Here is a 72,089-nt window from a genome sequence, read left to right on the forward strand (position 1 = left end):
TAAATTACTAAATATTAATATTTTAATACACATGAACTCAATGATAACAACCATTTAATAATAGTATAAGCCGAGAGCTGTCGGCCCGCACCTCCTCTTGACAGATCTGCCGTCCCATCGGACCATGAAAGTGATGGGATCTAAGGATGGGATAAGAAGTTTATTTATTTGCGTTGTAAACTAAGTTCAATAAACACACACTTATAAAAACAGATAATTTATTAAACCTAGAATATGACTATTATTTACGAAAACGGTGTTTCATAATCAGGTATGTCTCATGCAATAGTTCAGCACAAATATCATATTTATTCCACCCAAAAGCTTAATTAATTAAATATGCTGAACTATATTAACAGTAAAATACTAGGAATAGACAACATTCACCCTAGCTCTAACAAAGGACTGAATATAATATTTAGCACAGAAATCATCAACTATCCACGAATTAATCATGAGATGTATCTAAATCGGAACTAAATTCAACTTTTGACACCTCGACGTGGTCTATTTGCAGTCATATTACATATTTACTACGACGGATATCATTCACCAAATTATTACAATTTTGTATGCTATGTACTGCTATGTACTAATTGCATTATAACGATACTATTGGCCGGTAATAACATGTGAAAAGTACCCATAACATAGATTTATTAAGAAATGCAGATACGTGATACAATAAAACACAAATTGAATAATACGCAAAGTACTATTCATAGCACATAATATCTATCAAATAGATATCAAACAGTCTTAAATAAGAACAGAAAAGCAAGAGCAAGAATCATCCCACAAACCCTCCAAAGACTACATATACTCAAATTCTATATTAAATAATAAACTTTTACACTTCAATCACGTGTAAATAACAAAGCATCAAGCACATAAGATGGTATTTGCCATTTGGTAACTCGCTGGGGCCACATCGCTCACTTAAGCACATTATTTTGGGCGCCAAACTTTCGTCCATTGAGATAACATTGAAAACAATCGAGGAGCGTTGGGATCCAACTTGTGTTTGGCATTATATAGTTACAAAAACACAATATTGAACTTTATGAGAATTTGAACATGGTGTTATGTAATTGATTGATATTGATCAATGCGGATTTTGGTAAATGTTACATTTTTGTTTATTTTACTATATATATAGAGATAATTCTATCATAAATTCTCAGAATAGAGTAACACGTAAAATGCATATATTAAATTAATTTCCAAAATTTGTAATAATTAATGACGATTTTTTAGCGATCGAACAAAGAGGTGGATTTCATAGTATAAGAAGATCTTTTCAAACTTTATACAGGTTATTATATTGCACAGGTTTCGCACCAATTGTTACTAGAAGATATCAATGTGGTAAAGGGTTCAAACTTTGTGACCTATATCATTTCATTGATACCTTTAAACACATTTGTTTAATTTATTGATCAAATTTAACAATGCTTAACATATCTGGCCTTAACTCTTTGTATTTTCAAAAGCTTTTTTCCATGTGAGTAGAGCAAAGCAAAAACAAGATAGTTTTAGTAAATCCCCTTAGTAAATGTTTATACACAATAACTTATTACTATCATTAATATAGACTTTCAATAAACGAATCTAATGAAAGGAAGAACCCTCATATGTTTATGATATCCGCCTTATTATTTCTTTAGCTAATTTATTATATTACCAATAATCATTTTAACGTTGCTTTATCGTTTATCGACATCCCATGCTAATATTTCGTAACAATATACCATTATTACCTACAGTTAAATTTAATTAGACTACTTACATGAAAATTTAATATCAAAGGAAAGACGACCTTATGTGTATTAAGTATATATTAAAAAACCTAATTAATTGTTTGTGAAGCAGTCGCGTTAAAAACAAAATTACGTTCCCAAACCATTATTTATACTGTGCGATTATTAATAAGGAGAAGGTACTCGCTCCTGACAGATTTGGTAAATTATTAAAATTTATATTACGCGGAATATCCTGTGGATAATTAAAACGATAATTTTATTTGATAAGCATGATACAAGATGACAAGTTTACATCTTAGGATTGAAAGTTATTAGATTTGTAATACAATTTAAATTTATTATTAATGTTACTGTTATACAGGGTTATTTGTAAAACACCGGTAACCTCGCAGGACAAGATAGCTAACAGTTATCATAAGTAACATTTGATCTACGACTTTTGGCATAACGCAATAAATTATTTTTATATGATTTTTTAAGCTTTTTTTTACTCTCCTAACATTTGTAAGTCTATGTTCTATTCATTATCGAAAGGACGACGCGTCGCCCCCTTTCCCCTGGCGTTCGCTTCTTGTTAACGTATTTTTTGGAATGCGCGTAGAGTTTATAATATTCAAACGGAAAATTACATGAATATTTATTTTTGTATGAAAATAAAATCTAATAAATTATCAAAAGTCGTAGAACAAATGTTGTTACTTATGATGTTAGCTATCTTATCCTGCGAGGTTGCTGGTGTTTTACAAGTAACCCTGTATAGAGCTATTGAAATATATTTTTTGTAGAGTGGTAGAGAAGAACGAGAAGAAGTTAATTTTTTAATACAAGTTTAATGAAAAATTCAAGCATATATATATTATACGACTATTATAAACAATGTGCAATTAGTTTTTTAGTAATATTCACAAGAAAAAATAGAAGTATTTACATATAATTATTTAATTTTTAAACATCATTCGACCGACGTATTTTGTAGTTGTAATTTCTTCACATAGATATCGTATCCGCGAAATCCATTTTCTTCACAACCATTGTATTTATTAAGAATTTATTTATAAGAGAATCCAAAACAGAAAATGGTTGATAATGCTGGCATCGCGTGTTGAACGAATCGTAACTGATGCCTAATGTAACGGATTCATCACATTCAGTCTGCCTTTTACTTATCTACGGCTATCCTTAATAATATTTGCACGTAAACTATTTATTTTTTACTAGCACTCCGCCCGCGGCTTCGTCCACTTTGCCAATAACAAATTATTATTAATTATAATAACAAATTATAACGACGACGCGGTTGGCGCAATGGTAAAGTAACTGCCTACTGAGCCGACGGTCCCGGGTTCGATCCCCGGTCAGGGCAAATATTTTTGTGATGAACTCAATTATTTGTTCTTGGGTCTGGGTGTTATTATCTATATATGTATTTATTAAATATTATATATTTTATCGTCGCCTAGTACCCACAACACAAGCCTTAATTGATCTTACTGTGGGACTAGGTCGATTTGTGTAATAATGTCCTATAATATTTATTTATTTATTCTAAAACCTCGAGAGCCCCGTTGCGTTTTAAAAATCATATATTATATGAACAGTCATACAGTGGAAAGCGACTTTATTTTATACTTCTTAATGACTAGCTGTGCCTGCTATGTAAATCTTTCTCTGTATAATATTCCTATAGATAATATACTAGCAAAGTCAGCCCCGGCTAGTGGCTACCCTTTCAAGGTTTTTACATGACGTTAGAGCAATAAACGGCCACATATATCAAATTTTGCATTTACATTCTTAGTAAGAGGCACTTTCTCTATAAGGGCGGCCGTACACGGACCGCTCGAGCAGTTAACGGCTGAGCGACGTACACGGACGGCTCGAGCGGTCGGTCGTTGACGGCTCGAGCCGTCGCTACCAACCGCTCGATCCGTTGATTTTTTGACTAGTCGCGTCATTGATTTTCAGGGGGAGAGGAAGCCGTCGACGGCTCTAGCGCAGTCAACGGCTCGAGCAGTCAGTGTATGCCTCACGACCGCTCGCGAGCCGTCAACGGCACGATGGAATTTCGTCATGCAGTTGACGGCTTGAAGCGGTCGCGACGGCTCGAGCCGTCACGTGTACGGCGGTGAATGAATGCCTATAGTTCACCGCGCGGTCGCGGCTTCAAGCGGTCGGTCTCAACTGCTTGAAGCGGTCCGTGTACGGCCGCCCTAATGCTACGTTGTTCTATAGGATGAAATATTATTGTTTTTTTCTATTGTTATACCATAAATAAGAGAGGAAAAGTCAAATTCATGCAAGATTGCATGAATTGAATCCTCTTTTCATGGTGTTAATTTCATAAACTTTTTAAATTTTAATTTATCTTTTATTAGCTTACCGCCCGCGGCTTCGCCCGCTTTGTCTAAAACCTAAATAATAAACCTAAAAAAACTAAAACTTTCCTCTCGAATCACTCTATCTATTAAAAAAACCATCAATATCCGTTTCGTATTTTTAAAGATTTAAGCATACAAAGGGACATATGGACAGAGAAAGCGACTTTGTTTTAGATAAAAAACAAATGAATCAAAATTGATATCACTTCTGCTTGAATGCAATAAATATGTCTATTTCCATACTTGGCTCTACAAAAGTAATATATTATATCCATTACATAACAACTAGCAGTGACAATATAACAATTCTAGTTTTATGTAAATAAGTATAAAGCTTTAAAATTTAGGCCTTTGTTGAATATTCATTAGCCCATTTGCTTATGGTAGGCAAGAATAAAGACATATCAAGAAATAGTAAGTCACGCGTGAAAATATGCGAATTATTAGCTAGCCTTTACGATACTACACTCGTGTTAGCAATACTTTATTACTGGTATATCATTTCAATAATATTAGTGTGGAAATTTCAATAATAAAAACCTCTTCGGACACAATCGTTTTAAAAAATTAACAAACTATAGTTTATAGCACTTATAGAATCTGCTAAAATTTATTTGATTGATGATGAATTTTTCCATAAGGAGTCCAAAGAATCATCATCATCATCGAATAAAATAAAATTTTAGTAGATTTTTCTCAACACAAAAATCGTAAACACTTTTGCATCACATTTACCACATGGATAGTTAACCTCGTAGTTAATACATAGCGAATGAATTTTGTCCTAGCAAATCCATACTAATATTATAAATGCGAAAGTAACTCTGTCTGTCTGTCTGTCTGTTACTCAATCACGCCTTAACTACTGAACCAATTTGCATGAAATTTGGTATAGAGATATTTTGATACCCGAGAAAGGACATAGGATAGGTTTTATCCCGGAAATCCCACGGGAACGAGAACTATGCGGGTTTTTCTTTGACTGCGCGGGCGATGCCGCGGGTGGAAAGATAGTCAGTTAATAAACAAACATTTATCCATACCTACAACGAATATGATAAACCCTGCAGTGATTAGGCAGCTCTTTGATGTGACTAACAAAGCGAACATAACTTTTCAAGAGGCTAAACCAAACATATCAACGTATTGCCTGCAGCCTGATCGTTGTTATTAAACGCACGACCGTCAGCTGAAGCATTTTTCAAAGAGCTAATTGGCTTCACAATTTAGATGGCACAGTATTTTCATAACTGTATCATTTTGCTGTGTGAAAAATTTTCTCGGTATCTGCTTAGCTTTGAGTTCTTTTTATTTGCGTTAATAGTATAAATGTGAATGTAGTTTTTATTGAAAGGGATTGAATGAATCTCTATCACAGTATCACTAAACACTATATCACTACATAACCACGCAACGGATCTTGATGCGATAGAGTGCTTCTCGAGGAAGGTTTAATTATAATATAATTTATTAGGTTTTAGGCAAAGAGGGCGAAGCCGCGGGTGGAAAGCTAGTTTGATATAAAGATCGAAGGAATAATGAAAAAGCGTTTTTGCTATAATTGTCTCTTAAACAAAGTTTAAAGGGCTGGCATGAAAATTTATATTGGTAGCCATTACCCGAAAACGCAGGTGACAATCGGAAACTAATTGTTGTTTAATTGTTTTTTCTATTGCCCTTATATTATAATCTAGAGAATAAATATCGGTCTATCCTCTTGATAGCACATTTTCCTCCTAATAACTTTTAGTTAGACATTGAAAAATCAGCTTTGAGTGGCAGAAAATAAACTCCAATCCTAAATTAATATTATGTTAGGTTTCACGTAGCAGTATTTAGCTTGAATTTCTATATAGCCAACTATGAGGAGAGATACTGCGATCATTTCATTGTATTTTCCGTAGCTCAAATTATTCAAATATAAAGTATAAGTAAAATAGTATTCATTCGGAAACCGCATAAAAAATGAATATGCATATTGAAGGATCATCGTCTCCTTTTGGAATTTCGCAGAATCAATTATCTGTAAAATTGCTTTAGTGTTCATTTCTTGTGGATAAATGAATAACATTACCTAACTTGTAGACCTTTCCACACTAGTGGCATGATGTCATGTTACGCTGTAAACCCTGAAATATGGAAATTAATTTATGTAGGACATAGGCATATGAAATAGGCTAGATTTTTTGCAAAATTAGTAAATTACCATAGCCTTCAAGTTCGTCAAAGGAAATTAAACTTTAAAGATAACATGGGCAATTTTAGTTTATAAGTGTTTTTTTTTTATTTGTTTAGTATATTAAGAATTGAAAAAGGTTTAAATAAATCAATCAATCAATCAAATCGAAAATGTACTGTTTCTTTTTTATTTTCAATAATAAGAAGTATTTACACTAACACAGTAGGGTAAATATAGCATACAGCGTTCCACCAAGGTGACATTATATTTATCAAGCAAGATTTAAATGCATAAATGAAATATGGTAACGCAAATAGGGGGGTAACATTGTAACACGAAAGCTTACGTAGCCATTACCGAGTTAGCGATCGAATGTTACGGCTCATTATAGGGCTTGTTACCGGGACCGCATTCAACACAAACAAAGCAATAGCATTCATTAAAAACTATTCTAGCCTATTGTGTCGTAATAAGTTGGAGTTATGGATTGAGTTTATCGGAAATTATTAGTTTTATGATGATTTATAAATCCTGTTTTTATTTGTCGAGAAAATGAGAAAGTCTAAATACCTCGAGGGCATAGAACGATGCAATGATTAAAAGAACCAGATGCTCTAGCAGCTTTTTTAGTTCTGTATACATATTACATACCTATATATGGATAATAAATGTATTCGACATATACAGAGAGTCTTTCAACTTTATATAAAATAACGAAGGTCTGGCCGTCAAAGGAAATTACTGATCGAATTACGTATAGAAAACCGTAATAAAATAAATCAAACTGGTTATTTAACAAATAGCAAAAGGCTGTAAGATACACTTTAATAAATAATTAAACAATAATTTTAATATTTTCAAAGTCTAACTTTTCATTCATAAATGAGAAACATACTTGAAAACACTAATTAAATCACTACATACAACCAACCACCACAAAACCTATGCACAAAACAAAGTGGCTTTCTCTATCCCGATATCCCGATTGTATGCTCAAATCTTTAAAACTAGGAAACGGATTTTGAGCTCTATTTCATAGATAGAGTGATTCAACATGAAGCTTCTAGTCTATAATTTATAAGATTTTAAATAAAGCGGGTGAAGCCGCGGGCTGGAAGCTAGTAATATATAAATTCAATCTATCTATTGTTTTCTTCTGCATTACACCGTTTGTTGGCGTTTGTACGCTCAAGCATTTACCCTTGATTCGGTCTCGATAACCCCCAAAATGCCTACTCGGTCACTATAACAACCAAATTGGGTCATATAACCGTCTAATGTCATTATACAATTAAAAAACGAACTGTAAGACGTTACGTATAGTTTAGTAAATACTAAATATTTACTTTTGACAAAATTCTTTTTGTACTCTAGGCACACCCCGGACACTCCATACAAAATTATCGTTTTGACAGTCACACTGTAGAGACTGCAAATGTGTGTGTTAACGCTTTATGGTTGGCACATTTTTGACTAGCGTAAAAAAAAATTCGCGTTTTTCTGATGAAATACATCCGTAAACAGCACAATATCTTACCATTTTCTACGAAAAACGATAATCACAAATCCAAAATAATAAAATTACTTTCAGTCAATTTGATTAATGTTGTCAATCTTCGTTGCGTATCGTCCCTGTAGAAAAATATGGACCATTTTATGTCTGATCGTGCGGGGTGAGGTAAGTGTTTAATTTTGGCGGGAGGCGGAGAGTGTCCGTTCTGTAGCGTTTAGCTACTATTATGTATTCTGTGCTCTAGGCACACCCCGGACACTCCATACAAAATTATCGTTTTGACAGTCACACTGTAGAGACTGCAAATGTGTGTGTTAACGCTTTATGGTTGGCACATTTGTGACTAGCGTAAAAAAAAATCGCGTTTTTCTAACACAAATCTAACCACAATATCTAACCATTTTCTTCGAAAAACGATAATCACAAATCCAAAATAATAAAATTACTTTAAGTCAATTTGATTAATGTTGTCAATCTTCGTTGCGTATCGTCCTTGCTGACAAATACGGACGATTTTCAGGCTGATCGTGCGGGGTGAGGTAAGTGTTTAATTTTGGCGGGAGGTGGAGAGTGTCCGTTCTGTAGCGTTTAGCTACTATTATGTATTCTGTGCTCTAGGTATAGGCTATATACATAGGTTACGACATAGTTATAATTTTTTAAAGAATATTTATAAAGCATTCGCTGGGATTCGGCATTCAAACCCGCGTCTTTTGGGCAAAATCAATCAAAAATATGTAAATATTTATTTCATTCTTTACCTGACACAGTTTTATCAAGAAATCACTACATAGTATAAAACAAAGTCGCTTTTTCTGTCCCTATCTCCCTTTGTATGTTTAAATCTTTAAAACTACGCAACGGATTTTGATGCAGTTTTTTTTTAATAGAAAGAGTGATTAAAGAGGAAGGTTTTAGTACATAATTTATTAGGTTTTAGACAAAGCGGGCGAAGCCGCGGGCTGTACTGTAAGCTAGTACAGTACTATATAAAGAGTGAATGTTAAATTGCATTTCATCTATCAATTTCAAAATTTAAGAATAGCATTATAATCTCGTGATTAATATCTAAATTAAAATTGAAACAATTTGAGTAACGAAATAACTCGACAGGCTTTTAATTACAGGGACAAAAGCAAACCAGTAAACCACGGTTAAACCGTTTCAAATTACATCTTCCGCCTTTACACTGGCCAATTACATTATAAATTACTTTAATAATTTAATAAGAAGTTCAATCGGAAAACATTAAATTTCTAATCTGGAATATCGCATTTTTAACACGCTTTTATTAACTTCACCTGTATCTTGGTATGTAACCGACTCGATTTTGACCATTTTCAAGGATTCTTTTGATCAAGGATCGGTGACAATACAATAGTTTTATATACTCTTAAAGTATGCTGTTTAGTTTTATTTTTTTTTTAGCTATTGCATAGCTTCTATCGCGGGCCTTGAGCGCGGGGACCGAATCGAGAAATTCCGTAACGAAAAAACCTCACGCTCCCCACTCCGACGGGCGGAGGTGTGGCTTGAAGGCATAGCATGCAATAGCTTTACCGCGGCAGTCCCCGAGTGCCACACGTCGTTTTTTCAGTTTATTATAATTAAAAATGTAAACAAGGATTATAACCTGCGTCTTATGGATGTCTGATTCTGATATCTTTGGGCTTAAGCGACAAAAGCTATTTGAATGTGGCTGTTTTATAAAAAGTCTTGACTGTCGAGATAGTCCTCATCCTGTATGATGAACTCAGCTACAATTTTAGCGCTATATTATTGAATTATGTGTCATATTATGCAGATATGTATGTTGAGCACATAACATAGCTTTTTTAAATAAATGTAAATCCAATAAGGGTTAACCCTTTCCCCCCCCCCCCCCCCCACAATAAATTTTGTAAAAGCCTTCTCTCATTATATTAAAAGCGGTCACCGCACCAGTAAAGTCCGTACTAACTAAGCATTCTCTAATTATTTTACGTATTAATGACACGCCCTCACTCCGCGGCCGTTCATACAATCGTAAAAATGCGTTAGACCACGCACAAAGAAGGGTTCTATAGGGGAGACTGGGGAAGAATGTTACAAATTTAAAGTTTTTATTTACGAGTAAAGTTGAACTGCATTTTGAAAGAAGAGTAATTACAATATACACGAATTACATTTGTAATTTTTCATTATAAGAAAATGTTGTTTTATTATTAATAATCTCTCTATTTCTGAATGTGCCATAAAACATAATAAACAAAGTTGTAATAATATAAATACCCAATTGTATGAAGTGGCATGACGAGTTTCTTAAAAAATATATATTCTCTTTATAAACCACGGAGTTCTGTGGTAATACAATAAAACATTTATCAATTTCAGGAGACTGCCTTTCATTTTTAAATTGTTTAAATCTACAATTAAGGCATCTAATTATAATTCATTCATTTAACATATTATTATTTAAACGTTCCATAAAATTATAATTAATTTAAAAGGTAAAAGGAAAGCAACTCTACATTTTAATAAACGCATATCTTTACAACAATTCACTTCTGTTTGTAAATAGCTCTACAACTATTTATTTAATTTCAACGCGCCTTTGATTCAGCATTTACTAACTTATGCTGTAAAAGTCACAAGACCAAGGTTTGATCATCATCACCATTAATAGTAGTACTTAATATAGTTAAAAAAACACGCTTATACTCATGAAATTATTCTATGGACAAAACACCTTATACTGAAATTATTGGTCCGGTCCATAGAAATCTAAATAACAAGACACCGGTCATTAGGCCAAATTAATTGCAAATCTTGGAAAATCGAGATACCCAGTATATTATATTGTATCGTCACTTGATAAGTGTACAAAGTTTGATTAAATCTATCGTTTAAAGGGTTGGTCTGGCACCTACGCTCTTGAAAAATCTCTTTTTACGATGTACCTATATGCAACTGCGACGAACATTCAATGGGACACAGAACTTCACTTTTTATTTACTTCAAAAGCTGCTTTCTTCCTTAAAAAATACTCAACATGTTAAGTAACGCAGAATGTATTTTTTTCGTATCTCAGTTACATTTGTGGAGTGCCACTCATAATTATTTTTTGACGTTATTTCACTACACATTTCCTCCTATCTAACTGAATATTTTAAGCCTCATATTATTATCAGCCATATATTACAAACAAATAATAAGCTTAAATCTTTCATCCAATCTTTATGCATGCTAAAAACATAGTCTTGTATCGAACCTAATATCTATACTGCAATCAATAATTTCTTAAGAATATATAAAACTTCTATGTAAACAGAAGAAACACTAATTGAAATTAAATAAAATCATTTATTTAATTTCTAAATATTCAAAATCGATCGACGTATCGTCCAGAATCATACCTAGGTACCAACCATTTATTTATTTTTAACTATCATTAGGCCCGCGGCTTTGCCCGATTTGTCTAAAAAATAATAAATTATACTTAAACCTTCCTCTTCAATCACTCTATCTATTGAAAAAAACCGCATCAAAATCCCTGGTATAGTTTTATAGATTTAAGCATACAAAGGGACATGGGGTCAGAGAAAGCGACTTTATTTTATACTATGTAGTATATTATGTTATGTTCGATAGAAACGGCCCTTTTGTAAACTTGTAAAGAAAATTAAATAAATCAGCCTGGTTACATAAACTAATTAAAATTGAGTATATAATCAGTGTTGTATGAAAAATATTTTTTTGCTTTCTACATTGCATTATAGGAATACTTCCAGCGGGATGAAACGGTGGAAAAATTTAACGAATGCTTTAAAATGATAGAGTTGTGTACTATTCACATGTGTGCCATTTATTAATGTTCACAATGAAATGTGAACTTTATTTCAATGTGATATGTTTCAAAATGGTGCAGGCGGGATTCTCATATCATTGCTATAATACGACACTAGGTAACTACAATAAACCGTCGGTATTTTTGATTATCATTGAATGGAAAGCCTTTATTTCATATACATATATCTATTTATCAGTTTTAATACAATTAAAATGCCAATGAGCACTCATCTATCAATTTCAAAAATTATACAACAATTACGTCCTTATATCAAAATAGTGGGCAAATTAGTTTTATTAGATTACAATATTTATTTAAGAATTTTATAATAAATAAATAAAAACGACGTGTGGCACTCGGGGACTGCCGCGGTAAAGCTATTGCATGCTATGCCTTCAAGCCACACCTCCGCCCGTCGGAGCGGGTAGCGTGAGGTTTTTTCGTTACGGAATTTCTCGATTCGGTCCCCGCAATCAAGGCCCGCGATAGAAGCTATGCGATAGCTTAAAAATAGAGCAATATCCAATAATAATTTATAAAAAAACCTATTCATATTTATTATATCATTTTAACTTGAACGACAATCATAGAAACAAAATAGTAGAGCCTAAATGTTTGACGAAGATCAAAGAATCAAGTGTTACGATCTGATATCGATGTTAATAAGTCAATAAAACGTCGTTGGAGTGGAAGCAATCTCTTTTTATGAGTCCCGGGACGATAACTGCTAGAATTCAGCCCTCGGAGTATCTACCTATACAACATTAACGTCCAGTTATAGACAGATCAAATAAGCTCCTTAAGTGGTCGCCAATAAGATAAAAAATGAGTTATTGTGTTACGATACAGAATTTACAGTTGCTTTTGAAGTATTGACGCAATAGGTGTATTTGTAGCGCACATATAACATATCAAGAGGTACCTATTTTATATGTTCTGTGGTAGTGCATAATTGCAGTCAATTGCTATTGGGAATTAAAATGGTTTATAATACATTTTATTAAAAAAATTGTAAATCCAGTTCTGAATACTGTAATGTGTACCTATTGAATTATCCAGCGATAAACCATAAATTGTGATAATATCGGCATTAAAAAAATATAAACCACATGGTCAAAGAAAATTCCTATGGGAATGAAAAAATAAGATATGTCACTCTCTAGCTTCCATACCATAAAATCACTCCGATGCAACGTAAAAAAAGAGAACTTTCTCTTTTTAACCGACTTCGAAAAAAAGGAGGAGGTTATATTTTTTTGGTTTTTATGGCATTCAAATGCTTTATAAATATAAATTTATAAAGAATAGAAAAAATTCGATCACGAGGCGGGACTCGAACCCGCATCCTTCGCGCCATTCCGGCATTAGGCATCCGCCCCGGAATGGCGCGAAGGATGCGGGTTCAAGTCCCGCCTCGTGATCGAATTTTTTCTATTCTTTATAAATTTATATTTATAAAGGAGGAGGTTATCAATTCGGTCGGTATAATTTAAATATAACTAAAGTATCAATCGAATTTATAGTCTTGTTCCGCTTTCAGATTTCTGTAGAAACTACGAGAGATAGTAAAAGGGCACAATGGCAGGGCCATAAGTATAAGTTTATAAAATACAGTATCACGTAGGCAGTTGTATGTAATCCATTGAGAAACTTTGGGTTTGATTTAGGTGCCCGATCAATCACCCCATAGATAAAGTCATAATTGGAAAAGGTATAAATTAGTGCAACTCATATCCCGATATTTATACAAATTATATTCCCGATAGAATCCCATATATAAATGGATATATTTTCTTTCAAATATACTATTTCTTACGATTTTATTATAGCAGAGATGAAAGCAGTATTTAATTAATCAAGTATGGTATAATTTGTCTTCGTCAGGAAGCAAAGAGCTAATTTCCACACATTAGGGACACAAAGGGCCGATCGCCGGATTTTATTGATTACCATCTATTGTTCGCTTTCCAATCCCTAAGCGATACACTTGACGCGTGATTAGTACAACCACTTATAGCGTCCTTTGGATCTTAAGATTTCTTCAGTTTGATATTTAAGAAGTAGCTTAACGCGGCTTTGTCTGACTTAGCGTTGCGCGCGATAACCATTCCTCCTTCAAACTCATTGTTTTGGACGCAAATAAACACGGGCACTTTGAAAAAAAATACATATTGTATTTTTTAAGAGTATAGTAATAGCTTAAGCTTTACCATAAGTATGTTAATATAATATGTATATCTTTGTAGATACATATTATAAAACTAATTTGTAAAAACCTTACCGACTTCAAAACAAGGGACTCTACTCTTACCAATTGCCGTATAAAATACGTGACCTTTGATCAACAATGCTATATATCAACCCACGTTACAGCAAAATCCATCTATACGTGTAATATAAAAATCTTCAAGTATAATATGTATAGAATATAAGTAGATATATGAATAAAGCTGCTTATTATTAATCATAAAAAGCATAAACGATCATAAAAAGCGAGAGCGTTAGCGAATAACAACATTATCTAAATCCAAAGCAAACAACCCTCGATATATTCCGTTTACTAGCTGTGCCCGCGACTTCGTCCGCGTGGAATAGCGACTGCATAGTAGTTACTACTTTACATACAATTATTTAGTAAACACGTACTACCATAAACAATTCATAGAATTGTTAATAGAATTTATTACAAATCTAAGCTAAAAAACTTACGTACTTTCCGGAAATCTGGGGATATCCGGAAAATGCCTGTAAAATATCTGGGAAATCCCCCGGAAAATGTGTGAAAATGTCCGGGAAATACCCGGAAAATATGCGGAAAATATCCGGAAAATGCGTAAAAATGTCTGGGAAAAGCGTGGAAAGTGCCTGGAAAATCTCCGGAAAATGTCTGGGAAATGTCTGGAAAATATCCGGGAAAAGCGTGGAAAATGCCTGGAAAATCCCCGGAAAATGCGTGAGGAATTGCCCGGAAAATGCCCGGAAAATATCCGGAAAATGCGTGAAAATGTCCGGGAAAAGCGTGGAAAATGCCACTTCAAATTTGCGAAGTAATTAAAGCAGACAACCAAAAAAAGAAAAAGAAAGCTAAAATCTTTCATATTAAATGTATATGGGATATTCATATTTCATATGTACTTAATGTAAGGGTTTAAAGATATTTTTTTTGATATTTCTCGATTTATTTAAAAAAAAATGATTACGGCCATTATTAGGTTAAGTACTTTCGATATCAGTTTAAAGTTTTTTGTTATCTGTAATACTTACAAAAAAAAAATCGCCTGTGCACACTGAACGATTACACCTTGTACATGAATGCCTTAGCAAATGTTCGCCGTGATTATTTAAATGATCATAATTTTTTTTATTAATGAACCAATTGACATGAATTAAACACTAAATGACAAAAAAATTAACTACAGTTTTGGGTTCGGGATCAATTTAATAATTACACCTGCTAATATTTTTTTACATATTTTCATTGTATAAAATCGTAACATAACTTCCTTTATGTATTGTTCTATTAACACATAGATAATATCTTCCCAAGGTACTAAATTTTAATAAAAAAGTTGTTTTTGTTATTTATATCTAAAAAAGAGTAGTTATATTAGACAGAAATAAACATAAAATTTTTATAAGTTTTATGGAAGCTGAATGTAATGCAAATGGGCAAATGTAAAAGTAAAATTAGGTACCTATTTAAAATAAATAAATGAAACAACTACCAATTACAGAAAAACTTCTTTTTCTGTTGAAAATTGCTGGATCATGAGTATAATTCTTTATCTCTTACCTTGGGCAGTCTGGAAGAGATCGCTAGTAAGCGATAAGACCGCCTTATGTACATACCGTGTTAATCCATTTGGTATGATTGTAAATATTTTACTTGGTGTGGTACGTATATTAAATTGATAAATAATATGTACTCTGATCCCAGTACTATCTGTACCGCGAAAGCCATAACGATAATAAAACAACAGTAAAGCACGAATAAAAATCATACTTGTACAGTAGTTGTGAGTGCAATATTTACGTTTCAAAATAACATTTTTTTTGGTACTAAAACGTAGATTCTCACGCACGCACGCTGATACGTGGTTGGCTGCCCCCTTTCTCATTCCCGAAAAATATCCTCTAAAATTACCCAAGATTCTTCCAATGATTGTACCATACGTTGGAAATTAACTTTAGTCAACAATTGACCACGCGCCAGGATACTTATTTCTACTACATCCTCACGCAAATCGTTAATTTTTTATGAACATTGAATCTGTAAATAAAAAAAATGAAAAGATTACTTTACCTTATTTTATTAAAAAGCTACTAACAAATAAAATTCTATCAAGAACTTAAGTGACCTTCTTTGGGCGTATAATATAGTCTTGTAAAAGTTATACATAAAAATAAAATTTCATCATTTTCTTATTTTGTCGTAACTTCAATTCTAATTAAAAACATGAGTCTAACTATATAATTAATTATGTATAAAGAATAAATATAAAAGCCACATTTTACCTTTTGTGGGAACGCAAGAAGGATTTTTTAAAATGTCACAATTAACTGTTAATGGTGTCTTGTTTGACATCAAATAATAAACATCTACCCTCACTTGTAAAATTTTATTTAGTATATTCACATAAAATATAAGCACCTGAAGTGGACTCTGGGAAGACATGGGTTAAAAAGTTAAATAAATAAGTACAATTAAAAACCCCACCAACATCATATTATTTAATTCTTAATTATAAATTTGCAAGAAGAGTTAAATATGTAAATTGATTTGATTTTAATGAAGTCTCATAGATGGCACTGTTTTAAATTTGTCTTTATACTACTAAGATTCATTAAACTGTTTCTCTGCCAAAATTACGTAAATGACGTAGTTTTTATAGTGTAAAGCTAGATAATAGCGTGGCTTACCCAAAAACAACATTTAAACATGAGTCTTTAGATTGTACGCTGTGTAATACACGGAATACGTTAGAAAAATAAAGGTTCACAGCTCCTCCCCCGGAGGTGATAGCATGATAATGTGTATATAAAAGCCTCACCCGACCTGTTAGTAATATTCATGCAAAATTTGAAGTCAATCTATGCGGTACTTTTCGAGATTAGCTCGGACAAACATACAGACAAACAGACAAACAGACAAACCGACAAACAGACAAACAGACAAAAATTCTAAAAACTATGTTTTTGGCTTCTATATCGATTATAGATCATGGATTATGTATTCTTTTAAAAAAATATTCAATGTACAGTTTTGACTTTCCTACGATTTTATTATATGTATAGATTATTTTCCGTTTATTAGCGCTTAAGTATTGCACCCCAGCTCATTTGAAATAAACACCGGCAATTTAATGGTGCAACATGTAACCTTTATCCTCATATATAACGTGAAATCCCAAGTTTTTATGGTAACTGAAACACAGGAGGGTTAAAATGAACTTTTCATTGCTTTCGACATTATAATGTTCGTTCTCGCAATTTCAAGTTGATAATCCAGGGTCGGTTAATAATCCCAATGTTATCCATACGAATTAACTGGAGCTTACTTTTATTATGTTCTCCACGATTTTTGCCTGCTTTATGAGCTTTGATTGCGAGAAACATTTAATGAGTAAATATGGCTTCCATCGCGCCCATTCCTCTAGTGACTATCGTTATACTGGAGACAAACTTTGTACTATTTAAAAGGTAATAAATACAATTCTTACTGCATGTGTGTACTCACTTAGTTAAAGAATATTAATATTTTGTTCAAATTTGTTTGTATTGTGATATTAATATAAAATATTTTATTGGAAAATATAAATTGGTTTTCTTTTACGTAATTATATTTCGACATTTTCGATAATTTAATCTATTACTTACCTAGAACCGGATTAACACGCAATTTACACGTGAACATATTAAAATGATAGTAAATATATGTTTGAAATTATACTCCCCAGTGGGATCAGATCTTAAAGTTTCGAACTTGACAAAACTAATTGAATGATAGTACCTCGGGGGTTACGGTACATGAAAATCACATTCTCATCAAACAACCTCATGCTAGTTAGGTAATAATATATTTTTGAAGTGAAACTTCTTTAGGCGCGTTGAGAGTAAAATTTCAAGGTCGCGGCATGGCAATACTGTCACGTCATGGAATAAGACGACAATTTTGCTATCTTTGAATCTTGCCAAAGAAGTTTCGCTTCTGACACGTGTGCTCACACACGCTCTTTTGTAAATAAAATTACTATATTGAACCGCAGTTCATTATTTAAAATTGTAATACTCATAATTTCGTTACGATTAATATTACTTGGAATATACAATTTCAGGATTAATTTATTTTATTTATTGAATATTGTACGCTATCATTTAATTCAATATGATTTTAAAAGCGTGTTTTAAAAAATATTTAGCTTTTAGATATTATGTTTAATTAATTGTGACACATTATTCTCTCAATTAACTTTCAAACTATACAATTTTAAATGAAAATCAAAAGTAATGGCTTTCGACAACAACTATTGTTGAACTTTACTCGTTATTTTTTTGTAAGGGTTTCCGTATATTAGTTTACACGAACTAAGAAGCTTTTCAAAAGCTGTAAATTATAAATAACATTATTCTTTTATCATAACCAAACCCACATACTATACATAACTATTGACTCAGCAAATATATCTCTCCCTATAACCCTAACCATACGATATCTATACGAAAAATCTAAAATAATATACGTATAATTTTACATTTTTCGTACCGTCTTAGCCTATAAATAATGAGTCACAGCGATTCCTTGTATAAATGCATAAACCATCAGGGCCATGTGCGGTATGCCGCCTGCATACCGGGCAATGTGCCACATGTAACTTTGGAAAATTGTTTTCTTTGTACATATTATACTTTAGATTTAAACACGTATGAATATATTAGCAAATACGACGAAGTAGCAGAAATGACGTCACAGTTTGAGTTCATCTTACAGTTCTGTTGATGAAATTAATGTTTTGCAAGTAAATTTTACATCCATCATTTTATATATTGTTTCATTAATTTTACGCGAGAATTTAAGAAAGTATTTTATTCCTATTGTATAACATGTATGCTTTATTTAGTTCGTTATTAACTCTACCACCTATAACGCAAACTTTCAATTATATACTTATATTCACGTTATGTATTAAAATACATTGATTTATGAAGCGTATGTTTTAGTGAAAATCAAACTTAATACTTTATATCGGAATCCGGATTTAATATTCCAATATTTTGAAACGTGTTACATTTAAATTGTCGCCAATAAACCATTTTAAACCACATACAAAAATAATGTTACCTCCAAGTTCCATATCATCGATTATAAATATTTTATAGAATAAAAATGAAAATAAGTATCAGAATGAAAGTGAGAGTGTGAGCCTGTGAGGGAGAGTCAGCGTGAGAGAGAGAGGGAGAGTGAGAGAGAGAGGGAGAGTGAGAATGAAAATGAAATCGCTGAGTTATTCTACGGTTACGGTATAAAAACTTGTTTCATATAATTTTTTGTATCATTCATATCATACTTTAAACATTTCTGTTTACATTATAATGGGGTGATAACCTTCATCTGCCCCGGCAAGAGACAGTAAACTTAACATTCGTAGACGAAACATAATTAAAAGCGTATAAGCTTTACATAGAGCTTTACAGAACACTTGAAGAATATTAAACATTGTACAAAGCTAACTGAAAACTAAATACGAAGAGGAGATTGGCCAATACAAGAAAACAACTGTTTCTGTATACTTTTAAAACTTTTGCGGTCACCGTTGCATTGTTTCAGTACATTTCCAGTGACTTTGGTGCGGTATTATCGACCTTTCTTTGCTTCGTTTATAGAAATGCATTGACAAAGTGTACACATATGTCTACGATATACTATTATTATGTAATTAGGTTTACTATATATGTATCTAGTACCTACCTATAGAATATTTTGCAATGAAATTTCAACTAAACCACCCTTTACAACTAAACCAACTTTATAATTTAAAAAAAATCGTATTTTAATACGTCAACATTCAAAAATTTATCCCCTAGCTTATAAATTAATTTTACAGAGGAGAGTATTCCTAGAAACAGGTTCGAACTGTTGCTAATTGAAATGTTTACAGTAATAGAATTTGTTATTAGACTTTGAGAAATTAAACCTCAAAATTTACGAAACTTGTTTGTAAACGAAAGCTTTCTGATACCAATTATATTTACTGGCTGTCCGCCTCGGCTTTGCCCGTGTAACGTATATATGGTCTACACTCTACCCTATAGTAAAAGTATGAAAAAAAAATTGAATTGGTCCAATGGTTCCTGAGATTAGCGCGTTTAAACAGACAAACTCTTCAGCTTTATATTATTAGGCTTTATTGCAAAAGATCGATATTTATTTTGAGATACATGAACTGGCTTCTAATTTTATAAATTTTGATGATCGGAATTAGTTAACGACATTTCTACAAATTGAATCCAAAAATAACCTTTCGGGAAAACATTTGTGAATAGGGTGTCGATCTCAATACGCATTTTTAGCAATTACCACTTGGTACTCGAATGTTCTCGAATTAACGTAGAAACCGCTTCAATTCATTTCATTTCAATTTTGCTGTGTTTTAATTCAATTCGTTCTATCTGCAAAATGCAAATATCGTACATTATATTATTATGAACTTACTACTAAAACTAGGGACATCGCTATAAGAATGTCGATTGAAATAAAATGTTTTCGTTTATCTCTTCACTATAATATTATTTTCTATTACTAAATAAGATAATATACATTATACATACCTATATTATGTACTATCAATGGTTTCCAAAATCTTTTCACTCCGTCTCAGAAAACGGGTATAAAGTCGAATTTCACGAATCCTTAGCCCTTTTCCTTACTTTTAGATTTACCCAGAACGATTGCCTTGCGCAAAATATGGTTCCACAATCAACAAGTAAGCTGTACTTAATATAGCCACATATAAATCTATGTTCATTACGAGTACAATGCATATTTGAATACAGCTTTGGGTATTTAATTGTGTAATTAACATTTACCAAACTCGTTGTTTAACCAATTTACCGGAAATTTTAAATCACAATTGACAAGTACGGTTCGGTAAACCGTATGTTTGCGCTGCCCACACAACGTTCAACTTTACCTGTAATTTTAATGTACTAGAGAGGCTACATGGCTAGAAAATGATTTTAAAATTCATTGAACGTTTTCATGATTATATCGATTGTTTTGGTTTCACAAATCAGTGAATAAGAACTTAAGTACGTAAGACATTATTATAAAAACAAAAAACCCGACTGCAAGATTTAGGTATTATTCATTACTTTCTGCCGTCAATTTGTTTTTATTATTTTAATTTCATGTACCCAGCGTCAATCTCACTTTTAACACAAATATTGACACATGATTGACACCATAAAAATAAAAATACAACAAGCCTAAACAGCTCTAGGTCATAACATAACCCTCCTTCCGTCGCAGTTGAATAAAAAATTGATTAATACGCGTCTACCTTTGGTTTATCACTACATAGTATAAAACAAAGTCGCTTTCTCTATCCCTATTTCCCTATGTCCCTTTGTATGCTTAAATCTTTAAAACTACGTAACGGATTTTGATACGGTTTTTTTTTAATAGATAGAGTGATTCAAGAGGAAGGTTTTAGTATATAATTTATTCGGTTTTAGACAAAGCGGGCGAAGCCGCGGGCGGTAAACTAGTATTGTAAGGTATAAAGAAGGCTAACTGAGCGGACCTAGATCTGTATCCAACTTAAATGTGCTTGTTACAAGATACACACACATTGAGTTGAGTGCATTCAAAAACGATTTTAAAGTAAAGATCACTCTTTATGTAGACCTTCTACGTATTCAGTTCTTCAAATAAGATAATATTTTACGAATAAACCGCTTTGCGAGTGACAACTGATGAAAGGATAAGAAACAAAACATACATTTACAAAGGATGACACTACAAAGAATGTTAGCCCTTTAATACTTATTACAAAATCGCCCTTAAAGATAAATCTCAGTTCCGTATATGATGTGAGCCCAAGGGAATGTTTCGCTGTCTATCAATTTAACTATTTATAATACGTAATAAACAATTTTTGATACAGTTCAAGTAATAAACTTAAAATAAATAAAATAAGACGTGTGGCACTCGGGGATTGCCGCGGTAAAGCTATTGCATAGCATGCCTTCATACCACATCATCGATCCCGTCGGAGTGGGGAGCGTGAGGTTTTTTCGTTACGGAATTTCCCGATTCGGTCCCCGCGCTCAAGGCCCGCGATAGAAGCTTTAAAATCTCAAATATTATAAAAGTTCAGGTAAGCTTTGTATTGCTTATGTATCATCATAATATTTTATATTATATTACGTTCCTGCTGACTACGCCGTTCGCATGGGAACGGAATGCGAGCGTAGTTTTGCTGTGTTAGTTTTAAGATTTCATTAGAATAATTATTAATAGTGTATAATGATTCCTTAACTCCGGTCTGCACCGAGCAGACATGTGTGTAAAAGTTTCATTTTAATTATTAAATGTAGTTTCTAAGTAAATCTGATCTCTTTTTGGGGCCTCCGGCTATGGGAAATGCAATTACTACAAATGTAGAGCAAATCCCTTTTGTTTGTGTAATGTTTGTAAACATCCAATTACGGAATGGAGTTACTTAGCTCAATTTTTTAATACAAATAAGTATCTATGTTTAATAATGTCCATTAAAATATGTAGGTAAATAAATTGGAACTGGAACAGAGAGTGTCTTTTTCTGCTAAAATTTTAAGTAAATACCAAAAAAAATCCACTACAAAGATGCAATAACATTTGAAGCGTGGGTGTACCAACGTCCAACATACATAGTTACTTCTATATGATTAAATGAGAACTTTTATATTCGACTTTAAATGCTTACTTTATATTATACTAGATTTCCGCCCGCGGCGGAACCCTCTATATGTGTGCTAAATTTCATTGTAATCGGTATTTGCTTGAAGGATAACAAACACACACACACACACACATCCTCACAAACTTTCGCATTTATAATATTAGTAGGATCTATCATGAATTAATAAATAAGAAAACCACGAAAACAAACAAATATAATTTCATAAACAAATCCACTGTCGCCACACATTAAAAAAGGTAAAGTCTTTTCATTCTTTCATTCTACTGAAATATAACATCAATTTATTAACTCCATTATTTTATAACTACACCGTCACGTTCAAAGGCATTTAATGAAGTTAAAAAGTACAAAATATATCGACGACCAAAAGAGTACTTGATAATGAACGAAACGAAAATTCAAGTGAAAATTACTCAGTTAATTATTATCAAATAAAGAGAAAAGTGGCATCGAAATACAAAGAGCAATTTTCTATTTGAATACACAAATCATTTGAATGACAAGTTACATTTAAAATGAATAATTTATAGCAATTGTGACATCACTTTGATACGTGAAACCACTTCAAACAATAATGTCAAACCTTTACATAGTTGCTTGCTCTCGTGAACGAACATTGAGGATTGTACAACAAAACACAATCTAACCACTTATCTAATGAGGTAGCGAATCGATATTAATTTTATTATATTAATGTAGTTGTTTATGAAAATATTATTTGAACAGTGGAGTGGTTCAATTTAACATTGGCAAATGTAATTCCATCACAAAATGTATTTAATTTCTAACATATATTAAACTAGCGGTCCGCCCCGGTCTCGCCCGTGGTACATATTTACGTTTTCTCTACATAAAAACCATCCTCGTACTTCAAGGAATATAATAAAAAAAGAATTATCGAAATCGGTTCAGCCGTTCTCGAGTTATGCGCTTACGAACACATTTTGCGATTCATTTTTATATATAAGATTTTTAAATAACACGGTCTAGTCAATTGTACGTCTCCCTTATTAAGTAACCGAGAAGTTCTGGATTCGATGCCTTTAACAGACTAATAAAAGAAGCCTAGGTTTGATAGAACAGAAAATCGATGATGGAAACATAATATTATAATATAAATCTGCTCTGTAAAGGTAAGGTAGTTTCAATTTATTATGACAATTCAAAAGCGCTACTAAAAGAGTTGTGTGGTGAACAAATAAATAATTGTTTGAGTTTGAGTTTTACGGCACACTGTACTTTCAAAAGGTGTGTTTAAATATTGACTCACATTTTGTTTTTTAGGTTCGATCTAAACAACTAGATAATGATTCCTTGTGCAGATAATTTGTTTGGATAAAATGTAGAGTTATTCGACATTACTCAGTTTGACTCAATTTCAAGAACTCAAGTCTTGTATTCGTGGTTTTCAGATACTTATCATGTTGTAAAGCATACGTGTACTATTTTGCCAACAACCATGTGCTTGGCATTTTGAAGACTGTGAGGAAAATTAAAAAAAAAAGTAGATAGGAGGGTTAATAAAATAATAGACATTATTTGTTGCTGCAAATTCTTTATTTTTCGATAGCCACAATGGTCCGCATACAAATCAATTGACAGGTTTTCTAAAATACTACCTTTCAGTACAATGAAATAAATATTTGGATCGAACAAAGATCTCTCAATATATACAAGTTTAACTAGGTCTAAATTATGCTAAAAAACAAAAGAATAATGTATACTTTAACATATAACAACAAATTGTATCAAAATAATATTTAAAGCTGTTCCAAACATTAACAAACGTGAAAAGCAATCATCTGACGCTTATACAGGATGTCCCACTATCGGTATACTAAGCGCGAAGGAACTTGTAGTTTTGCATAGACTTATCACGTAAAAAAATCCTTAAACAACAAAATTACGTCAAAAATTTATGCTAAATTTTTCCTGAAAATCCATGTTTTCTTCTCTAGCTTCGCGCAGCCGGCATATACCGCTTCGCTAATATGAGCATTTTGTCTATGAAAACATAACCTTAAACGATAGCTCACGTGCTGATGGTAAAGTTGGGCGGGTTGCTCGTTATAGATGTACACATATAGTTTTAAGAATTCATCTATTTGAAAAAAATGCGTCTGGAATTTTATAATTATTTTTTACGAACTCAGCGTATGCAAAACTATAACCCCCTTTGAGCTTAGTATACCATCAGTGGGACACCCTGTATAATATCATAAAACAATAGCTGTATAGACTACCTATACTATATAACTTATTATGTACAGTCGATAAATCCTATTTCAATGTAGTATATTATTTCAAGCGCTAATTTCCTACATTTATCATACATACACGTTTCTTTTCAGTCTCTATTAATACTTTCTTTATATTTCTCATAATATAATTTGCTAAAGTGTAAATCAATAACGTTATAACTATACTTATACAAGAAGATATGTTATTATTTTATCAATTGCGCCTTGCCAGTCTACAAAGTTTACAGTATATAATTTATATATAAAATAAATGCAGTTATGGCTATAGTTGTTTCTAAGATTTTAGAATTAAGCGCGTCATACACAGTGAAGATACTATAATATTTTATGCTTAGATTAAGGATTGGTCTCCGCGCGCGCGCTACGACTAGATACCGCTCCACCTAAAAACAATAGCTCCGTGAGTGCGGCAACTCAGTTCTGTAGTGTGTGTAAGGCAATTTGTAAGGACGCTAGGTGACCCTAGTGTGTGCGAAGAATTGTACTGCCAGCTACATAAATTTTACCCCATAAATGGGAAATGGAAAGAAGTTTGAAAAATATTTTTATTTCATTTTGGCCTTGCCGGGAATCGAACCCATGAACATGTGACTCAAATCCACTTGCGATGCCACTATACTATCACAAAGGTTTTTTAAAAGTAAAAAAGCGGTAATAAAAAAAAAACATATATTATATGAGTCAGTTAAACAAGGTTAAACAGAAATAAATTATTGTTATTATCATTTTTTTTATAATATGCGTTAGTAATAGTATTGAAAAAAAAACATTATGAATAAAATAAGTTCAAATTAAAAGTGTGTTTTTGGGATATGCAGTACGGCAACACTAAATGGCGTCGTATTTTCGTAAACAACATTTTCAAAGTACAGGTGAAATATCGAATAACACGATTATTTCTGATGGTACGTGATCCCAGTGTCTTTCTTATTATTTGTTGTATTTTTTTTTAACAGTTTTATGGCACAAACAGGCATTTTACTTCAGGTTTTGTCCAAAATCTTTAGAAACTATCGGTACGCCCTCTCCACACAATGCTTGTGACACGACTGGCTCGGGTACGCCGATTTCGGCGTAATTTTAGTTGCCGCATTTTTCGAGTACGCCGGCGGTATCTAGTCGTAGCGCGCGCGGAGACCAATCCTTAATCTAAGATTTTATGTTAAGATTTTGTGGGATTGGGTGGGTTAAGACCCGAAATTTTGTGGGTCATTTGTAACAGGATGGCGGTTCTACAGGGGTCTTAGTACGCAATGACAAAAAGAAAAATGATGGTCAGAACGCTGATACCGGATACCTTAAGATACTATAACGTTTTATATTAGAAAATGTTAACATAAAATATTATAGTATCTATATTCACCGTGTGTGACGCGCTTTAGCTTTTGTACATATTATTACACACAATCTTCTAATGAATTGAAGATAATATTAATTCAGATAGTAATATTTATGAACCATACTCGTTGCAGGCTTTTAAGCATTAATGTTTCCGTTAAAATTTATAGGAAATAAAGTTCATCTTAGGAGCATTTACCTTTCGTATGAAGTAGCTATGATTGGTGAGATAATTTCTAACTTCAAATTTAGTGGATCATGACCATTTTAATATGAATATCCCCAATATAAATTGCCATCAACATCAGTTTATAAACTAAAATAATTGAGTCATTTACACTCACTTAAAATTTACAATTCGTCTTCGATTTAATAACATAAAACATACTGTATAATTATTTGTACTCAATCCTTGTTAAATCAAATACATGTGTTCATTAGAAACAACAACAACCACAAGATTAAAATAATAAATACGAAAATATCAAAAAAACGAGCCAAGATTGTTTCAATGAGACTGCTCCGTTACCTTGTAACCTGAAATCTGAAAAACATCCTAATTAATATTCATCATAAAAGCTTTTCAATACATTTTTTACCTTATAAATTTTAAGCCCGCGGGTAAGTGGAATATCCGAAAAATTACTAAGGTCTCTTGTTAAATAGCTTGTAATAATTTTTAGCGCTCGTTATTAATTAGCCAAAATGTAATAGCGCTAATTACACAAGAACAATACACTTTTATTTTAATTAAAATATAATAATAATATAATATACCTTGAGTTCCAAACGGCGTACTTTCTGATGACTTGTCCATCATTATATTAAGCCTTTGAATAACTTGAAAGAGAAAAAAATTACAAGATTATTGTAAAATTAACAAGGTGAAGTTAAAGGAAATTTATACACAATTTTCGACCTAGAACCTTCTTTTAAAGACGTATTGTACTTGGCTACACGGTACTTTTAGGGCGGCCGTACACGGACCGCTTCAAGCAATTGAGACCGACAGCTTAAAGCCACGACCGCGCGGTGAACTATGGACATTCATTCACTGCCGTACACGGACCGCTCGAGCAGTCGCGACCGATTCTAGCCGTCAACCGAGCGGTATGTAGGGACAGCTCGAGCTGTCAACGACCGACCGCTCGAGCAGTCCGTGTACGTGGCTCAGCCGTTAACTGCTCGACCTGCCCGTGTACGGCCGCTCTTATACAGTTTTCTACAATATAATAAATATTTAGGTATACGCCAATAGCTTTGAATAAGTATATATTTCGATATTAGAATATTGGAAATCTAAAGGAAAATTTGTCCATGAAAAAATCCTTTCATGTGATCTTCAAAAATCTCAATTTGATAAAGGTAAAGGAGGCAAAATCGTGACAGAATCCAAGACTACTTGATTTGTTTTTGTTTAAGTTGCATCAATAGAAACTCCAAAAATCTAGCAAAATATGTTTTTAATTGTATAATTCGAAGGTTTGAATAATGTCGTTCGTACAAGTTTCATCTATATGAGTACGGACTATGTTTAAAAAAGAAAATACATCAATCTTTTTTGTTCGGTAGCAAAAAATAGCAGTTTATATTATGCAAATAAAACGAATGGACCTGTTTAGATTCTTATATAGCAGTAATTTGGAATTTTGTTTACCTGAATCAGGACTATAATATAGAAGAGGAAAAAATGGAGGTAATCCACTTCTAAATACAAAGTCTCTATATGTATCACTTAAACATTATCTAACTGTTTTAACCTAGCACAAAATTAACGACAAAATCGCATTAAGCACTGGGAAGGTCAACTTTCTATAAGATTTGATTACCCACAGATATAAGGTAAATAAAATTTCGTAAAAAGGAAAACTAACTTACCATTTTTATTTTCCAACGCGGCGGGAGGCATCGCTGTGAAGTAAAATAATATCTTTAGCGTCTTAATATAAAAAGATTAGCACAGCTTGCTTGTTAGGAAAAGCTTTGTTGGCTTGCCTTGGGAACTCACATTTCTATGTTTATAATAAAAAACTAACTCAATATAATTTGTTTAATCCATGATTACAATCGCAGTTTAAAAATTTAAAAAAAAATATTTAAGATAATAGTGACTTTGATGAATTTTGAACGAAGAAATGAGGAATTGAGGAAATATATGAGAATGCAGGATAATTTACTATGCATCTGCTTTCGAAACATTAAAGATATACCTAGATATAGGTAAGCTTATTCAAAACTACGTTGAAATTCAAGGTATACGCATTTTGATTTGATTTAAAAATATAAAAACAAATGACATTGAAAGATAGTAAGAAAAATATTCAGGTAAGTTATTTTTAAAATGTATGCAATAATTATAGCATGACAACTATTTATAAATCTATGAACTTTAAAGTGCAGGAGCGAGCTTAGTGGATGTGTGAGTTAATTTGAACTATCGTACTCCTACACGAACAGATTTCACTTAACATCTAGTTCAAAAGAAAAAATATCATATAAATGACCTACTTATAAATGTCACCGTAAAACTGTACAAAATGATAGAATAAATTACGCCTTTTCAACAGATTGCTATCTGCCGAGCTAGAATAAAGTATAATGTCATGCTTTATTTATTATTGTTTATTACTTATTAATTTGATCAAACCTATTCTAACGGTCTTTACAATTGTACGTCGACATAAACACACAAATTAGTTTATTAAATAATACATACGATATAGTTTGATGGTGCCTTCAGTGTCGCCCAGCGCGTTTTTGGAGACACACCTGTAGGCGCCATAGTCGGAATTCTTTATTCTTCTTAAAGGCAGTCTAAGTACTGAACGGTATGTACCAGCTATTCTTTGTGGCTCTAAGCTTCCACCTACAATAAGAAACCTTATTATAAAGTAGTGGTCAAATCATTGTATTATTTTTTTAATAAATCATGAAATAAAAAAAAATATGTCCTCGAACTGCTTTTTAAACCCTACCTTACCTACATTTTTTAAAAATTCAAACGCCATTGACAATTTTTCAGTGCGTGATTTATTTTCTGATTAAATTCATTTCCCTCACTTTTATATTATAAGATATCAAATAACACTAGGCTTAGAAAAATATAAAAAAAAAAAGTTTTTTTCTTTAAAGGCAGATTATAATTAACCACAGTTTTATTATTAACAAAGATTTTAGACAATACAATATTTACCTTCATTTCATATAAATTATGAGCTATTAATTTATCAATTTCCATACAATCCCTTTATTCAGTAAACAGACGAGCATTAATAATTATTATCAGCTGACTACATCAATTGGTCTGTTATATAGAACCACTAGCGGTTCGCCCCGGCTTCGCCCGTGGTACCTACATGTATACGTTTTTTTTCATAAAAACTATCCTATCTCTCAAGTTGGATCGAACTGCACATGGTGTGCGAATTTTATTATAATCGGTTAAGTGGTTTAGGAGTCCATTGAGGACAAACATTGTGACACGAGATTTATATATATTAAGAAGATTACATTTCTATTACGATCCTGTTTAATCTGATAGTCACATATAATTAAATACTAATGCAATAACGTGTAAGTGCTGTTAAATAGTTTATCTACTTAATCAAATTGTATTTATTTTTTAATGCTATATGACTAGGTATGTAATTCAAGGAAATAAATTAAGAATTTGATTGAACTGCATTTATTAACCGACTTCAAAAAAAAGGAGGAGGTTATCAATTCGGCCGGTATGTTTTTTTTTATGTATGTACACCGATTACTCCGAGGTTTCTGAACCGATTTACGCAGTTATTGACTTGTCGTTCTTAAAAGTTGTTTAAATGTCTTCACTTTTGAAATCTATTTTTAATGTTATCTTGGATTTAACGTAAGTATTATAGATTAAAAAATTTAAGAATAAGCCTATTTAAGTTAAGCCTAGTGATATTGAGTCTCCGCGTGACCACGCTTGCTGTAAAGTCCCGAACAATTTAATTTTTACATCATTTTCCATACAACAATCGTCAAAATCCACCCATCCGTGAGCGAAAGTAACTTTTCCGAAGGATAATACATTATGACGTCATATAATCAAAAATTAAAAGTAAAGCGACCCAGTTTCAGTGTGTGCCCGCATCCCGTCGCTTGCATTATCTTGATATGCATTTCAGTATTATGCTGGATTAATACTATGGGTATACCTTTGAATGGTATAACTATTTCACTATGATATGCATAGAAGAATAAAATTTTATGGAAAACAGAAATGCTTCCGTACAGGGACAATATGGATACAATATAAACTCGGCGTTCATAGGTCGTATACCTATATGAACGCCGAGTCCATATTTTTCGTGATTATTAAATAACTGAAAAAGTTAAACTCTATTATTTTTTATGGTTAAATAAACAAAAATATTAATTGCTGAATAATTGTAATTCAAATTAATACAAAAAAAATCTACCTTTAAACGCACTCTTGGTTAGGTACATTCAACCCCTATTATAATGATTGTTACGTCGTGAATGATTATTTAAGTAAATTTTTGTAAATATATTATAATATTAGATTTATACCTATTATCATAGTTTCATATTACATTAGTTCATGACATAAAAATTATAATTACAAACATTTCAATTATATTTATTTGTAGCAATAGCCTTATTAATTATATGCGACGCACATACAAGAAATTTTGGCAATAATAAAAAAGTATCTAGGACTAATTCTTGCGTAAACATTTTTTATTCATTTAAATTACTTCCTTACCTATAGGAACAATTTCTCCATCCTCCCGGCTCCAGTAGCTAACTGGCTTGGGATACGCCTCTGTCTCACACTCTAGCACTAAGTCTGTACCCAGCGCTGCGCCAACCAGCTGATTCTTTATTGTTATCACTGGTGGAACTACATAATCGAAAGGCTTTATTAATACTGAGCCTAGAACTAATAAAGTTCTAAGAATAATAAAACCCACTAAATTTGCTCATTTGACGTGTTATGTGCTGAATAAAAGTATTCACAACAGCAATAGTGCTGTATTATTTATTTGAAAAGAAAGTCTTAGTATCATATTAAAGACTGACCCAGATGATATCAATAGACAGGAGCTCATTGTACAAAAAATACTACTTACTACTACTGATATATTATGTCAGATTGTTCAATACAAGTTATAACAATAGACGTTACCCCTATTACATACATGACCCCTTACTTAAAGATAACTGATGAAACAACATTATCTTTAGCAATTCTGCCCGAGTAAAGTTGAAATGAAATTTCATATTGATCATTTATCTATTTCTTGCATTTATTAGAAATCATAACATTTATTCCATTCCGTTTTATAACTTTACTACCATAAAATGTTCCTTACATTCAACGATGAGCATAATCCTCTTGCTTACGGTAGGCGGGACTCCATTTGACGCGATGCACAAATACGGCCCCGCGTGTTGCCTCGTGACTCTAGTAATATTTAATACGGGACCCTCCAGTGACGTCACTGCAATCACAATATATCCTTCAGACTTATATTACATTTAACAATTCTATTAACAGAAAACTCCACTGTATAGCATTTAAAGGTGCATTTCTATCAGATATTTCAGCTGTCTCTGAATATTAAAAAAATAACTTATAACTAAAAATTAATTGTGCAAAAGTGATTGAAACATGTGACAAATTAGGATGAAAATTTGCATATGACTCTATCTTTAATCAATAACTATTCCAACAATATTTGTTCCTTTCCATTCCAACTTTTTGAACCTATAACATGACCCTTTGTACTATAAACAAGTGAACGCTGAAATCTAGAGCTAAATCTATCTGTGAATAATAATTACTCATAGAAGTACTAAAGTCTAAATTCTACCATCAAATTCGTCAAGCGATTATCGCCCACAATACCTTGCGACCCGTTGGACAAAGGGATCGGTTTCGTGTGCTCCCTGCGCCATGTGATCTGGGGATCAGGGGAGCCAGTCGCAGCACAAGTAAGGCTGACTGGCGAACCTTCCCGTACGGTTTGGTCTGTGCTCGTTCCTCGATCCAGAATATCCGGTGGTACTGGTAGAAATATGATGAGTTTAAAATACAAATAAACTGACACAAAAATTATAAAAGTTGTTGTTTTTGGCTTTCATTTTTCTGATATAACTAACAAATAACATTAGATTTATATCGGCTTGTTTCATACAATATAATATACATATGTATTCGTACTATTTCATACAATATTTGAATAGATATACAGAATACAGACTAATACATTTTCCTAATTATTGCAAAAACATTTAACATAATTTTCACAACTCTATCGAAACTTATCTACAAAACAAGCATTCGCTTTATTAAACGACCAAATGAAAAAATACTACCAAATTTATACGAACCTAAGAGTTTAATTAAAAAAGACAAATAATATTTGTTTTAAATCATTACATAAACAAGCGTCACTACCCCATACGATATAATGAGACCTACTTCAACACGTCTGCGTAAGTTACATGCGTGCTATTGTTTTATTGTTAATTTTCCTTCACACAATCAAGGTTCTGTTACTACAAGAATTCTTATTGCTAATTGGACCTTAATTGGTTAAAAATTTTATTGCTTATTACAACATTTTTATTCGGAACGTGCTCACGACTTAGATGATATTTAAGTTGCTACTTATACAAAATAAAGTGGGAAAGGACAAAGTTGTTTCCTTAACATTCGCTAAATACCTTTAAAGACCCATCTAATTAAAAGCCATTGCAATTAACAAACATTATTTAGCAACATTAGCATTTTATTTCAACTTACATCGATTACAATTATCTTTAACACCCATTTCCTGTATATTTGTATGAAACCGAATTCTTTAAATAGAGTTATTTAGAACTACTTTAAACGTAAGTTTTAATTCAAACTGTGTACACTTATCAAGGATCGGTGACAATATAAAAATTTGATATCAAAGTTTGTTTTCAGACAACCGTTACCAATCCCGACCATATCATCAAACTTACCAACAATATCCAAATATCCAAGCTGACTCTTCATAGGGTCCGTATTTATCTGGCACATATACCACCCTCTATCCGTTTCGCGTAGTTCTCGTATATGCAGGAACCACGTTCTATGGTCACTGTGGGTCACTCCGACGCGCCGACTTCGGGATATCACGTGTGTGTGTATGGTCAGTATGGTTTGTGTATCTACACGAAGCCAGGCCACCTGTGGAGAATTTTGTATGATTACGCTTTCTATACGAGTATTATAAAGAAGATCTCTTAGGAATCCTTTATGAAGATTACTTTGTAGTTTAAACTAATAATACATGGTTCGCAGTTGATACACATGGTCAAAGATCCGAACATAAGTCGACCTGCACCGGCGTTATAATAGAATGAGACCAATTTTATAATAAACTAGCGGTCCACCCCGGCTTCGCCCGTGGTACATATTCACGTTTTCTTTACATAAGAACCATCCTCGTACTTCAAGGAATATAATAAAAAAAGAATTAAAGAAATCGGTTCAGCTGTTCTAAAGTTATGCGCTTACCAACACATTTTGCGATTCATTTTTATAGTATAGATTTAGTGTATTAAAAAATGTATTAAAAATGGGTTGACTGGGAAAATCCTGGACAGGACATTTTTAATGAATTAAAAAAATAACATTTTTTTTAATTAATTGCAGTATCAAGATAATAAAAAAAAATTAATAGACTTAAAGTATGAAACCTACAGAATGTGCACTCATAGTAGGTATACCCAGGTATGTCGGTACCAGTTACTTTCACTTGATAGGATGATGAAAAAAAAATTATGTCATTTACTGAAATTGTTTTATTATCTCGAAACTGCAATTAATAAAAAATGAAAATAAAAGATTTTTTATAATTAATTAAAAAATATTCTGTCCAGGATTTTCCCAGTCAACCCATTTTTAATACATTTTTTAATACACTAAATTTATTATAAAATTGGTCTCATTCTATTATCACGCCGGTGCAGGTCGACTTATGTTCGGATCCTAGATAGACCAAAATGAAGGGGGAAAGATATCTTTGTTTGTGCCAAAACTTCGTGCGATGTTGGTAATTCTCTTACCGCTAGATAGCTAGTAGAACTTTATTGAGTAGTTTCTAAATTATTTTTAAGAAGTTTTACTCTAGGTCAATATTATGAACACCTACTGGTTATAATAATTATAGAGATTCATTTTAACATAATGAGGAAACGTTAAACGTACCACTTATTAAGGGTTATATATTAATAAGGGCACGATAATAAATAAAATTGGGACCTTCATTTATAATAGTCATGAAAAAGCGTAGAAAGCTATCTCCCGGCCTTGACTTTCTGCATATCGCATTATTCTTGAAACGTCAGGTTGATTAAACGCAAAATAAATCATGTAAGTTGAAACTGTAACCTTATTTTTATTATTTACCTTCGTTTATAAAAATGACCGTTTTAACACAGTAGGTAAGTAGGTTAAGTATGCAGACATTTGTTAAATAAAAATAATTGATTACTCTCCTATACATAGAGTAGGTAATGTTATAAATCTAATTGTTATGGTGTTTTTTATATAAAAATTACGAACAGATTTGATAGAAATTTGGTTTGAAGATAGCTTATAATCTACTTTTAATCATGAAAAGAATACAGCAAGTAATTAATAGTAGAAGAAGAATGTATTGTGTAAGAAATTTCTATGAATTATAATTGATGATAAAAGATATTTGTTGGATATTAGATCTTATTCATACTACGCTTTAATTCCATATAATCCATGTACCATAACATCCTTACTTCACAATTATAATTATAACACCTAAGGCTGATTTTTCAATCCTTGGTTAAAACTTATTCATCGAATAACGTATAAAACTATTACTTCCAAAATGTATTCTAATAATTTGTCCGTATATGACAGTTTACAGGTGACATTTTAAAATGTTCGTGTAATACTTTATTGGACGGATAAATTTTAACCAAGGATTGAAAAATCGGCCCTTATTAGCTCCCAAATATCAAGATAAACCAGTGACTATAGTAACGCGATGCTTTAGCTTTGCAATCTTTCCAAAGTTAACAACTGCTCAAGTTTCAAGTAGTTTATATGCACATAATCTGTATACTTTAGCGTTCAACACGTTGTTTAAAACCTCGGCACGAGTGATTCCGGAGGGTGTAGTTAGAATACTTTAAGATGCAGAATCTTAAGTGCTTTTATTGGACAAAGATGCAGCTTTATACCTACTGTTTCCTTTATACTGTTCACATTTTTCGTAATTTTATATTTTCATGAATGTATTCGTTGTTATTATACAAATTAATTTATGAAAGCAATGTCTATTTACCCTAGCGAAACTGGTTAATTAAGTCTTGATATATATTATATAGTGTACATAATAATATGTATGTTGTATATAATACAACTAGCTGCTCCGCGCGGTTTCACCCCCGTGACTCCTCTCCCGTTGGTCGTAGCGTGATGATATATAGCCTTCCTCGATAAATGAGCTATCTAACATCGAAATAATTTTCAAATCGGACCAGTAGTTCCCGAGATTAGCGCGTTCAAACAAACAAATTCTTCAGCTTTATAATATTGGTATAGATGATAATATCTTTGTTACTCTGACAAGTATTTAAGATACTTTTAGAAAAATCTTCAACGGGAAGATTAATGTCCACAATAACCAACGCAAATACACTAAAATTTATGAACAATAATTTATATGTACAATGTACATAATAACATTAATTTTATAAAGAAACAATGTTTTATGCAGCGTAAATGAAAGTAAAATTCAGCTGTACGTAAAATTCGATCAACTGCTTTTATATTTTTAAACGAAATATTCTACTATAATTATTCAAAGAATTTTTTTTCGTTACATTTTACAGCTAGCGTGAACGCCAAGAATGAAAGAAATTTTAATGTTTATAACTGTACATTTTTAAATAATAATTAGACTTAAAAGATAACAACTTTTGGAAAAAATTAGATACCTAAGTAGCTAGATAATAGATATCTTATAGCGTCGCAGTTTATATCTATTCTTAAAATTACTGCGTATATGTGTTACAGATAAGATACTTACAAATAATAGCTATTTGTAAAACAAAATGTAATTTACGTTACTTTTAATTGAGAAGCAATTATTTTACTTCGATAACAAATAATAAAAAAAAATTAAACGTAACCACATAAACAATACATGTCGACTTAAGATAGAAATCATTTTAATAAACCTCATATTCATTGAATTGAGCCGCAATAATTTAAATAGCGTGTGTTTCATATACTTAAATAAGTTCAACTATTTTTTTTTTGCCAAGAAAAACTAGCATGTGGGTCATCTAATGATGTAATCACTATAACCCACGTAAACACTGCCAACAATAGAAATTTATAAATAAAGAAATCTTTTTTTATCATATATATATAAAGCTACACTACCACTCACTGACTGACTGACATCGGGTTTCTCGGAAACTACGCGGAAAGTTGGGGGGATTTCGACGTGATCGTGTAGAGGTGCGCCGAGTGACCACCGGAAAAATATTGACATCTCCAACACCCTGGACAAGAGAGTGGACCCCTGGAGGTGCGCAAAAACGGTGATACCTGGAGGGGGGGTGTCTGAACAAAAAATGCTCGGAACTGGTGGCGATTACCAGGGGAGGTGGAAAAATGGGGATTTTCGCGAAAACAAGATGGCCGCCGTACTTTGCCAAAATCGCCGTTTATGAATCCTTACGTCTCAAATTTGGCACACGTGCTCTGTTCGAGCCGGCGAATCGATCGGTGCCCCGTTCGAGTGGCTCCGGGCCCCCGTTTCCAACTTCCATACAACGTAAACTCCAACGGCCCGCGGAAACGGTGCGAGTTGGGTGGGGGGTCCCGGAACTAAAAATGATCACCACCCTGGGACGCTACCAAGGAGCCATAGTGGGACGCTCGATTTTGGAATTTTTCCATTTTTGGCGCAAACATAAAAACGTAAATTTAGACGAGGTGGTGCAATGGAGAAATACACCAATGATGCATTCGTACTCGCCCAGCTCCCAGGATATCCAGAAAAATCCGAAATCTTAAACTTTCTCACAGCCCGCGGAGACGGTCAACGGCCCGCGCAAACGGTAGCAGCTACATCTGGGGTGCTCAAACTAAACTTGTAGTAGACCTCGAGCAATTACCACAGATAGTGAAAAAAATTCAAAATGGCGGAAAAAATGGCCGCCGCCATACAAATTCTAAAATGGCCATCTCTGGTCCGATCGCGCTGAAACTTGGCACAGGGGCTTTAGTCGAGCCGCACATTGGGATGGCATACTCATAATCGAGTTTCCATCGCTGGTTTCCGAGTTTCATACAACGCGAAATTCGACGGCTCTCCAAAACGGCACTAGATAGCCGGGGGGTGTAGAACTAAAAATTGATCAGGAAGATGGGGCGCTCCCAGGGCAATCGAGAAATTTCAAATTGGACGCCATTTTTTTTTTCAAAAATGGCCAATTTTTCAAAGCAAGATGGTGGCGCCGGTTACTTTACGATCGGTCTGAAAATTGACTTCTGTGCTTTAATCGGTCAGATTTACAAAACTGCATACTCAGAATTTCTCTCCGACCCCCGGTTTCCATTTTCCATACATCACGAAATTCAACGGCTCTCTGAACCGGTGGCACTTAGGTCGGAGTTGCCGACGTAAAAAATGTTCAAAAACTTGGTCCGCTTCCAGGCACATAAAAATTTTTGCTAAAAAGCGAAATTTTTTTTTTCGAAAATTTTGTATGGAAATTTCCATAGTAGGAAGGGTAATTGAATAGCATCGGCAAAAGACGGCACTGCGGGCTGCTTGCTGCCCGCGCACCGCGCAACTTCGAGGGTTGACAGCCTCCCGGAGTAATAAATATTTATTAACTTTTGAACTACCGCACGAGCCAAGCGAGCGAAGCGAGCGAATCACGGCAGCGGCTGGCGTAAATATTTAAATAGGTAGCGAGGAGCGAAGCGACGAGCGTGTTAGGTTAACTTTTGAACTACTGCACTAGCCAAGCGAGCGAAGCGAGCAAGTCACGTCAGCGGCCGGCGTAAAAATTCAAAGAAGTAGCGAGGAGCGAAGCGACGAGCGAGTTAGGTTAACTTTTGAACTACTGCACTAGCCAAGCGAGCGAAGCGAGCAAGTCACGTCAGCAGCCGGCGTAAATATTGAAAGAAAGAGCGAGGAGCGAAGCGACGAGCGAGTTAGGTTAACTTTTGAACTACTGCACTAGCCAAGCGAGCGAAGCGAGCAAGTCACGTCAGCGGCCGGCGTAAATATTCAAAGAAGTAGCGAGGAGCGAAGCGACGAGCGAGTTAGGTTAACTTTTGAACTACCGCACTAGCTAAGCGAGCGAAGCGAGCAAGTCACGTCAACGGCCGGCGTAAATATTCAAAGAAGTAGCGAGGAGCGAAGCGACGAGCGTGTTAGGTTAACTTTTGAACTACCTATCGCACGAGCCAAGCGAGTGAAGCGAGCGAGTCACGGCAGCGGCCGGCCTAAATATTCAAATAGGTAGCGAGGAGCGAAGCGACGAGCGTGTTAGGTTAACTCTTGAACAGTTTATTATGAAAAGTCACTGCCCGCTACGATAAGACGTTTCAAAAATTTAATAACATTTGAATGAGTAATTTATAAGCAGTTTCGACTGACTGTAGAATCGCTGTTAGCAGATGTTACAAATGGAAAGGAAATTCGAATGCATTTTCAAATGACTGAAGATTTCTGCCCTGGGATGAGCCGCGAGCTGCTTGCAGCTCGCGCACCACGCAACCTCGTAGGTGGACAGCCCCTCGGAATAGAAAATATTTGAATGGGGAATTTATAAGCATTACCGACTGACCGTAGAATCGCTGTTAGGAGATGTAACAAATGGATAGGAAATTCGAATGCATTTTCAAATGACTGAAGATTTCTGCCCTGGGATGCTTCGCGGGCTGCTTGCAGCCCGCGCACTACGCTCCCTTGAAGGTGGACAGCCTCCCGGAGTGGAAAATACTTGAATGGGGAATTTATAAGCATTAACGACTGACTGTAGAATCGCTGTTAGCAGATGTAACAAATGGACAGAAAATTCGAATATATTTTCAAATGACTGCCCTATTGCTTCAACCCAGGGGCAAAAGGGGCTCGCGGGCTGCTTGCAGCCCGCGCACAACGCACCCTCGAAGGTCGACAGCATTCCAGAATAGAAAATATTTGAATTGGGAATTTATAAGCACTTCCGATTGACTGTGGAATCGCTGTTAGCAGGAAATTACAAATGGACTGGGAATTCCAACACATTTTCTAATGACTGCCCTATTGCTTCAACCCTGGGGCAAAAGGAGCTCGCGGGCTGCTTGCAGCCCGCGCACAACGCACCAGCTAGTCTATATATATAAAACTCAAAGGTGATTGATATAGTGATCTATCAACGCACAGCCCAAACCACTGGACGTATCGGGCTGAAATTTGGCATGCAGGTAGATGTCATAACGTAGGCGTCCCCTAAGAAAGGATTTCCCGAAATTCTTGCGGGAACGGGGAAAAACGGGGATGCACGTACAAAGTCGTGGGCGGAAGCTCGTTTAATGATAAATATGATAATATAACTGAAAAATTATATATCATTATTCATCAAATAAAAAGCACGAATTGATAAAGAAAGTGGAAAGGTACTTTTCTTTTAAAAATAATATATAAAAGAACGAAGGAATAAAAATCATAAGTTCTTTAGAGATTGCAAAATACAGTGGTCTTCAGCTATAAGAACCTAATAATTTTATTCTCCGAAACTAGCTTTTATAGGAAACAGGTAAGATGCAGCCTACATTTTACTCAGTTCTGATCATAACTAAAGGTAAAATTGACGGTGATCTGGATGCAACACATGAGCCTGTACCTATCTTTTTGAGGAATGTTCATCATCACCATCAGCCCTTATACGTTCCCACTGCTGGGACACGGAGCTCCTATGAGGGGGCAGGCCATAAACCACCACTCTGCACAAGTGAGCGTCGGCAGATGTCACATGTCATCGAACTTTTGATTCTTCGACATGTCGTTTTCTTACTTCGAGCAGTAGTGATCTTACAACATGCACAGGTAAATTGAAAAATCAATTTATTTCCTGCACGCTCGCCTGGTCTCGAATCCTGGACTTATCGATTTAAAGTCCGAGGTCTTACCACTGATCCACCACTGCTACTGAGCTACACTTTGAGGAATGTTACCATAAAATAATTATATTATAATAATATGAAACATTTGGCAAATTTTCACTTCACAAACAATGCGCATACTGACCATGTTTGTGAATGTAACATGTACGAATGTAACATTAGCTAATTTTAATGTCTGTTAAATTATTTTAGTATTCATTAGCATGCCAAGTGCATTCATGATAATATTAATGTGCATAACACATTTTTGTCAGTAGAATAATAATAGAATACGTTTCGGTTTTATGCTACATGAGTTATTAACCATTTTTGATTATTTAGGCTACGTTAAGCGTGATACTCTTCGTTGACTATCGATAATTGTAGATCTTAAGAAAAGAAGGATGTTAAAAATTTTAAGCCATAAATGCCCACATCAACATTGCTTCGGAAGACTATACATAGCTCTGTGGGTCTCATTCAATTAACAGAGATTACAGCTTGCATTGATATGTTTATTTTTAAATCCGGGTTCTACGGGAAAATATGTATTTATTAATAATATATTGAATTTTACGTACTAAATATCAACAAATTAACAACAAAAGGCTAATTAGTTAACTGCGTATCATCGAATCCAAATTTTATCATTAACGTAATTTAACCAGCATACCTACATTATCTGTGAAAGCTACCCGTTTTAAATCAAATTAGAGGGAATCCAATTATTTGTCATAAATATTAACATTTAATGGTTAAAAACAAGACAAATATTAAAGCAAATTAACCAAAAAAAGACAGTGCCATCTTATTTGTAAAGAAGTATTTTTTTCAACATGGTAATGAAATTAATATAATATTTAAAAAATTTTTAAAAACATTTTTCCTTATCAAAAAGTTTTCAAAGGAGTTTTAGCTTCCAAGCCAGTTTCACAACCACATAACCCAACTATGGGGGTTTTCAGCCTAAATCAGTAGAAAGCTGATGATGCTGTTGAATCTCTGACAAACATATGTCTACCCAGTTAGGCAATCAAAAGCTTAAGCGCATCTCGCAAACAGTTGTCACTACCAACATTCTACAGCGCATCTCCAAAATACAAACAGCTACCAACATTCAGCAAATTGAAAATGGAATGCGATAGTTGAATTTGTAATGCTATAGATATGCCAGTCACAGTCTACCGGGAACAATACAAAGAATAATAGTACCTTGTACGTGGAGAGGTTATGCACGCTGCACGCTAAGATCGCCTCGCGACCCAGCGGTGCAGTCACGTTTTCTATCGGTCCGCTGAAACCAGGCTCGTCTGCAACAAATGTTAAAATATAGACAATTTAAAGAGTACTTTAAAGTTCTGCTTAGAAGCATTGTCGTTGTTCAAAGGTAAGCAGAAGCTAAAGAGTTTTTATTCAAGATTATGAATAATAATCGTAGTCTTGTTGTAATCACTACATACTATAAAACAAAGTCACTTTCTCTGTCCCTATGTCCCTTTGTATGCTTAAATCTTTCAAACTACGCAACGGATGTTGATGCGGTTTTTTTTTATAAATAGAGTGATTCAAGAGGAAGGTTTTAGTATATTATTTATTAGGTTTAAGTCAAAGCAGACGAAGCTAGTTGATTATAAATAACTAGCTGTGCTCCGCAGTTATACCCGCAGTGCTAGGCTCCTGTTGGCCTTAGCATGATGATATAAAGCCTATACCCTGCCTCGATAAATGAGCTATCTAACACCGAAATAATTTTTAAAATCGGACCAGTAGATTCCGAGATAAGCGCGTTCAAACAAACTCTTCAGCTTTATAATATTAAGTATAGATTCAAAGACTTGTTATAAACAATATTTGTTATTTCTCTAATGTAAAAATACTGTTGGGATTTAGTTGGGTTTATAAAATAAACATTATTTCTTATTCATAAAATAAAATGGAGAGATTTAAATAACCTTATATTAGAAAACATCAATAAGCCATAAATTCCAAACTGTATTGATTACAAACTTTAATACAATAAACAGTGAAGTAACAACAACAATTAAACTCAACTCCATCTTTGTTGTTTTAACATAATTTTGAAAAAACAAATTCTGATTATGTTTAGGTTAAATAATAAATATACAATGTAAGCTAATATTATCGTTATAACATATTTAATATTCATTTGTTTTGAATATAAAATACACAACTTATTATTATATGAAAACTAACTATATGAAAACTTTTAAGCTTTGTATCCTATTTAGTTCAAATAGGTTAGTCCAGAATTATCAATTGATTTTTAAGCTATTGCATAGCTTCTATCGCGGGCCTTGAGCGCGGGGACCGAATCGAGAAATTCCGTAACAAAAAACCCTCACGCTCCCCACTCCGACGGGCACGGAGGTGTGGCTTGAAGGCATGCTATGCAATAGCTTTACCGCGGCAGTCCCCGAGTGCCACACGTATTTTTTTTATTTATTGAAATAATTAGCCGAATCTAAACCTACAATACAAATTACATTTTTCAAATTTTCGGCTCAAAATTTCAAATTCCTTTCTTAAATATAAGCGTATTCTTAAACTGGCTAAAAATTGTATCCTAGGTTCGTATAAAAGTGGTATAAAACAAATTTACAAAATATGTCAAAATATGTCAACATACTATTTTTCCAAAGTAGTGATATATCAAACCGTGTATGTAAGTTTCAGATCATAATATACTACAAAATTAAGTTTCCTAACTACAATACTACTTACTATTGTAAAGGGTTAGGAAACCACTGAACTTTAAGTGCTCTAAAAAAGTATTGAAATACATCCAGTTCGATAAATTTGTCTTTTATTCTGTGTATGCCTAAAATATCCACATAATAAATATCTACTTAAAGCCAGTTTGCAAACTTAACTTTTGCCCTTTCTATGACTAATAAATATTCGCAATTTAATATTTAATATTAAATAAGGATTCAGTTTCCCTTCCCTCGGCATAAATAAATAGATATAATGAAAGGTTATTGAAAGGTCATGGAAATTAATAAATAAGAACTAACATGACAAATATAGGTAAACTATAACTGGCCACAACGAGCGAACAACCGGGTTTAGTGGCGTGCCATGACTGAGGCCTATGTCCAGCAGTGGACAAATATAGGCTGATAATGGTGATGATGATGAAAAATATTTCTGTTTATTTTCAAATAACAAACCTATGTAAATAATCTTAATTGTATTTCAACAAATACAATTATTTATAATAACGAAATAGAAATCGCAGCCATAAAATTACAAATAACTTCCGATAAATTTCTGCTGTCAAAAATACATTCGCTTCCAAGAAGTCGTATCAAATAACTAAATGTAATTAAATTAATTTTTATTAAAATTCATTTGTTTTGTGTACATTGATTTTTTAGTTATTTTTATTTGCTATTGATTTGTTGATTTATGAAACAACTGTACTTTAAAATGATAACAAGTTAACATATTATTATATAATTACCTATACTAAATAACCCGGTAAACTTTGTTTCACATACAAGTTATATCTATGAGAAATATTTTCCGTTACTACTTATTAGATATCATGGCTCTATGTATCCTCCACTTTACTTCCACAATTACTTCAAGATTAGTTCAGCCCATCTCGAGTTTTGGCGATACAAACAAACAGCATTTTTTATACGTACAGATTCAAACAATTTCTATAAATCGATATAGCATCTGTGGCTATATCTGTCAAATGCAGGTTTGAGTAAAGAGATACGAATATACCTCGATATTTTTTACTTTCGACTCTCTTCCGACAATTCGCAATAAAAGGTAGCATGTGTCCTTTCTCGGGTATCAAAATATCTCCATACCAAATTTCATGCAAATTGGTTCATTAGTTTAGGCGTGATTGAGTAACAGACAGACAGACAGACAGAGTTACTTTCGCATTTATAATATTAATATGGATAGACGGTGATCTAGATGGTGACATGCCAGCTTGAGGGAAACCTGTTCGAAAAGATGGTAAAACTAAAATATTATAATATATTTTAAATGCAATTTTTCATAACATCATTATTGTTTGTTTAATTATATTTAATGCTTTCATTCGAAATTTCTATAATAAACTACGGAAAGAAATGAAAATATTATACTTATAGGTACTTACTATATACTTATTGCTGAGTCTTTGTATTTAAATAAGAAATTACATAACATTATTATTTAAGCTCTTGTAATTCTCTCTCTCTTCGCTCTTCCAACTTGTTATTGCTCAGCACCCCTTTCCATCATTCTAAATTTTTTAACAATTCTTTCACTGTCCGGGCTATTCAACTATGGAATGCTTTACCAGAAAGTATTAGACGTGCTCAAACGCTCAGCTCTTTTAAAGTGTTGCTTAAAGACCACTTCTTTTCCTTGCTATAGATTTGTATTGCTTGCTGACGTCACCAACTATTGTTTTTTATATATTTATTTTTCTGCGTTTGTACTATGGTCAATTAAGGAAAGCTGGCATGTTCACAGTACTCACACTTATGCAATTTCACTTACAGTATGTTCAAAAATAAATGCGACTCTAGTTTCATTTTAGACTTGAATTGTAAAATGGGTGCGTTGTAGATAAATATATTATGCAAATATAATTATGAAAGCTCTCATAATTTACCTGTAAAATTATACTTTAAAAGTAAATCAATTGATGAAGTTAATTATTTATTCTAATAATAATCAATTGGATAAAAGTATTAATAATCATTCAATTATCAAATAATAATTAAATTTCAGGTCATAAAAACAATACAAATAACACGTGCGCTCACTCCCAACACACGGATGGTTGTTTTGATAATGATTTAAATAACGGACGTCTTCTGCAGTTGCGGAGCAGTCTTGTCCTGACTTTAGTCGAGTAAAGATATCTAAGAAATATTATATTTGTAGTAAGTACGTAATACCTACCAATACGCGCTAACAAATATGTGTTACATGTTTATTGTATAATTTTCACACTATTGGTTTTAAACTCAAACTCAAACATTTATACAATTAGACTTCTTCTAGAAGCACTTTTGAATCGTCTTAGCAGTTTAACAGTTTTAACATTTACCACCAATTCAGAGAGCAGTATCTATAGAGAAGAAGAAGAATCTATTTAATCATACCTAATCGTAATCTTCTACTTCACTGAAACTTTCATCGCTCGAAGAACTCGCCGTCAGTAAATGAGTCAGTGTAATTATCTACTTTTGGTTCTAATTGAATATATTTTTCCTCATGTTCTCGCGTCTTTCTCCAAACGTCACTAAACATATCCAGACTAATATGGCATTTGCTTCCTTTCTAAATAATTATTTAGAATTATTAGAATTATTTTTAGAACTTTAGTTCACATTTTGTGATGCTACTTTCCCTTTAATTATGCCCCATAGTAACTCTATTGGGTTGAGTTCTGGATGGTATGGTGGAAGGCGCAATACACTATGTCCATGATCTTTGAGGATTGCATCAAGTAAAAATTGTGTATAGTTTGGCTTATTTTTTTAATAATGTGATAACTCTGATTATTAATTAGTAATTTGATTTTTGAAAAAAAAAATGCCGATTTTAGTCAAAATTTATATTTTTCTAACAAGATCCTTATCATCCAAATTTCCACCTTGGTGAGAAAAATTGACATTTCTAATGAAAATGAACAAAAAATTAAATTATTTTATTAAATACTGTAAAATAGTCTATAATTCTTCCATTTACTGTATCACAAAATTCTTCATAGATTTTTAGATATTCGTACTACACCAATTACATCACCCTGTATTTATAAACAATTGCAAAATATGACACATACATAGGCCGGGAGATACTGACACAAAATTTCGGGTCATTTGTAACAGAATGGCGGTTCTACAGAGGTCTTATTACGCAATGGTTGGATGTAGATACATTCTTTGATGCTCTCATTGACTCCATGGGCACATTCATTTGGAGTGACAATATTGTACTTTTGGGTGATTTTAACGTGAACGTATTGAACAAAAATCATACCAATACAAAAAAGTTATCCGAGTTTTTACAATCAGCGGGATTGAACCAAATGGTGTCACAACCTACTCATTTTACAAATAACAGTGAGACACTAATCGATTTAATTTGTACCAATGCAGGCGTATCTAGTGTAGTAGTAGATCATATTGCCTCTCTTAGTAATCACTCGGTTATATCCTGCTATTTGAATATTTTAAAGGAACGGACAAAGCCAAGGTGGATTTCGCGTAGATGTATGCGGGATTTAAATCATAATCAGTTTAATAAATCACTAATCGCAGTTGATTGGAACTACTTATTATCAATAACAAATGTCAACGACATCGTTACCTTATTCACAAGTAGTATGGTAAAAATCTTTGATTTACACGCGCCTAGGAAAAATATATACATCAAATTAAAACAGCCACCTTGGTTGACGTATAATATTAAACAAATGATGAAAAGACGAGACGAAGCTCAAGCCAGGGCTAAAATTTGTAAAACAGATAGTGCCAAGAACTACTATATCGATTTAAAAAAATATGTTGCATCTGCACTTCATCGTGAAAAAACAGCTTACTTTGAAACATACATAAATTCTAACATACAAAATCCACGCGCCTTATGGACCCATTTAAAAGATAATGTACAGGTTAAACTAAAAGATGACTTTATACTTCCAGTACATATCAGTGACGCCAATACTATAAATACTCATTTCCTAAATGTCCCTACCAATAACGCCGTACCAACATCTTATTTAGCTCATTTCAACGAACATCGCTTTATAAGCAACGCCTCTTTCGAACTCAAGCCTGTGAGCGAAGAAACTGTACTAAAGGCATTAAAGAGTCTCAAGTCTCAAGCTGTAGGTACTGATGACTTATCTCTAGATATGATTAACCTCACAATATCACAGACACTACCTATCTTGACGCACATTATTAATGTATCTATAAAAAATAGTACATTTCCGGCGATGTGGCAGAGTGCATTGGTGCGACCACTCCCAAAGAAAAATAATCCTACATCTGTTAAAGACTTACGGCCTATCAGCATCTTGCCATGTTGCTCCAAAATTCTTGAAAAGATTGTACACAACCAACTTATGGAATATCTTGAATCCAATAACATACTGCCCGATCTTCAATCTGGTTTCAGAAAGCGAAGAGGTACTGTAACGGCATTGACGGATGTGCTGGATAATATTTTATGCGAACAGGATTGTGGTAAGGGAACGCTTTTGGTCCTTTTAGACTTTTCACGTGCTTTTGACACCATAGATACTAACCTACTTTTGTCAAAATTGGTCTATTATGGCTTTAGCCCAGAATCTGTTGCTTGGTTTAAGAGTTATCTTGGTGAACGTAGGCAGACTGTGGTGGTCTCTAATAGTGACGGTACTACTTCTCTTTCTCACTGTAGCCCAGTGAAAAGAGGAGTACCTCAGGGTTCTATTTTGGGACCTGTATTGTTTGTCTTGTACACTGCTGATATAATATCGAAAATTAAGTACAGCCAATACCACATTTACGCTGATGATGTCCAGTTATATACCTCCTTTAAACCTGACAAAACTCACGACTTCATTCAAAAATTGAACGACGATCTCGACAGTATTTCAAAATGGTCAGCGAATAATGCATTAGTACTTAATGCAGAAAAAACAAAATTTATGATACTGGGTACTCCTCAAGTTATTAAAAAGGTTGAGCAACAAACGTCGCTGTTGCATATAAACGGAGTCCCGTTAGAACGTGTGCGTGAAGCTCGGAATCTAGGTGTCATTTTCGATGAAGCACTAAGGTTCGAAAAATTCATAAATACAACAATCGCAAACTGCTTCTACCGATTAAAACTATTATACCGAATAAGAAGCTATCTTAATCCTCGTCTGCGTCTGAGACTGTGTGAGTCTTTGGTTCTGTCAAAGCTTAACTATGCGGATGTAATGTACGGTCCTCGTCTCCTGTCTCGTACAAAAAGAGCCATACAACGAGTGCAAAACGCCTGCGCTAGGTTCTGTTGGGATATTCCTGCTCGAACACACATTTCACCTTACTTGAAAAATGCAAATATCCTCAACATGGACCACCGTAGGCGTTTACATCTTGCATCTCTTCTCTTCGATGTGATTAGTAGCAAAGCCCCAGCGTATCTTTATAGTAAGCTGACATGGATGGGAGGTGCGAAGGGCATGGCTACTAGGGCGACCCTCGTCAGGCTGGCAGTACCGAAACACCATACATCCATTTTTAAAGGTAGTTTTAAATATAATGCGACTAAGTGCTGGAATAATTTACCACCTCCATTGCGAAACTCGAGGACCTTATCAAGTTTTAAACATGGTCTCAAAAAACAGCTACTTACCGAGTTTCGTAACCAGCCTTAGTCGCATTGTTATTACAGTCGTACCGTGATTGTTGTATTTATTGTTTATTCCTTGTCTATTCTATATGGTAATTCATAATATATGTATAATTGTGTTATTATAATATTACATTTAAATAATTATTATTATTAATTCCTATGTACTCTATTAATTAGTAGATATATTTATATATTATACAATATATTTAAGTACACAAAAATTATGGTATTCTGTATTCTATTTAAGTATAATTGTTTCACATCTTTTGACTGGCACTCCAACAAGGGACTACTGAAAATCAGCGCTTCACAACATAACGTGTAGCACATGCTGAGTAGCTACCCTTTTTGGCACCACACTGATCAGCCGTAAGTACCTACCTTTTTATTGTTTTTTCTTTTTGATTTTTCGTTTATTTTTGTTATTTTTTTTTTCTGTTTGTATTATGTGGTGCTAAATAAACATTCTTATTCTTATTCTTATTCTTATTCAATGACTAAAAGAAAAATGATGGTCAGAACGCTGGTACCGGCGGACTAGTCGCGTGGGCGTTAGTCGAACTCGTCGTATAAATAGCGAAAGTCAAACGATTTGTAACACAAAAATTTTAGAATTTACCGATAGCCCATAAAAAAGATGTAGTCCGCCGGTACCAGCGTTCTGACCATCATTTTTCTTTTTGTCATTGCGTACTAAGACCCTTCTAGACCGCCATCCTGTTACAAATGACCCGAATTTTTGTGTCAGTCTCTCCCGGCCTAACATGTGCAATGTGTAAATGTGTTGACGTTCCAGCTCTTCTTAATATATCAATATAGTATGTGTATGTATATGTATTCTATTTATATAATAATATGTATGTATATGTTTATTACAATGCATATGTATGTATATATGTATTTTATTTATTTATTATTATTATATTATTATTATTTTTCTTCTTTTTGCACTATCCCATTAACTTCCTACATTTCCTTTCCATCAGGTTGCCTGGTAGAGATTGCTGCTTAGCAATAAGGCCGCCTCTTGTACAAACTATGCCTTTCTTATGTATTAATGTTATTTTTGTCATATTTCAGTTTGTGCAATAAAGAGTTATAAATAAATAAATAAATAAATAAATAAATAAACATTACCATATCGATGACGCGGAGCCAATAATATACCAAGAACTAATAAACGCGGTTAAAGAAGTTTTTGTTTCAAAAAATCTTTGCCGTAGGAAAATAACAAAGGAAATTGTTGGAGTAAGCTAAGTAAAGCTGAATAGTTTGTTTGTTTGAACGCACTAATCTCAAGAACTACTGGTCCGAATTGAAAAATTATTTCGGTGTTGGATAGCTCATTTATCGAGGAAGGCTATATGTATATTATTACGCTAAGACCAACTGAAGCGGAGCCACGTGGGTGAAACCGCGCAGCGCAGCTAGTGTATAAGACATAAACCAAATCTTCGCAAAAAGGGTGTATTCCCTACTTTATAAACGTAATTGTCATTATAATATGTTCGTATAAAATAACGAAGCTTTCCACTTGTACCACGGCTCCATAAACTCTCAAAAATATTAAATGCAAAATAAACTAGGTATCATTACGCTTTTGTCGAACCGCACTCGTGGTCATACAACTGCCTGTGGTTCGCGCTGCATTTCAATTACGAAATCATGAAGTACATTGAATGTATAGTTTATATTAATATTTAATTAATTAGAACATTTTACTTTATTTATTTTTATTTTTTGTTAATATATATGGCTTGTCTTTTATTTGTATTTTTTCAGTTACATCAATTTTAGGTAGAAAGATAAATACTTGAATGAATTGGTATTGTATATTTATGTTAGTGTGATACTAATTTCACTGGATAATCTAGTACCAGATAGAATTACATTCGTGAAATAATACATAATGTGATTATTCCGGCCCGGGTCGAACAATCTCAATAAATATCAAAGATGTATGAATAATCAAATAATAGGCAGTTGTTCTTTTATTTAAAACTAGCTTCCGCCCGCGACTCCGTCCGCGCGGATGTCGGTCTTCGCGTGGATGGTTTATTTCTCCATTTTGAGTAACTCTGACAATGACATCTTATAAATTCTATTGGACCCAAATACGGCTAGGCCTATAATAATACGCAACGTGTGTTCGCGGTTCTACAGAACAACGTGTATGGATAAAACTGAAAAATTAAGATTAATTTTTTCTACGTATTTTTCCAGGATAAAAAGTATCCTATTTTACGCCCAGGATAATAAGGTATAATTATACCAAGATTCATCGAAATCGAACCGTTAGTTTTCACGTGATGCCTTCACATACAGACAGACAGACAGACAGACAGACAGACAGACAGACAGACAGACAGACAGACAGACAGACAGACAGACAGACAGACAGACAGACAGACAGACAGACAGACAGACAGACAGACAGACAGACAGACAGACAGACAGACAGACAGACAGACAGACAGACAGACAGACAGACAGACAGACAGACAGACAGACAGACAGACAGACAGACAGACAGACAGACAGACAGACAGACAGACAGACAGACAGACAGACAGACAGACAGACAGACAGACAGACAGACAGACAGACAGACAGACAGACAGACAGACAGACAGACAGACAGACAGACAGACAGACAGACAAAAATTTTTTTAATCACATATTTGGGTTTGGTATCGATCCAGTAACACCCCCTGGTATTTATTTTTTCAATATTTTCAATGTACAGAATTGACCCTTCTACAGATTTATTATATGTATAGATTTATATTCATAATATTAAATACTTAACACAAACAAATAGCGTTAATGTTTACAATATTTTGCATTTCTATACAAGTAATAACTTTTCGTTTGTTTATTTCTAAACACTTACGATAGTGAAAACGATTGAAACGGTAACCGATATCATTTATATTCATGAATTATAAAACTCATGTAGATTTTTCATAATTTTCCTTCTTACATATTTATGATTAAATTCGAATATGCAATATTAATAAATAATTATTTCCTGTATGGGCCTGAAAGAAATATTTCAACTATTTAATACTATTGCTATAGAATGTTTCTTGCTCGATCATTCACTGAGCTCATGTTATTGCATCTTTTATCCAAGAACATATTTCTTGTGGTATTAAAGCCTATAATAATATATTCTTTATCGAAATAACGCTATATCAACTTTATTATATAGTTTTAATAAATAACAGAAATAAGGCCACCTTCTGTGCTTTTAATTAATGTAATATGTACCTTTATGTACTTGTTATCTTGCACAGTAAAGTGTTAAATAAATATAAATAAATAAAACATAGGTAGCGTACCAACAACTTCACGCATAATCGTACGTTTATAAATATGGCTTAATACAAAATTGCCTATTACGCCGCAATGAAAACACAATTCACATCTTCGCAAGTTAATCCAACACCGAAACACCCTGTATCGTAAAACGGTAAACATTTACGTATCCAATATTTTCCTGAAGCGAGAATCGGAATATTGAAATGTAGGTTAATACGAACTAAACGTAATCGTGCGTTAAATCGTCATTTCGGTATTTGTTAAGATTTTCAAACTGTTTCAATGTTTGTTTAGAAGCTGTTGTGGTTTGCTGGAAGTTTACTAGACATTTAGATGGCCTAGGCTTTTAGGGATCTGATATTTATTTGTATTCTCGTATTTCTTGTTTTTTTTTTATTTACTGACTTCAAAAAAAGGAGGAGATTATCAATTCGGCCGGTGTATTTTTGATAGCATTCCAATGCTTTATAAATATCTTGTATTTCTTTCCATGTTTTCTTTTATCGAAACCTATAAGTCGAAGATGAATCTTAAAATCAATTTAAAATATAAGCAATTATTGTATTTTGTGGGCATGAAAATAACAATAAATTAACACAACACAACAAATACAAAGTGAATTTCGTATTTAAATATGTATCACATAGCACTTTATCATCTTACTCGTATATAACCAGAAGTAATACTAGGATTTGTTAAATTAGATTTTGCATACATATTACAAATTAACGCAGCTCCATAACGCCGTGTCATAATACAAACAAATCGCACTTCATAATTGTCCATTATTTAACAAAATAGGACTTGAAAATCGAAATTAAATTACAGTTTTGACCAAATATTATCGATCCATTTATTTTAGTTGAAGTACGTTAATGAAGACAGGCCGTTAGGTTCTAACCGTGGTTTATGCCGTTGAAAGTTCCGGTGTTGTTGCTGACAAATTGCGAGCCACCGTCGTGAAGCCTGACATCACTTAATTGACTACCTTTTTAGCGAAATAACATAAATATAGGTGCGATGTTCGTGCTTTTAATTATATAAGACTATCCTTATAATCTTTATGATATTGAACGGTGAAAGAAAACATCGTGATATGTCGAAGAATCAATAGTTCGACGACGTGTGACATCTGCCAAACCGCACTTGGTCTGCGTGGTGGATCACGGCTTGATACCTTATGGGAGGCTTGTATCCCAGCAGTAGGAGCATTATGAACTAATTATAATGATCATATATAGATCTATCGTATAATACTGAGCATGTTAACGTTAAGATGTCTTTGCTGCGCCCGGTCTCATTCTGCTCGTATTGGTTATCCATCTCAAAGGACTATTGGAGTAACGGCCATCCGTCCCAGTGGACTGTAACTGAATAAACTTCTGTTCATGTGCATATTTGTTTACATTTCACTGTAATTGTGCAGTTACAAAAGAAATTATTTGCCGGGTCAAGAAAAAAATTATACAAATATTTTTATCAAATCTCCATAATGAACACTTACTCACTAATCTTCTTAATGGCAAGTTTTCCACTAATCTTCTAAATGGCAAGTTTCCCTAACAGTTATTATCATACAAAGTCACGCTAAAATTAGAAACCTAAAATGTGTGAAATTCATAACTTGCTTGTTTCTCTCTGCGGGACACCTTGACTGACTGAATGGTATAACTGCGTCAAGGTGTGAGTGGAACAATCCGCAGTTTTAGTACAGAGTTTCCATATTTTTCTGTATGATTTTAAAAGCTTAAAAGGTTCCTGTAAGTTGAAAAATACGTGTATGAATAATAAATAAAATAGTCTGTAGGTTTTTTAACCTTAGGGCATCAATGGTTATTACTAATATGTTGTGATACATATTTTGTGTTATTTTATTTAAAGATTCACATCCAGCTCATTTTCTGCCTAGTCTAGACTTTAGAATAGTAAGGCGAGAGGAGGAAAATTGCCAAATAATTATATATATTTAAGTGTTAACCTAATCTTTGTCTATTCTATAAAAACAGTACTTATTACAGACAAACCTAGTCAACCACAACACTATTGATGGTTATTAGAGGAATATTAAACCAATTTATCACAAATATACCTATAATGGATGCCAATTATAATGGCTTATCTTAATTGGGTCAATGTTTAAAACCATGAGGCTCCGGGTAACTATTGTATCAATACCTTTGTTATTAATTAAACGAGTACCTGAGACACATTCATGTTATTTAACAAGTGGCCTTTTAAACACACATTTATGATAAAATATCCCGAAAAAGTAACTTAGCCATTCTTTAATCTTTCTAACTCTCATTTCAGATTGTTTTTCACAAAATTATACTACAATATACGGAACATTTCCTGAATATTCTAGAAATGGACTAACCACAGAAAATTATTCTGTCATTCATCATCAACATTCCATCCTGATTTAAATTACGTAAACAAACCGTCAAACCGAAACCATTTGCGTCAACTGTTTACAGATTATAACAATTATCACTACTGAATATTACCAACAACAGCTTACAGGAGTCACTAGCTGAGCTCCGCGGTTTCACCCGCGTGGCTCCGCTCCTGTTGGTCTTAGTGTGATGATGATGTGTGGCTATCCAACGCCGAAAGAATTTTTCAAATCATACTAGTAGTTCCTGAGATTAGCGCGTTCAAACAAACAAACAAACTCTCCAGCTTTACAATAATAGTATAGATATAGCTGCATATATTTTACGTTCGAAGTTCCCTCAAATAGATATTTGTGTTTATTCTACGACTTCCAGAGATACTGTTTATTTTACTTTGCATTTGCTTTCCAAACTTGAAAAGCACCAACTATTTTCAGGTATTACGTCCACTGGGAATAATATTTGAATATATTATATTTACTGATGTGAAAAATGAGCTTTATAAATAAACTTTCAAGATAAATTATTTATATAATTTTGTGACAGAAATTTACATTACCTTGTGTACGAAACAATATGACTCGCAAGAAAATGTGTTATCTATAATCTATAGCGCAGCTTCTGCGGCCAATTTAGCAAAGACAGTCAAAAGAAGCATGCGTACATTTGGCAAGAATTACCTAATCCATACCCGAAGTTAGTACCATATCCATACACTAAAATAGAATGTTAATGCTATTACTTGCTATCATAAAAATGATTAGTATTCGTTTCCTTTTCTATATACCCTCTCTTTATTCCTTTAACACAGACTCTTTTTAAAAAGTCTGCAATACATTTTCCTAGCTCATAATCTTAAAATTCTACCGACAGTGATAAATACCACATGATTTACTTAATTATTAACCCAATCTGACCGCTAGTATTCTTATAAAATTCATGACTCTAACAAGAGTTTTCTAAAGATTTGTGTTAGGTATAGGTACGAATAATAACATTTATTATTATTGCTATACTTTTACAATCTGTATCAAGTTAACAATGTTTCATTAATGTCATAAAAGCAACATGTACTTTTATGATAAAGTTCTAGACTTTTGTCACTTTGAACTCCATGTTTAAATATCGCGGGAAAACTTTTTCAATCAAATTTACGTAAATGTCTCTGTATCTAAAATAACATAAAGAGTATCACAAAAACTAATTATCAAGTTATATCTTGTACATTGATAAATATAATCCTATTAATAATAATTTTAACCCGACAGCTAATTTTAAATATTATTCACTAATCCTTCCTACTTCCTTTCTACTAATATTATAGAAGTAAATGCGAAAGTTTGTGAGGATGGATGTATGTATGTCACTCATTCATGGAAATACAACTGAAGCGATTACAATGAAATTTAGGGTAACTTGGATTAAGATTAAGATTAAGAGGTTATATCCCTTGAAATCCCTCTGGAATGGGAACTATGCGGGTTTTTATTCGGGTTTGAAAACGCGGGCAAAACGGTCGGAGAGCTAGTATACCTATACAAACGATAAATCTATATAGGAATTTTGTAATATCGACAAAAACATAACACGATGAGTAAATATTTAAGTCAAACATTCAACCCAGCAAAAATGTTCGCTTTAATTAATTTATTTAGATATCCGCTATAAAATCTAAATTTGTAAATAAATAAAACTCGTGTAGCAAACATGGAAATACCAATGTTTTTAAAACCATACCTATCCATTTATTATGAAAGCATACTATGTTTCAATAAAAAAGTTTTGCGACAGACCCTTATCAACACGACCAAGAAAAGAAAATGAATCGTAGGATGAAATACAGTATCAGCTTTTAATATATTATAATACGGAAATTTGAATGCGTATACTTTTATTTTGAAATGGATCAAGTATCTTTTACTGATTTTTTTTACGTATAGATTTAATTAAACCGCAAATATTTTCACATTTCAAATGTCTGTTTATATTTATATTCTAATTATATAAAAAACTTCTAATTATTCAATATTTCCATTCTTTTAAACAAACTTTCGCCGATATTATATTCTCCTATAAATATTCATAGTAAATTATCCATTAATGACAGAATAATTAATGAATTTAGTCGGACCAATTCGTCTTCGCAGAAACTGCTATTTTAACACTTTATATGTGCATATTTAATGTCACGTTTTTACTTCAATGCTAAGTATAATCTAGACGCGTTTATAATTAGGTCTAATATTTAGTTTTTACCTTGAGGCTAAATGTAAGCAGCTTAACAACTATCGATCAATTTTATATCTTAATCGTATGTTAATCCCAACGTGCGCGGTTAGGATGGTATTTAGCACTGTCAAAATAACTTTTATGTAACCCAAAATTTATACTTTATCTAACCTACACATAGAGTTTTAAGGCTTCATCTACAGTGTACACATAGAGTTTTAAGACTTCATCTATTTGAAAAAAAAATGCGACTGGAATTTTATAAGTATTTTTTTACGTACTCAGCGTATGCAAAACTATATAACCTCCTTTGAGCTTAGTATAGATACCAACAGTGGGACACCCTGTATATCATCTCGCTAAGACCAACAGGAGCTGCGGGTAAAACCGCAGGGCACAGTTAGTATAATAATAAAAATATAATAGAAATGCCAAAAATATAGTGTTAAATATCAGCTCAAACTCCAGAATGCAGTCTGAGGCGCAGTTCAAAAGTTACCAGGGAATTTCATGGAAGTATTGAAGTACTTCGCATCACAAAATTCTCAAAACTTTACGGTAAAGTATGTTTGTTGTGTGAACTTTTTATATGTTATACTGTAAGCGAACCACTAGCTTCATTATGGTTTCTCAGTGAGAAATAAACCTGGTAATTTTCATTCTTATAATTCGGAATTAAATTCTTATAAAACAAGGAATTTGCACAATCAAGTGGTAGAAAGAGAAGCCTTATAATTATCATTCATCCCTACATCACAAACATTTTATTGGAACTTGCTACTAATGGGATTTATTAAGAAAATTCCATGGAACACACGGTTCATGAGCCAGGAATAAAAATCGTAGGGAAATAAAGAATGGAATTCCAGGTACTTTCCAATACAATTGATATTATACGGTGGTAAATTATAAAAATATATCGGTTCAAATTAGTACTTTTAAAATAAGTTTTATTGCATAAATAAATGAGTTTGAATTTATATGTGGCAGTTTTTGGCTACTGCTAATGCTTATTGTGAAAAATTAAAATGTTAACATTGACATGAATTTAACAAAGCAACTAGGTAGTTTCTTGCCCTTTCTGCTCCGTAGACAATGCATTCTGAATGGTAAATGGTTCTATGTTAAGACGATTCAAAGTTCTTGTATAAGTAGTCTTATTGAATACACTTTGTGGTTTTTAAGAAATTTTGAAGTTTAAGTTTTTGAATTTTGATAACAAGTCTAATCTGTCTTGATTAATCAGCCTCTTTTAAATGGCGACGTATATCATAATTATTATTGTCTTAAAATATGATACGTGCATTATCCAACCCAGTGACTGAGTATTGAGAATGTTTATGACTTGTTAAAGTTGTTGTAACTATTAATATAGAAAGGTGAATAAGCTCGCGATACATTTTTTTACGTCTTTTTTATGTAACAAAGATAAAATAAATGTTTAATACAATTTATATTTTTCAAAAGCATAATTAAAAAAGTTTAATTTAGACTACTTTTGAAATTTGCGTAATTTCTATGCCCTTGTTAGTCCTTAGTCTTAAAAATTCCTATTACTATTTATTCTATTTAAAAGTTAATGAGTTAAATAAACTAAAAGTGGCCGACATTGCTTGTTTAAGCAAAAATAAGAAAATACTTTCAAATGTTCGCTTGCTCTTCTAGACTAGAATACATAAACCTTTAAATGTTTTGCAACTTTTTACAAAGCCAGTACCTATTACAGAAACTATTTCTTGTATATATTTTAAACTAGTTAGAGTAACATGTAAAAGAACCTTAAAACTACGCCCTTACATCTACTTCCTTAAAAAACTAACAATTAGTAGAAATTTCCAAAATTACTTTGAATCTTCATATGTAAACAAAGCTCTACTTTTTAAGTAACGGTAGAGCTTTTGCTCGCAAATGTAGAGTCAAATTCTTTGAATGATTGTTTGACGTGAGAGCATTCAAAGTTGGATGATATTATATTTAGATACGACCCATGAATGTTTTGAAGTTGGTTACACAATAAACTAACCTAGATCAATTGCAAATGGCTCTAAAGTTTATAGAACAATTTGTGATCTTTGTAATTTCAAAAGGACTCGCGTTTTGTTAACAACCCTTTTAAAAAGATACATTAACCTTAGTACTTCATTCAAATAAATAATATAGGTACATTGAATACAAAACGTAAATAGTAACAAATAAAATGAGGACTTTGAAGACACAAAATGATGTTGATATAAGAGTTGTTGATGAATGAATATCCTTAGAAGAATATATAAACATACAAGAAACTTGAAAAATACTTACGTGCAGTAGCATCCGTGGTCCTGGCGAACAGCCAATCCAAAATCATCAGCGCCAGTAATATCTTCCTTATTTTTCGAACTCGTAAATAACATAGAACGTGCATTTTTACACTTTCTCTAACCACCAGTATGTGGTAACCTAAATAACTTTACTGTTCTCTAATAACCTACAATTTGCCCCACAGAAAGCTTTAAAAATATATTTAACATCGCGCACACATTATTGTGTAGCTCGACGTCGTATCAAAACAAGATTAAGAAAGCGATACCTGCAACTACCTAGATGCGAAAACATTTTTACAAACAAAACACATTATAAACGCTCTTATGATAAAACGAACACGCAAGGAAGTGATTAAGGGAGCGGTCAACTCCTGGCCTGCGATACACGTGGTTCCGTGAAAAGTTTATCGGCTCGTTTTCACAGAGGAGTACACGACCACCTCCGACAAAGGCTCGATGCGAACTAAATAAGGGTGCACAAGCGAGGACTGCACCGGCGCGGGAAAGCACCTCCCCTTAACTAAAGCCCTCTCTTTCATTAGAGCTATTCAAACACGGCTTAACAATACCTTTTTATGAACTTGCAACCAAAAGGTGTATCTTTGATAAATATTAAATTTATTTGAACTGAAAGGCCATCTCGTTAGTGAAGAGTATATTTATCGATAACGTGTGATAGGATACAAATGTTAAGTTTATTATTACTATCATTAGTGCAGGTTATTTTACACTTATATGTAGATTGTTCAGAATTGAAACTCGCGTAAGTTTCAGTAGAAGATAAAATTGAACCATGATGAAAAGTAATAGAGAACACGAAAAATAAATACAGTACTCCAAAATTAATAATGCGCATGCAGATCTTCGCTAATTATCGTATTTCCAGAAACACCCGAATCACCCCGAGTCATTGAATCGTAAGTGCCCTAAACAATGCACTTGCATCTTGCACCTTGTTGGGAAGAAATAGGAGTCAATTCAGAGTCATACACAATTGAAAACAATTCGGGCGATAGGTGACGGTAGCCTGTCAGTCAAAAAATTCAAAAATCCGTCAGTCGTCTTTATTTATTGGTGGTGACCGCACGTATTATCTCTGTATAGAATTATATTGAGCTGCTGTTACATACCCTTCTTGGTTTTGTTTCGAAGTTCAATTTTCCGGTAAAATGATTATTTACACAGGTAGCAGATAGCAGTGGGGAAAGTGAAAATTAATCTGTAAATCCTTTGGACTGAGGTTTTAATGATTAGATTTCACAATTTAAATGTAAACTAGTGTTTGAAAATCATTTTTTTTAATATATATTTTGTCTTATTTTAACTTTCCATACATCCATCATTACGCCAGCTTCAGAAAGACACTTTAATAGTTCTAAGTATAGAATTTTCCAAGTAAATCAATACAACAAATATATATTCGCAATCGTGTGGCTTATCCTCGCTATTAACTTACATTGAATTATCGAAACAAATTTCGTTACTTATCTCTTTTACCATAAAATCTAAATAAAACTCATAATTCTAATAAACTATGCATGAAGAAAATACATTTAACCACTCTATATACATATCATCTTCGGAGGCTCGCGGAATATGACAGTTGCCGCTCAGTGACGAATTTTTCTATGCGCATTATTAGTTTGGGAGTACCTACTGTACATGCTTTTCATTTTATCAATAATATTTCCCAATATTTTAAAAGCATCAAACTCAAACAATGCTATATCAATCAAAAATAGTAAGCAATGTTGTGTTTCGCCGAATTTTTGTATTAAAATTCCTTCTATAAACAATCAGACTAACTTCCAATATCACACCTCATGTTCCACACATGTACATGTACATGCATTTAATGTGTACCGTGTGTTACAAAGACAGATTTTAAAAGGCTTCGCTCGGTTATTTGTTTGCGGCTGACACTGATACTCGCACGTGGACGAAATGATCCTTCCTTTAAAAATTCTCCATTGGAAGCCATGTAAATACGTCGTAAGTAAAAGGGGTTATATTGTGCCGTTCTTGAAGTATATTTTCGCGTTTTATGAATGTTTATAAACACTATTTATGACTAAGAACTAAGTTTATTGATTCATTGATGGTTTTTTTTTACTATTTTTACTCTTTTTACTTTTAAACCGTATGAGGCCGTACAGCAATAACTACGAAGTGTTATAAGTAGTAATTGGTTTATAACACAGAACCTTCGTTGAAATCCTAAGTAAATAAGTTCAATATAAAGATCAAACTATACATTTGGTGGTCCCTAATCAAGTTCCAATTAACGGTAAAACTTTACACCCTTGCATTTTAAATGTAATCAGCTGTTAGCATAAGGAGAGCTGTTTGTTTTCGAAATAAAGAAAAATGGATGTTAATGTGCCCCCAATATTATTTTAAACGTTTATAAAATAATAGGTTGTTCTTGTACACAGCCAGAAAATGCTCTTGCTTCCTTAGAAGTAGACACTTTAAATAGTTACTGTATTCTACTTTACAGTTTTATTTATACTATAATAATATTATAAAGCTGAAGAGTTTGTTTGTTTGCTTGAACGTGCTAATCTCAGAAACCACTGGTCCGATTTGAAAAATTATTTCGGTGTTAGATAGCCTCTTTATCGAGGAAGGCTATAGGCTATATCATCTCGCTAAGACCAACAGGAGCAGAGCGACACGGGTGAAACCGCGGGGCACAGCTAGTTAAATATAAAATTTTGGTACAGAAATAATAAAGTACCGAAATCTAAGGCTATTTATTTGTATGCCGTAGGTATTACAAATTTTCTAATTATTGTATTTTCCTACAAATTTTTGATATTATATATTTTGTATTGTGTGCGTGACACAAATATAATACGCAAAGGCAATTTGAGTAAAGACGAAAAAAATAGCCAAACAAATGTAAAGGAAAATATTACATGTAACTATGTAAAAAAATATATGTCAATCCCAGTCAATCCGAATCTGGATACAATTTTCGAATATCTTTTTATTCTTTAAGGGCCGATTTTTCAATGCCCAGATAAACAGTCTAATAACTACCCCTCGAATAGATTTATTCAATTGCTTATCTAACTCATAACGGCTCGCCTATTTTTCAATCGTGATTTATTTGATGAATAACTATCTGACCAAATATTTCCATATTGGCAGCTCTGCTCTTGGAGTGGCGAAACAAACATATTAAATTAGTCAGGTTAGAGCGGTATAGAGTCAACTTGCAATATGTCAACAACCGTCATTATGACTCACGTCAGGAGTGCATTTTAAGTTTATCTTGTGTTCTATGATTGTTGATTATTGTTTTGATTCGAGTAAAGAGTTTTGATTAAATTTGTGTTAAAATTTATATATTTTACAGCGTCCGGCAAATTTTCAATGGCATGATCATCAGTAGGTACTATCAAAAACATCAATTTCAATATGATTTTAATTGATAATTATTTTATAGAAAGAGGCTTTATTGTAAAAATTCTACGCTCTATGTTATTACATACGAAAATACAACGAAAATATCCCAAATTTGACGCGTCAGTTGTCAACTCAAACGTCTAATCGTCGAATAGCACGCTATCTGGCCGTTGGAGCAGCAGATAGATTTATTCCTCAAATAACGTAGTTATTCGATAGATAAGCCTATTCGTCTATTGAAAAATTGAATATTTTGTTAACTGAAGAATAAAGTCTATCTAGCTGTTTATCTGGGCATTGAAAAATCGGCCCTAAATTAACCTTATTGTCCCGACATCTCTGACATTCAACACGAAATATATGAAAGGATTATTTGTTTTTGCTTCGAAAAATTTGAATATGTTTTCTATTTGTATAATATTACGTGATATTAACTATCTTTGTTACCCGATTGTTTCGCCAATGCTATATATTTATTCCAGTACCACATCGCTAATTTTTAGATTCTGCGGTGGTAGCCCAATTTTAATCTATTAATCCATTTGCAAAACAATAAAGACAAATATATGTTCTGATTTTAAACTAAGCTGTTGCTAAATAAGAAGATATATAAGTACATTATTCATTATTGTATATAATTGTTTCTTCGTTTTCCATAAAAAGCATTAATATATACCATAATACTGATAGCAAGTTATTAGTATTATTTATACTTAGTACTTGATTATAATATATTCTGTGTTATTTGTACCAATGTTTATTTTCAAGAAACGCATTTGTACAAAGTACGAAGGATGTTAAATAACCCTTGTGTTGTTTATTGACTTACTAGAACTTGAAACTTAGTATAAGAGATGATACTGAAATTTAATAGAAATACAACTTGTAATGTTTATTAACAAAAGCATTTCGAGCAGAATTTTAAGATATTTCTAGTACAAAGACAAGAAAATGAGGAAAATGTAAAAATATTCATCTCTTAAAACAAATGTAAATGGTGAATTAAACAACCAAATTGATATACTTGTATTGTATTATATTATCTGTGTTGATACAGTCGATAAATTTCATACTTAATTAAAATTTACTTTAATTAAAACATACTTTCATATTAAAAAAAAATATTAATTAAAGAAAGAGACACTGGAAAATTACTATTTCTTAGTGAATTTACTGTCAGCTACTAATTTCGCTACTAGGCTCTTTATATTTAAATTTAAATTTTAATATTCATTAAGATACAGATGGAATAACTTTAACATACAATTAAGAGTATGGATTCTCTCTTTATAGTACAAATTACAATGGACAAACTGTTAATCTTTAAAACAATTAGTCATTGTTAATTTTACTCTTAGTTCTTTTATATTGATCTGTATACCTCATTAATAAATCATTTTAGCACTTCTTTAGCTATTGTTTAAGAAATATTGTTAGGTTTCTTCGTAATTACCAAAACCCAATTACTGTTAGCGTATATCCAAGATCAAGTGTTCGATCCGAGACGTCTGAAATTAGATCTTTTCTCTCATGCTTTCCAAAAGTTAGTCTAATCTCATTGTTTAAAATAATTGGCAAGAAGAGTTCTCCATGTTGTATAAAGTGGGTTTTATTAAATATTTTGAGCAATAACATACATTTTCATTGTGAAATCACTACATAATATAATAAAACAAAGTCGCTATCCGCTGTCTGCCTGTTTATATGCTTACTTAGATCTTTAGAATTACGCAATAGATTTTGATATGTTTTTTAATAAGATTGGTTGTCGAGGAAGGTTTTATTTATTTATTTATTTATTTATTTATTTATTAGGATACATCGACAGATCACGCATACATCATTCCTTAATAATAAATACAAAGTAAGAATATTCTAATGCTTGACCCTATTATAGATGTACACAGCATTACAAGAAAAACTAAAGAATTTTAATACAAAATTTGTTAAGTTTAAGACCTAGCGGGCGAAGCCGCGGGAGGAAAGCTGTGCAGAAGTGTATTATAATCTGTTCTCTACCTCAACATGATTGGCATACATCTGAAGGGGATTTACATAAAACGTTTGGTGATGTGCGCTTTAAGGAGTTATTATTTCATGCGTCTAGTTAATATAATTTTGAATAACTAAATATTCGAAGATTGGCAGACTCGTATTCCAGGAAAAGTAAACCTTTGCCTCCGGGGATCTGAGTTACGAAAAATTCCTTTAAACTATACCAGCTATAAGATAACAACGAAACATTAACGTAAAAATATTTCTTTTACTTTTTAACACAATTAAGTGAATTTCTTTATTCAATTTGACCTTTGTTGTCAGCCTTTTATACAGATTAAAAAGGTTAATAACAATAGCATCCGCTGAGAAAGAATTTTTAGTACACAAATTAAGGAGGAATATTTGTACATACCTGTAATTGTCTAATTAATTATACCCCGATATGGAAAGATTATCAAGGCAAATATAAAGCTATTTCAAATTCAGGGTATGACCACAGATATTGTAACTCTATACTAGTCCTAGGTATGAGTAACAAGCTGTTTTTCATTGATCCCATAGAGCTTTGCAAACACGTGTGACGTCATAGCTTAAACAAGTATGCCGTAGCAAGCTGTAATTATCTACCGGTCTTTTGACCATTGCTTGCTTGGGATCTAATTAGTTATTCTCAAACGTAGCTTGACATGACAAAGCGTGTATTTGATGATGTTTCTAATCACGTACCATGTGGTCAAATAGGGTCAAATACTTTATATTCTACTTATACGCAAACAAAGTTCAATTTAAGGAACCTAACTTGAAGAGCAGCAACAATCGTTAAAATCACTACATATAATATTATAAGCCTGAAGAGTTTGTTCTTTTGACGCGTAAATCTCAGGAACTATACTGGTCCGATTTGAAAAATTCTTTCGGTTTTAGATAGCCCATTTATCGAGGCTACCTATATAATATCATCACGCTAAGACCAACAGGAGTGAAGCACTGCGGGTAAAACCGCGGAGCACAGCTAATCACTCTATATAACTCGAACTCAAACATAATTTATCGATTCAACTGAGACGCAATCTGAAAATGCAACAATTATGAACCACATTTACAACGACGACTTTTTAACCGTTACCGATTTAAAAAAGTATAATTTGAAAGAAAATTATTAAATGGCAAACTAACAATAGAAAGAATAGTAGGCATATCACTAGATAGTATAAAACAAAGTCGCTTTCTCTGTCCCTATGCCCCTGTATACTGAAATCTTTAAAACTTCGCAACGTATTTTGATGCGATTTTGTTAATAGATAGAGTGACTGAAGAGGAAGGTTTGAGTATACGTTTTCAACAAAGCAGACGAAGCCGCGAGCGGAAAGCTAGTTTGTATTATTAAAAAAATGGTAAGCGATTATAATCCTTCCTAAATTAAATATTAATTAATAAATGCGATGAGTTTCATTTCATTGGTATTTTATTTAATTTCCCTCAAGTAACATTTATTTTTATTTGTTAGGTACTGAAGTGGGCGCTTTTTATTTAATATATTTATGAGCACAGATATTAAAAATAGAAATATAATTACGTTTTTTTTGCTAGCTTTTTTATATTTAGGATCTTTGTGTTATTTACTACTTATAGATTGGAACACGATAAATAAAATTGTTATTTGGCAATAAAAACAAATGTACATAAATTTTTGACTTAACTTACACGCAACATATTATAGTATAATATATACTACATATAGTAAGTAACCTGAATGAATGTACCTACGCGGTACATTTACTAGTTATTTCTTCCCTTTGGGGTATAATAACAAGCCAGATAAGCCTTCTGTTCGTCCCAGAAGCAGTTGACAGATTAACAGCAAGCCATTTATACTAGTAACTAGACCAAAGTTACGACTCATTAAAATAAAGAGTTACGAAGAATGCTTCTGTTTATTTTTTCAACTTCAAAAAAAGAGGAGATTTTAATTCGTCTGTATTTTTGTTCGGTTTGACCGTTTTTTATGCGTCTTTTTTTATTGAAAAGTCTATTTATTTTTGATTATTTCTGACCATTTGAAAGTGATTTAATTTTTTTTTTTTATTATTGGCTCCTTTGCTCTATACACTCGCATTTTAAATATTATAGAATCAAAACGTCATAAATGTCATCTACATAATATACCGATGGGAAACGCAAGTGACTAAAACAAGCTCATTATTAGAATTCCAAGTCAGGCCAGCCGGCGCCATGAAATTGTGTTCCACGAAATACAACCCCCTTGCAAGTGCAATACATAAGGGCCTTGCTACACGAGTACTACTACTTCTTAACTGGCACGACAATTGACTATATTAAACAAAAGAATAATAATAGTATTAGTAGGTAACTAAACTATAAAAAATGTAAAATAAAATAATATTTCTTAGTGAATTGAAAGATGGATTTATTTAAAAAAAGAAGATTTGAAGTTTACACTTCCGCTTGCTTGCGCATTATTTTTTTTCTATAAACTTAGGTGTTTGCGAAATAAATTTGATGGCTAATAGAAAAAGTCCATTAAACTGCGTTTTATGGAATTATAATACTCGTTAATCGATTTGATAATATGAAAAGAATCTGAGGATCTTTATTAATGCAACAGAACTTCAGTAAATAACTTTTCTTTATTTGAATGGGTGGGCGTCAGACAGCATGTTGAACTACCTACATACAGCTGTGCCCCGCGGTTTTACCCGCAGTGTTCCGCTCCTGTTGGTCCTGTTGCTCCTGTTGTTCCGCTCCTCCTAAGCGTGATGTTATGTAGCCTATAGCATTCCTCGATAAATAGGCTATCTAACACTGAAAAAATTGTTCAAATTGGACCAGAAGTTCCTGAGATGAGGGCGTTCAAACAAACAAACCAACAAACTCTTCAGCTTTATAATATTAAGTATAGATACTATAGAACCAAATAATGATGTGGTACACAAACTTTTATCTTAACGTAAAATGTCCTACAATGTTTATATAATCTACATAACATAGTAACCTACTTCATACGTTATATATCTGCAGCTCGCTAACAAAACTCTTGACTAATCTCATTCCTTAAGACTACGGAGACGAAGTTAAATAAATGTGAAGCCGTTGAAATGAAGTAATACCAACTCTTCTGTAGTAAACATGACTCACGGTTGGTCGAAATGAGGTTGGTACCTTGACAGTTTATATCAATAGCTTTTAAAATGCAGTATACATAATATAAACATAATAACATGATTATTATGGGAATACAATTTATTTAATAGAAAAAGCAAATTAATTTATAGTATAAGAGCTTATTAAAGATTTAATGCATGAGGTATCTTGAATAGAAATGCAATCGATACATGTCCTTTTAAAGATAACCACATATTACCTCCAATTAAGATTATTAGAAGAGCTTTATGAATATTATTATATGTATCAAAAACTAACTGTGACCTAGTATTTTAATCGTAACATAATTTTTATTTGATTTTAGCTACCTTGAGAAACGAGAATCGCAATCCAACGCATAAGTTGTTTTAAAGAAAAATTATTCTCATAATATACTCGAAGTCTTGATTAAAAGAAAATTGTTAAGAGATTCTTAGAATGTAATAAACTTCTGTTAAACTTATTTGGACAGAAAATGAATAGAAAAATCTACCTTATTGATTCATAACTCACCAAAAAACAATTATTTATTCTATGAATGATTTATTTTGTATACGTTTCCCTAAATACGTTCACAATAACGTCAATATAATGATACTTGCATTGAAAGCGAATCGTTTTTTCCTTTCCTACACAAACACTAATAAAACTAGGGACAAAGCCAAAAGTTTTTTAAGCAGAGTTTAGGTGACAGGTAGTACCGGCCTATTACTGTAAACTAGAAAACAAGACGTTAACTCCCCTACTTTAACGTAATTTTGGATATCGTTAGTAAATGAGTTTACTATGTGAATTATTTTGTCGTATTATAAATACATATACATACATATACATTTTCGTTATAATATACTATGTGCAAATAATATTCGCGCTCGATAAAAGTTTGAAATTGTTTTTGTCGGAACGTTTCAAGCAAACATTAGAGCAAGCACACGCGTTTGCTCTTTGCTGGTTGGTACCGGACTGTCGGCTCTGAAACAATTCTAATTCCAAGAGAAACGAGGAAAAAGGGCAATTTGAACCATTCCAAACCTCAGTTGGTTGTACCCTCCTGCGAGCTGTATAACGGCAGGGTAAAGCTGCGGAATGGCTGCCAAAAGGCTTGTAATGGCTTGTGTTCACATTAACGCTACTTTCCTCTAAACCTTGTTTTACTTCCACTCCAACTCTAATTTTATATATTAGCGCTCGAAATAAAAGCCTATTTTTAAATTGCTATACATTGCGGTATATTATAATGTATCGGATATTTTTGTAACAGATAACAATCCGATGCGAAATTAATTAACGATAATTCTGCAAGCTACATTAAACTAACATTAGTATGCTTTCATTTGTGTTGTTGCGTAGCGGAAATCGATTGTAACAAAACAATTGGTGAGCGAAAACAAATGTATTTCTATTCTCTAGTAATTTTTTATTCGAATTCAATGAATACTTTATATAGGAACATTTACACTGTCACTTAGATAAATTGTTTCATCACGGCATAGGCAGCGCTGTTTGCAATATGCTCTAACTTATATCCCTAGTACGTCACAAATAGTGCTGTGCAGTCAGTCTGTCACGCATTTATTACCCCGTGACGTTAGTGATTTATACAGCCCTCGATCTAGCTATTTTGCTAAATGTCCAACAGCCGAATCCAGACTTTCACGTCTCTACATTTAATTCAGTAATCTATACTAATATTATAAAGCTGAAGAGTTTGTTTGTTTGAACGCGCTTATTACTGGTCTGAATTGAAAAATTATTTCAGTGATAGCCCATTTATCGAGGAAGGCTATCCGCTATAGGCTATATATTATCACGCTAAGACCAACAGGAGCAATGCGGGTGAAACCGCGCGTCACAGCTAGTGTACTCATAAAATAACTAAATGACTACAATATACAAACTTCATCTTCATGTATCGTTTTAATATTATAATATCGTACATCACGTATGTATATAGTATAAAACCAGAACAACTTATAACAACAAAAGTATTTTGTTTTAATAGTGGTTCCAAAGTTTTCTGAACTCGTATCTTTCTTATCGAAATAGAGTTCACCAGGAAGTGTTATAAAACGTTTTGTATTAACGATACCACCATTTCTCTTTATTACTATTTTATATTACATCATTAAGGCTAAAAATGTATTAAGAAAGGAATGAATAATGTGAGCTAATATTTTGTCTCAAGGCCGGCGTTTAGTTGTTGCCGGTAAAAGGCACTGACATTTGATTTCAATCGGTCACGTACACTATCAAACGTAATAGAAATTTTGTTGTATAAATAGCGGAGCAATTTGCAGTTTATCTGACATTTGGGCAAATTTTGAGGATCCCTTTTCTGGTGGCATTTTGTTTTATATGCCTGCTCGTTACCGGAGGCGACCGCGCATGAAGTTACGGCCGCTTCGCGCCACGCCAACGCGCTGGTGCCTTCCATTTCGTGTGCTCCATCACTCCATGCTTCACGGAGTAATGCCTCGCGAATGAACACCAGTCTCCGAGGACAATCCCGCCGCTATACCATTAACGCGATCATTATCCGAGTATTATCGATCTAGCTTTTTGATAACAAACACAAAGGTTAGTAAACTTGTTGGAACGTTTAACGGCTTTCTGTTTAATAAAGCTATATGATATGATTAAATTGACCATTAAAATGTACGACTCGGTGATTAAAATGAAAATCAGTTAGTGCATCAACATCAAATCGTAATTACAGTGACCTTTTATAAAGCAAACGTGAATTTAACAAGTAGTGCGTCTGGACCGCGTGTAAACCTCGCCCGGGGGAACTGAACCGAATGCATCTCACTTGTACAATATTTTTATATTTTCACTGCATTTCTGTACGTTGCCACAAAAGGAAAACATTTGTCAGGTTTAAACTTCATAGATATTGTGTTGTTTATTTGATCCAATTGGAATTTTTCGTGCCTTTAGCAGTATATCTACGTTAAAATTGTGTAACATGAATGAAATATTTAATTTGAAATTCCTATCCTATAAAACAAAACACTATGAAAAACTTACAGCACTCCCTGGTATTGAAATGGTATGTCTATGGGTTATAAAAAATGAAAGGTATAGGATAGGTACAATACGCGCCTGTTTCACGTAGGTATGTTTTTATTTGCATCACCGGCAAGTTATCATATTTTCATACCCTGCCCGACCAAGTTTGATTTTTGTGCGATATTGTTTGCAGGTATTTATTTAAAGTAATAAATATATTTGACTAGCTTTCTACCCGCGGCATCGCCCGCGCAGTCAAAGAAAAATCCGCATAGTTCCCGTTCCCGTGGGATTTCCGAGATAAAACCTATCCTATGTCCTTTCTCGGGTATCAAAATATCTCTATAACAAATTTTATGCAAATTGGTTCAGTAGTTAAGGCGTGATTGAGTAACAGACAGACAGACCATAGAAATCTAAATAACAAGACACATAGAAGTGCTATACACAGACAGAGTTACTTTCGCATGTTTTATAATATTAGTAAGGATTTCAATAATTTACAAAAAATGTTTAGACAATAATTGGTAGATATAACAGTAAAATATGCTACGATAAAAAATAATATTCAAGATAATAAAAACCATTTGGCACGGGTATCTTTCTAAACTGATCCAATACAGAAGAAAACTAAAAATCACTTACATAAACGTACCTCGTGGGAACCGAACAGCCCGACTATTTGCAAAATAAAGGCTGAGGAAATCCATTTCCCTATTTCATTTCCAAGGATCTCGTCCATAGTCTCAGTCCCTCGTCAAAGAGAAAGTTTCCCCTGTCTTATCAAATCAATTACACTTATTGTACTTTGTTTAGCTAATCCCGGTATAAAAAGACGTTTGTGCTTATTACATTTTATATTTTGTCGATATTTTTATCATAACATTTGTAATTGCTTTTTGTGTAGTCTTTTTCAATGCATTCTTCTATAAACAATTTTATGTTATGATTAATTTACAACGTTTTAAAATATACAGTTCAAAACATAGTTTTATTAAAACGGCTGCATAGTTTATTGATTGATAAAATTTTGTTATTTTAGTAGCTACTCTATTTTGTTTACCATTGAAGCGTATTTTAATTTAATACTTACAATGAACATGGTACTTGTAAATTACGTATTTGTTCGAAAGTAAATCGTAGAATCATGTCCAGAAATCGAAAGTTTTGGTCACTTTTCGATGTAAAGGTAGTTCGACACTATACCTACGCAGGTAAATTCAGTTTTTTCGAACTATGTTAGCATTGTAAAGGGAACAATTACGACAGTTCTGACAAGGAGGGTATTTCCAAACGACTGGCTTCAAAAACACTTGACTTTGTTGCGATACAGGAATAGAGCTGTATTTGAATGATACATGTAGAAGACTCCTTTTGAGAGGAGACGTTTGATCTGGATCTATATATATTATATATTATCTATTACATAAATTATTAATATTCTTTTCATAAAGTTTTAAGCACTTTAATT

At 32.9% G+C, this 72,089-nt stretch overlaps 1 protein-coding gene across 1 annotated transcript; it reads right to left on the reverse strand.

Moving 5' to 3' along the window:
* Nucleotides 1-26,292: 26,292 nt before the first annotated feature.
* LOC123693342 (lachesin-like) lies at nt 26,293-59,466 on the reverse strand. Its single transcript, XM_045638398.1, has 10 exons — nt 59,034-59,466; nt 41,623-41,720; nt 33,231-33,438; nt 32,125-32,283; nt 31,589-31,717; nt 30,979-31,116; nt 28,939-29,088; nt 28,101-28,133; nt 27,000-27,062; nt 26,293-26,766 (listed from the first exon to the last, which is right to left on the reverse strand). Exons 1-10 carry the CDS (start codon nt 59,134-59,136, stop codon nt 26,684-26,686), a joined length of 1,164 nt encoding a protein of 387 aa, XP_045494354.1. The 5' UTR covers nt 59,137-59,466; the 3' UTR covers nt 26,293-26,683.
* Between the last annotated feature and the right edge of the window lie 12,623 nt (nt 59,467-72,089).

This window comes from Colias croceus, chromosome 7, assembly GCF_905220415.1.
Source record: "Colias croceus chromosome 7, ilColCroc2.1".
Taxonomy (NCBI): domain Eukaryota; kingdom Metazoa; phylum Arthropoda; class Insecta; order Lepidoptera; family Pieridae; genus Colias; species Colias croceus.

Coding starts and splice junctions, on each gene's coding strand:
- LOC123693342 (XM_045638398.1), bottom strand. CDS start 59,136: ATGCACGTTCTATGTTATTTACGAGTTCGAAAAATAAGGAAGATATTA. Junction 28,134..28,938: donor AGGCACCATCAAACTATATC/GTATGTATTATT, acceptor TTTACTTCACAG/CGATGCCTCCCGCCGCGTTG. Junction 27,063..28,100: donor CGCGTTGGAAAATAAAAATG/GTAAGTTAGTTT, acceptor TTCTCTTTCAAG/TTATTCAAAGGCTTAATATA.